The sequence below is a fragment of the Simochromis diagramma genome, unplaced genomic scaffold, assembly GCF_900408965.1.
Source record: "Simochromis diagramma unplaced genomic scaffold, fSimDia1.1 OVJJ01000361.1, whole genome shotgun sequence".
Taxonomy (NCBI): Eukaryota; Metazoa; Chordata; class Actinopteri; order Cichliformes; family Cichlidae; genus Simochromis; species Simochromis diagramma.
Window position 1 is genome coordinate 2596393 of NW_024386860.1, and position 57069 is coordinate 2653461.

The following is a 57069-nucleotide window of genomic DNA, read 5'->3' on the forward strand; positions in this document are numbered from 1 at the left end:
AAAACTGTGACAGAAAGGATTAAAAATATGAGTAAATGGCCTGATAAAATATATTGCTTTCAGCAATATTTCCCAGTTGATGTTAAACTTCCCTGCATCCTCAAGACACTATTAACTAACGCCCTGATGGAAGCAGCTTCTATTATTAGGGATAGATACGTTAAGGATATATACTCACTGGTCATTTTCCTAATACCTATTTGGACCCTTTTTGCCTTCAGCGCTGCTTTAATTCTTTGTGGCATAGACTCAACAAGGAGCTGGAAACACTCCTGTGTGATAGCATCGCACAGCTGCTGGAGGTTTGTTGGCTGCACGTCCATGATGTTAATTTCCTGTTCCATCACATCCCAAAGGTGCTCTCCTGGATTGAGATCTGGTGACTGTGGAGCCCATTTGAGTACAGTGAACTCACCGCAGTGTTCAGGAAACCAGTGGGAGAGTTTGAGCTTTGTGACATGGCTCATTATCCTGCTGGAAGCAGCAATCAGAAGATTGGTACGCTGTGGTCATAAAGGGATGGAGGCAGTCAGCAGGGTATGGTGTTTAAGAAGTGCTCAGTTGGTGCTAAGGGGTCCAAAGTGTGCCAAGAAAATATCCTCCACAGCATTACCATCGCCATTCTTGTCTGACCTCTGGCATCAACAAAGGCATTTTCACCCAGAGAAAATGACTCACTGGATGTTTTCTCTTTCACACACCATTCTCTGTAAACCCTAGAGATGGTTGCAAAATCCCAGTAGATCAGCAGTTTCTGAAACAGTCAGACCAGCTCCTCTGGCACCAACAATCACACCACGTTCAAAGTCACTTAAATCAATTATTATTCCAAACTTTCTGCAAAGCTTTAGTTGAAAACGAAGGGCTTTCTGTATCTGCTTTAGGCTTTTGAATGTCTTGAATTTGGCTTACTAAATGTAAATGAACCCACCCAGTAAAAGATTAAAGAGCTTGTACTGATGAACTAAGGGCTATAACAGTAAGTAAGGCAGGTTTTTAACAATGCAAAGTTTCAGAATGTATTTTTTTCCCCTACTGATGAAACAGCAAAAAGGGTTTGCTTTTAAATTTTGCTCACCGACTGAAACCTAACTATGTAGATTTTGCATGTTCTCCCTGTGCCTGCATGGGTTGTCTTGCAGTCTGAAGTTGATTGCCTTTTCTCTGTTTTGGTCTTGTGACAGGTTGAGATAGGATCAATTGAGTTAAAAGAGCTGTTTTTTGAAGGAAACACAGTAGCTTTCCTGACAGGTGTGTTGCTTAAAGCTTCCTTCTTTGGTTAAAATAATAATGATAATAATAATAATTTAATTGAAATTTAAAAAAAAAAAAAGAAAAGTCCATGCCTTGCAGATTTACAATACTCAGTGCTTTCTGACTCCTGAGTTGGACATTAATTTCAAATGAGAAACAGACATTTACTTAGTTTTCTTCCTAAATATGAATATTTCCCACAAGGGAGCTGTAGGAAGGAGAGTGCCAGTTAATACCGTGTTACAAGTGTTGCAGTTCCAGAAGTTTTCACAGGAATCACCCCCTGCTCATTTATACCGCGTGGTTAATAATTATAGGCTCATTACAAGCACCATCTCACTGATCTGACTTTGGGCTTATTATTATAATTATTATTACTATAATTATGACCTCTATAATGTTTGTTTTATAACACATCACTCACGTCACACGAGCTCCAAATGCATCATTCACACTAACAAGTAGGTTTCAATCAATGAAAATATGCGTAAATAAATAGTGGTGATCAATGAACTGAAATTTTCTCTTTTTTGGACTGTGTAAAAATAAAAACAGGGATCAGTTACAGTATTTCTTCCGGGTTGTGATAGTCGAAGGAGGGATGAGCAGTGATGCTGCCTGTGTTTGCTCCGCACATCAGCAGCCCTGCTCCTCTCTCTCTCTCTCGCACAGACCCAGGCAGAGGTTGTACGTCCGCTCCGGGAGAGAGAGCTCACACCGCATAGCGCTACAGCCGCCTGACACCGACAGTCCTACCGCACGCTCTTTTCAAATGGATGTCTCCTCCGTTCACGCCTTTTGACACCGGAAGGTGCTCCTGTAGCTGCGTGAGAAACACCTCATCCCTTGCTTGTTTTCTTAGGTAACTGCCTTCTCTCGACGACACAGAGAGAGCCATACTCACCCCCCTTTTCCTTCCATCGTTAGCCCGCTAAGCTAGCTAGCCCGCTAACTTAGCGGTGATACTTTGTACCGAGTCGGTGTCAGTTTTCTGCCTGCGGACTCTTTGCGCCACGGCTGATTGAGGTGACCAGTCACTCTAGGTAAGGTGAAAATACTTGTTTTTTATAAAAAACCTAAACACCAATTGCAGTGATTGTTGTTTCCTCTCTTAGCCACATAGTCATTTTTGGAGGGTTGCTTCTGCCCAGTGACCCCCCTACGGTTATCTGGTAGCAGGCAAGCAGCCGCCGTTATGGCAAAGCGGGGCTTGTTGACAGAAGCAGCCGAGCAACAGGGATGCGATGCGACTCTCCGCTTAAGGCACAGATTGCCACTTTGCTTTCAGGTGAATTAACCGGTAGATGCTACTCCACAACCGCACCGAAACACGCCAAGTGAAGGGAAAGCTGCTTCCCTGATAACGGTGCTCATAAATACTTTTTTTCTATCCATCCCGCGTTAGCGTTCAACCGTGACTGTTGATTTGTAGCGCGAATGGGCCACTGCCGGGGTCAGTGCTATCGCACACTTGCCGCATTTGACTGCAGCGACTTATTTCCCCCTACTAACGGTCAATTCAAATGAGTGCTAGTTATCAAGTTTTCCTGACTGCTCTGTGATCTCACCCAGTGAGATGAAAAGAAAGCGTCTGTTTAAAGTAGAGCATAATGGTTACAGTGGAATGTGTATCTGCTCTTCCCTTTGCTCTTTTCCTCCTTTCTGAACATTTTAATGCTTCATTGTTGCATCACAACCCGAAAAAGATGATGTGTAAACCCGGAATTTAACCTCTGATTGGTCTGTTGTTGTGCACCTAATAGAGGTCAGATGACTTTAGCTGGGAAAAGAGGGGAAAACTAGCCAGTGCAAATTTGAAGAGGTTAGTCACTTTGAATGTAACGCAGTCACTAAAAAGACTTTGTAAAGGGTTACTTAAAGCATGTGGGGCCTGATGTGTGCGTGTATGTATGAGTGAAAGAAGAGAGAATGTGCGGGCATTAACAATGCTGTAATTATCTCAGAGATAAGAAAATGGATCCACTATCAATCCTGCAAGACTCGGCAGCTCTGCACAGCAGAGCTGATGAAGCTGTAGGATTGACAGGGAACCAATTAAATTAATCTGTCATGTTCCTTAAAGGGAGAGAAAAGAGGAAGCATGTATTATTTATCCTCTGTGTGTGTGTGTATGTGTGCGTGCACATGCGTGTGTGGCATTGCCTGTAAGAGTGCAGCAGGAGAATATGCTGTGTTGCTTAAGGGAAGCTGTGCTGTACCTTGTTCACTACCTGTAGCAGCGGTCCCATGGTGCAGGCGAGCTCAAGGCTTTGATCATTTTTAACAGGATTATCTGTGTGGTAGCGCTGACTACCAAATAGAAGAAGAAATAACCTGACCACATAGTGCTTGGCTTCCTTGAAATCTATATGGGAAGTTGAAGTTGTGGAATCATAACTGGGGTTTTGTGCCATGTTGAGGATCTTTGCCTCAGAGCTGGATATCTAAACTCAGGCTTGTGTTATAAGGCATGACTATCCAGCTCTGAAAGGAAATGAATCATGTTCCTCATTTCAAGGCCGTGGAGTCTGCATGATGTGTTTCCTGCCCTGTGTGTTCAGGCTGTAGCAGATTTGCATCCGTGTGTGTGTGCTTGTGTAACCATGTTTGTCATGGCTGACTTGAGAGTCTTTCAAACTGGGAACATTTTGGCCAATCTGTGGGACGTACAGCATTGGGAATATAACAAAATTAGTTTTTTAGTGAATGAGATTAATTGAGGAGGGGAAAAAGTGTGTGGGGAAAGTACGTCACTGTGGTTTTAAGTCATATAGTGAGTATGACTAAGTAATGAGTTGTGTGTGTTTTTGCTGCAGGTGGATATAGTCATTGCAAAAGCATGTTTTTACAAAACATCTAAATTATAAGGGACAGTTACAACCAAAGTGTCTTAACCTTTTCCCTATTTTTAATCACAGTGAGAAATTAGTAGCTCACGTTTTCATTGGCTTTGCTGCTGAGTAAATAATCTGGAAAGTGAAGGCGAAAATCACTGCCGTCCTGTTTGCGTGTTTGCTAGTGTTTGTCATCAAGCGTGGCTGTGGCGCATTTATTACTCCGAGCTGCTCTGGAACAATAGCTCTATTCTGATCTGTGTCTCCGGAGGGAAGCAGCAGCATTCGGGGACCCTGGCGATCTGTGTGCCAGTGAGGCTTGGTTTGGGATTGGGTTTCCACAGCCACCTGGAGCTCAGAGCACAGGAATGCCATTGTTCCTACTTCCAGACTAAGACCGGATCGCACACATGCACATAAAGAGATACATGCGAGAGGACTCATACCAGCCTGCCTGTTCCCCCCCCCCAAAACCTGGGTCACCCTGCTTTGTTACATTGGTATTACTCACATGCACAGCCACCATGACCTGGCAGTGGCTGCTGAGCGTGTGAGTGCTTTAAATATCAGTGAGCAAAATTTATTGCACTTCCACTCTTTGTGCGTTGTTCATCTTGCTTACTACCTAACATAGGCCTGCGAAGTAGGTGAGAAGTATTTAATAAAGTGTAACTAGAACTGAAGAAATTGTCCAGTTAATCATTTTGTTATTGCTTCTCACAAGTTGGCAGTCTTTTTGCCCGTCATTGCAAAATTCTGATAGCAGCTTCTCTAGTGTGCACAACTGGCAGCCAAATCTGTGTCGTCTTTGTATTTATTTATTTTAATTAACTTCTAAGATTTGCTGTGCTGCTTAGACAAAGACGAGACATCACCTCAAGGATGCCGTAATGAGCATTTTTCAGTGTTTTGTCATTTTCTGCTAAAACAATAAGTCATTTAAATATGCATAATGATGGTAACCGTTTATTTGCAAGAACAAGAAATAACTGGGACACTTTAATCATATGGATGCATATTGTCATAGACAAAAGCCACTGGCGGCGACAGATTTTGTGGTATCTGTTGTAGCTTGTCAAATGTCACTTTTGCTTTCTTTAATGGAATCTCGCTCTCACATGAAAAGGACTGCACAAACATCAGCTGTCAGTGCATGAGCTGATTACTGCCTGCTTACCAACCAGCTACTCCACTAAGATGGGTTTTGTTGTTAATAATGTTGTCTGATCACACTCACATCAGACAGAATTATCTCTACCCTCTGCAGCAGTTGGTTCTGGCATTGGCAGTGCAGCTGAAAGCTCATTTTCTTGTCACAGAGCAGAGTAGAGTTGCCATAAATTGGAATAACATCACCAACTTGGAGCTATTATGTATAATATATGTTTGTTTTTTGTGGTGAAACAAGTATGGGTTTTGTTTTTGTGCTGCCAAAAATCTAAAAAGTATTTTTGAAAAATAGACGAAGGTGGTTGAATTAAAGCCAGTTTGAGCATGCCACAAGATTATTTAGCCTGTATTATATCTATCCCAATATCAGAGAGAATTAGCAAAAGCCGACACATCAACTTGATTGAGGGGGTGGATCTAAACATCTGTTCTGCTCAAAAAAGGCAGCCAATATTAAGTGTGGCCCTGTAGCTAGTTTAGCTAGATCAGATAGCAGAGACCTAAATGGCTGATCTTCAGACAAGTAAGAGAAGCTGAAAACAGAGTGTAACGAGAAGGAGTTAGGGGGGATAGTGGCAGCATTTAGCAGATTTTTTCCCCCTGTTTCTCAGTCCTCTAGGGTTTAGGCAGACAAGTTTAGTTTTGTGCGCTTGTGTGTGTGAATGTGTGTGCTGGTGCTTGGCTATACGTGTGTGTCCTCTGGCTCTACAGTGGGTCACTTTAGGGATAGAGTTGCATAGAAGTGGGTCAGCCAGTGCCACCGGGGAGTCTTGCCAGCTCTCTGCTCCTATTCAGCATTGAACCGACTGAAGGCCAACACAAAAAGTGTGCGTCCACATATGTAAGGATTGTTTCTGAGAATTACATGTTGGTGTGAAAATCACACCCTTCACACTCAGCGATCTTTGCTGGATCAGCCATTTACCGAACATGTTCCTTCCTCGTTTGTTGCACTTTGACTCCTCATAAATATGCTTTGGTGGAAAAAAACTGTAATTGTCAAGGCAAAAGGAGCAGCACGCCTATATGTGGCGCAGTATGTTTAAACTGCATATAGGACCTCTACAGATGATTCAGAGCCTGTCACAGCCAGAGTGTCTCAGCTGGATGGACACAGTGTTTCTGCTGGCTTAATGATAAGGAAATAGGATTTAGCCCAGCATTCAGCAGAGGTTTATTTCAACTCCTAGCTGCAGTCTCTTGTTTTCTGCTCTGGCTCTCCTTTGACAAGGAATTAATGGTCTATTTCTGTTTTCATTTCAGTTGTGTATGTAAGTCTTCACAAGGTAGCACCAAAAAACCCAAATATTTGCATAGATGAAGACTTTGTCACGGTTTGTCGGGAGTCACCCGTGACTTTTATCAAATACAAATACAAAAGCTAGTACTACAGTAAACTCAGTGATGCTTAAAGTGTTGCAAAGTGCTTTTTTTCTGTTTTGTGTTCCCCACAAGATGCTACAAATATCCATCCAACATAGCGTCTCTGTGTAGAAGCTTTTGAACCATGTATTTATGCACAATGTGACAGTGTGCTGTGTAAATGTGTTAATGGGTGTGGTAAACTCACAAAATATGATCTGCCAACTCTGCAGTTTTTCTCTCTGCATGGTTTGTTACAGTTCATTGAGTCTGGTCTATAGTTCACAACTCTTTTTTTTTTTTTGTTGTTGCTGTTGCTGAGCAGTAGCGTTTAGTCAGTTAATTAATTAGTCAATAAAAAACAACTTAACTGACAATTACTTTTATTTATTCATAAGTGTATTTATTTTTCTGATGAGCATTCTAAACATTTACTGATTTCATTTTCTTAAATATTCAAATAAGCTTCAAATATATTTGAAGCTTCTATTTGTTCAAATAATAATCTGTACAGTTTGAAATGTTTGAAAAAGTTTTTTATTATTGCTATTATTACAGAAATGTAACACAAAATGGCAAACTGGAAAAAGGCTGGTCAACATGTGGACCATTGTACAGCTAAAAAGCCAAAGATTTCCCTCATGACTTGGTGGAGAACAAAAATCCCCTGAATGTTATAATTAATTTATCAGGTAGCCAGAAATACACCTTTCGCATGGTTACTAATGCAGTTTCATGTCCATTGCATGCACGACTGTTTGATTTTAAGTTTGCCATACACATCAACTTAAAAGATGATAATATGTCTATGTTGTGTTCCTCTTAAGTGGCGAAAAGAGGAAGCTGGAATACTGAGGCTGAAACAAGTTGGTTTTTGGTATGTGAGCGTTTATTGGTTTTAAGAAATTGTGGCAACTTAAACGCCTAATGACAAATGCCGGTAGCCTGCTACTGTTTGCTGCACGGACAAAGTACCTAGCTTTAAAAGTCACCTTGAAAGTCTCAGTAGAATGAACTAATACAGCATGCAGCAGCTCAGCATAGTCACATTGAGTAACAGTATATGCTGTTATCAGCTTTGCTCTGACAATTCCCCTCTTTGTAAAAGTGTCCTGTTCGTGTGTGTCCGTATCTCGCTCAAAGCATCTGTTTCACTCTGAGATACTACTCGACAGAGGTAGTTTCCATGGTGACAGTCGTGCTCCTTGCCCCCCCTCCCTCCCCCTCCCTCCCCCTCCTTGCTCGCCATAGGAAGAAGTGGTGTATGTTCAATTACTGCTGACTCATGGAGAAACAGTAGTGTGGTCCATAATTAGACAGACACGTCTCTTCTCTGTCTGGCTTGGAACCAGTTTGTGTCCCTTTTAATATTTTACACTCTGTTTGTTTTGCGTGTGTTTTGGCTTCTGTATTCGTCTTTCAGAGTTGTTTGTTTTGTTAGACTTTTCTGCTAAGGGAATTTTCTAGACAGTTTTCCTTGCTTGTTTTGACTGATTATGCTGTTAAAGTTAGAAAAAGATTTCTGTAAATTTGGTTTAAAAAAGTGGGACACACTGATGTAACATGATCTTCTAAAGCTGTCAGGAACTTAAGGAAGCTAGCAACAGGGGTTTTTTTTTTTTTCTGTTTATAGCGTGAATCTGATAAGTATGCACGTTTTTCCTGTAGGAACTTTACAAATTATAAACACCAGTTCTTCTTTCACAGTACACACGTTAGACAAACAGTGCTAGCTTTTAAGTCCTTTCATGCAAATTCTCTCAGCAGTTGGAAAGTAAGTTTAATTTGCTGGAGTCTTAGTGAAAAGTCCAGAGCAAGGGAGAACCAGTTGGAGAAATAGTTTTGCACATGTGCAAAGTCTAATTTGAGAGAAATACCAGTGCAAACCTGAAAGCTGTAACTCCCTTTAGGGCTATCTGGCCTCTTGTGAATAAGGGAGGACTTATTTAAGTAGCTCCTTCTTCTATCAGATTAGATACTCATTTGCGACAGTATTATGACAGCACGACACAACCCACCCAGTGCTTCTAGTGCTGGGTAGGTTTTGTCAGGAAGCATCTGCTTAGCCAAGCACACATACAGTTTATGTTATACACCTCAAGTCCACCACTTGGTGAGCATGTGTAGGTGGTGCACTGTAATGTAAGTTCTCAGCATGATCAAAAAACAGAAAAACTTGGACATCTGCATGGACGCTTGTGTTAAGTGGACTATAAAAAACTGTACTATAATCCCTGCTTAAGTCAAAGGTGTTAACACTGGATCCACTGAACTCGTGCATTTTCTCACTGAAATGGTTGAAAGTTCTGTCATCCAAAAACTAGCTCAGAGAATCTCTAAACATTTTTATACTTGCTGAAATTAACCAGGGAGAAAATCTGTCTTGCAGTCATGAAGCCCACAGCTGATGAGCTCAAAATGAAAATTGACTGAGAAAATCATTCTGACTGCTTCCAAGAGCCCGGCAGATGAGTGCGTGCGCATGACTGCTACTCAAGATATCATATTTCATGTTTTACTTACATCCGAGAAAAGGCTTCAGTCTTATCGTCCACTTCTAATCAGGGTACTACATTAGAGTCAGTCCAGTGAATCTCAAGAACAAAATAGGCCTCACAGAATAAGCGTTTTAAATACTCTTGAGCAGTCTAAGAGTATTTTGTGTGTGCACGGTAGCCTAGCTAAGTTGTGTATAATTGACCTCTGTGGGGATATTTGTTTTCAGCATTTAATCCAGCCTCACTGTCCTGGAGCAGCTGGCAGCTACAGTCCACTGTACAGAGTAACTCCATTTCTGTAGTCTCTGTAGTGCCTCATGGTCTGCAGTACTGGCTAAAGCAGGGCCTGTTTGTACTCGGATGACAGCTCTTAATGTGTCTTTGTTCACAGCGCTTTGAACAGTTAAACGAAAGATCTTGTTGTGGAAAAAGTCACCCTCCTTAAATGATAGTAATTAAAAGCTTTTAGTCACTCTTATTACCTGACAACAGCAACCAATGAAACAAATAACAGTTATCTCACACTGGATGTGGATAAAGAGGTTACAATTCAAACAAAAGTCAAACAAAATGTATAGAGATAACAGATGGATTGCCAGTGACTACAGTTGGAATACTGTAGTCACTGGCACTATTAGTTGACTGTAATTAATATTACTGTCAACTAATACTGCCAGTATTAGTATTAGTTGACTAATAACAGTATTAGTTCATACTTTAATTTCCTTCAGGGATGTAGATTACAAACGAATTGAAATTTGCTGCCAAATATGCTTGCTGTTTGAGTGTTATATAGTTAATTGCTGAGGAATCTTTTTAAAACCCTGGGGTTTTCTCTGTGTGCTTGTATGTCTTGTGTAATAATGGGTGGGGGATATAATGTTTGCTTCGTGACATATAAATATGGTTATATGAGACCTCAGGCAAGCTGTTTGGTGGCAATAAAAAATGCTCAAATGCTTTTGCTTTTTGAACATTTAGCTGCTAATTTTCATTGTGTTTGCCTGTAGGCTGATGTTTGTCTTGGCCAAATTATTCAAGGGCAGCACAGGTAGTAAAAAGATAAATAAACAAAGGCAGTCTGATACTGCTCTTCATATTCTTCATTTAAATGTTTTCAACTCCACTGGGAGTAAATTGTGCTTGTTCTTGGCTTAGTTTCCGCATGTTTCTACAGAAGGACACTACACTCTCAAAGGTGTGACCGCAGTGCCATTCTCAAGGTTGTATAAATAATTAATTGATGCAAATATAACTGAAGGCAACATTTGTATCCTATATGGAAATTTGTCTGTAAGTTATTGGTAAGAGAGAGAAGCAGAGGAGGGCAGAAAGGACTGACACTGCTGTGGAAGCTCTGTGCTCTGTCTTAGCCGTGTGACAGAGTGAGCTATCTGCCCGGGGCTCACCCTCACGAAGGCACAGCTCTCCCCTCTGCGCACACATACACACAACTGTCCATCTCTGCCTCTTATCTAGTGTGTGCATGTGTGTGGGTCTGTGTGGTTTTTTTGTGCTAGGTCTCTGAGTGAGCTTGTTGTAGACCAGGCACACTGATAGTCATATCAACAGTTAGTCTAGGCTGATGGACTGCAGAACTACTTGTCCATTGTCCTTTTTTTTTCTGTGTGTGTGTGTGTGTGTGTGTGTCTGCTAAGCTATCAGAAATTGCATTTCTACAAGCCACGAATGTCAGATGCACTGTGTTCATGTATCTTGGGAATGTGTGTGTTGCATGTGATGCAGTATAATCTGCCACAGGCTTGGATGTGGGTCACTGTGGCTGCAGCTCCACGGGTCAGAGAGAGACAGCAGCAGGGATGCTGCCTCTGTACTTGCTGCGCATGGGCTAGCCTGAAATATATTTCACAACAGTACAAAGTAAAAGAAGAACCAAGCTGCACTTGAGATCTGATTTGAGTTTTCTTTTTAACATAGCCTCAAGCAAAAATACCATGGTATTTTTAGTTGTTCAAGCCGTTTTCTGTATATTTACATGATTAAAAGTGTTACTTATGGGCACCTAAATTTCTGTGTGGTAGATTTTACAAGAATAGAGTCTACAGAGGCATACTGAGATATAAATAGAGATGAAAATTTACATGACTTCTTAATAAGGTTAGATATGAAAGAGGATGACCAGATTAGTCATGCCTGCCGCTCATAGTGGATTTCACCTGAAGTAATTAAGCCAAAGTTATTGCTGAACATTTAGAACCCACAGTGAAACTTATTGGAGGTTATGTAGTGTGACGAGGGGTGTTAGGAGTGAGTGTGTGTGTGTGTTTGTGTGTGGGTGAAGGGCTATTGACCTCATGATAGAGTTGGTTAAATGAAGTATTGATACTGCTAGCTTTGTTAGGGATGTGTGTGTGTGTGTGTATGCGAGTGTGTGTTTATGTGTGTGCGCATCTGCAGAGCTGTATGTGTGTATTCAGATATATTTACCCTGTGATGGATTGTGCATTTTGCAGATGCCAATAGGCAGTAGTGTGTCATAGATCAAACAACTTGAGTTGGCCCAGTGGTGTTAAATTTGTTTGAGGATTATGAGAACAAATCATGCAAACAGACAGGCAGGTTATGTGCCAATCATAGAGAACGATTAATAGAGAATGTCTTTATTTTCTTGTTTAAAAGTTGCTTTAGTGACATTTTCATTTTATTTTGTAAAAGGTTTGCTTTATGCTGCAGCCTGAGGCCATAGATACTGCAACCCACATCTTTACAACACAACATTGTTATCATTTTAGTGACTTTTTCACATCCTTTCAACACCCCCCCCCCCCCCCAAAAAAAAAAAAAAAAAAAAGCACGTAGTGATAGCGGATGTCTTGCCCTCCGGTTCTCTCTTCATCTTCTCTGTTCACCTAGTGACCGAAAGCAGAGAGCAGCAACACCTACACAGAGGCTGTGCACTGTCAGAGGAGGACATTAGAAGGGACAAAATGTCTTTGTTAACTTCCTTTCTGAGATGATTTCTTTCATGCATCTTAACCTCAGACTCTTTAGTTTATGTGTTTTCTAATTTTTGTCAGAAAGTGGTTATAAAAACATGAATGTTCGGATTTCAGTTATCGCTATTAGGGATGGGTACCGGTGTCCGGTGCCATGATGGCACCAGTTCTGACATAAACGGTAGTAACCAGACCGAAAAGCAGCGCACATTTCGGTGCTTTATTTCGGTGCTTTTTTTTCCTGAGCTGTGATACACTTCTAGCCAATCATTTTACGTTTCCGAGGATAGTAGGCGGGCCCAGGTACGTACGTTCGTTTAGAGCAGAGCTACAGATTAAAAATGCCCAAGGCGTAGCGGTCAAAAGTCTGGCTGTACTTCACAGCAAAATATGCAAACTCAGCAGCCTGCAACAAGTGCTTTAAGCTGATACTGTGATACTGTCAAAGGAGGTAACACCTCGAATCCGATGAAACACCAGGCGACGCATAGCGTTTTTTTTAAAAGCCCAGAAATGCGCCATAGCTTGCTGCGAGACCTCACACCGAGCACATCTACTGCGGGTGGGTTGCCTGTTATGCAACATCCCCCAAAAACGCGAAGAGTAGAGTCCTGGCCCCTAGCCCTGCCAGTGTAGCAGAAATGATGACGGATGATGATGCAGCAGCAGCCGTTCTTCTCTGCGTGAGTAGCTTAATGTTGTTCGTGTGTAATTTATGTTGAGTAGGCTAACCACGTTATTACATTAATGCATGTAAGGTGAACTAGCAAACATCATCATAGCTACATGCGGCTGTCTTCTTGTTTGATGGCAGATACTCCCTTCACCCTGGCCAAAAAGGCTAAAATGACCAAAGAAAAAGAGGGAAACAGTTAAACATGAGAGGTTTTTGGACAAAGTTTGTGTTTTTTCCATTGTTTAAGCACTGCTTCCAGCCAAGAGTGATACCATATATGCCCCATAGCTGCAGAAAAGGCTAACATTGTTTTCTTTTTACAAAAAACAGCTGAACATGAGAGGTTTTTGGACCAATTTTGTGTTCTCCATTCTTTAAGCACCGGTTTGAGCACCATTTGAGCACCGGCACCGTTTCAAAAGTACCGATTTGGCACCGGTATTGGATAAAACCTAAACGATACCCATCCCTAATCGCTATTCTGGATCCGATTGTATTCATAACAGCCTTACTTCTATGGACCAAACATGCTTTTCTATGCCACCTGTGCTGTTTATATGTATGTATTGTAGAGAAGGGATCTTTTTTATGCCTCCAGAACTGTTTAGTTTTCTGCTGTTTTTGTGCTGATTTGCACTTCCTTATGCTAAGAGTAAGTGAAGCCAACTGCTAAAAGATAAGAACATTTGTGAGTGCAGTTCAGTTGTTCTCAATGCCAAAAACACAGCTGCAAAAATACAGTCAAATTGGAAGTCTGCTGCTAACATTTCCAAAAATATTTTCATCCAGTAGAGTTGTTATAAATACGGCGTAAGGAATCAGTCAACAACATCACCAGTCCAACATCCCTGCTGTTGAATTATTTTCTACGGGGCTGCACTGTATTGTCAGGCAGAGCTTATTTTCAGAAAGAGAGAGAGAGCGAGAGAGTGGATAAATGAGAGGCAACTCTCTTAATGCTAGTCATATGGTGGTTGGAAACCAAAATTATTTTGACCGTGTGCAGTCCACTTTTGATCTTGATGCCTAGGTTGCTTCGAAATGGTTGCTTTGAAGACAGGAACCAGGTCTGCAACCACTTGCAGTCAGTTGCTGTCTTCAAAGCAACTTGTGTGACAGTGTTAAACTAACGTGGCAACAAGACAGAGTCAGTTTGCTGTCAGTTTGATATTGAATGGAACTAAGTTGGCAGTTATCTGCAATCTCTTGTGATAATACAGCAGTTGTAACTGATAGAATAGAATAGAATTCAACTTTATTGTCATTGCACATGCACAGGTACAGGGCAACGAAATGCAGTTTGCATCCATCCAGAAGTGCTTTAGTGATATAGATATATTACAATATATATTAGCAATAATATAGATATGTGAGTATATTACAGAAATGGGTCTATTATGGTATGTTATAATGTACACGGTATGAAGTAGGTTGTGAATATTCTATAACTATAAGTATGTACAGGCTGTAGTGAGTACAAGCTATGTACAGGATATGAACAGGATATAAATATGAAAAACTATACAGAATATGAAATAAATAACTTTACAGAATCTGAGATATACAGCTATACAGAAATGGGAACTATGCAAGTTGTAAACAGTTGTAGGATTAAAGATTATCGAATGTACAGAATGATTATTTACACAGAGCTATACAGTAGTGCAGTTAAGATAAGTGAGGGTGTAGATAGTTTCTACAGAGGCTATATAAAGTGCTAGTGGTTGTGAGTGGTGGTTCAGTCCATGTTATTATTGTGTGTTTGAGGGTACAGTTGTCCATTGTGGGTGTGTGTATGTTCAGTCCATGAGTTTAACGTGGGTCAGATGTCAGGAGGCAGAGTTCAGGAAATATTGGCAAAAATTGCATTTCAATTGGAAATTTCGTACATTCTGCCCAAACCAAAATGAAATGAGCGCTTACCAGTCTTGATTTTATATAGGAACAGAACCACAACACAACAAGTTGGCAACTAGTTGAGTCGAGTCTGTTTCAAAGAAATGTTTCTCAAAAACTGCACTTATCTAAACAGACTGCCTCACTCTTATTATGATGTGTTAGCAGTATGTTTGCATTTTTGAAGTAGACACCAAATATAGAGATTGACAGACCACGTGACTTTCGCGCATTGCATGCCGGGAACTCGTGGCAAAACAATCAAAGTACCTGCATCAAATGCAAGCATTTGCAGCACCGCAAAACGTTCATTCTTCGGTTCCAATAAATTCTTGCTTTTTCTTTGCCCCCCAAAAAGTTATGTACAAAACGAAGGAGAACAATGCCGGTCCGTACAAAGACAGACTTGATGAAAAGTCAAAGAAAAGATACGAGGAAAAAAAATCAAACCAGTGAAAGGGTTAGACCCTTACGAGCACACAGAGGGACAAAATACGTTAGCGTGCTGCCCAACTTTCACCACGCTCAGATTTATAATTATACGGTTCTTGGAGTGAGTGCATACACTCATGAAGTTTAGTAACTTCAGGTCACTGCAACAAGCCCAGGTACAGTTTACCGACGGATGGGTACAGGACCTTGAAATGCACCGTGTAGAACGAAAGACCATCGTACATATCATAAGTTTACCAGTCTCACAAATCGTCTTCATAAATACACATTCGTTAACCGTTTATTAATAGGACCTTTGAGCTCAATGGTAATTAATTAGTAGTGGAAATAATTTCTGGTACGCATCACAGAAATGTAGCAGTGACAATAATATTGTATGCTGTAATCGTACTGGGCAATTAGTGATACAAAACAACTGTTTTATCCTGTGAATAAAAGTATATGTTTTTGTCAATGTACCATGGTAATAACAGAAGCGAAACACAATATTCTGTCAGGACAATTCACTATTTATGCACAATAAACAAAGGAGCATAGCGCGACAACTTCTGTTCAGCGCCAGACTTGCTTGTAACCTATATCACCAATTATGTTAAGAAAAATGACGCATTAACTACAACAGCAGACTGACCTTTCTGGAAATGTTTGGAGCAGACTAACCTGTGAGCTGGAGTGTTCTGGGACGTTATATTTTGTCTTTGAATGGCTGCAATCCAGTCGCCTCTTTGTTACTTCGGAAACATGGCTCGAACAATTTCTCTTCAACGACATAATCCGATAACAACCGATCTCTTTACCCGTCGGCTTCCCGTGGCTGTCATGCGACCGGCTATTGTAGTTAATAATACAACAGCTTCTTGACATTTTTTGTTTCTTTTTATCGCTGTATAACTGATTTCAATTGAAAGCCTGCGTGCGCTAGTACCTCTTGCCACGAGTTCCCAGAATTCTTTGCGGTTTTACCCCTGAATGACGTCACATTTTCAATCTCTATTGGCAACCCATCGCCAGTCTGTCTTTCAATGATTGTGATCAGTGAGTGGGGCTGCAATTGGTTTCAGGCAGGTTGTCTCTTACTAGGTTACCTGTATGCTTGCATTGCTTGCACTCCAACAGAAAAAAAAGGCAACCACTGAGTCACTAGTCATAAGGAGTTTGCCATCCTATTTTTACTCTAGTGTGACTGAATCACAAGATAGAAATGTGTTCTAAATTTCATAATGTAATTATAAATACTTCTCATTTTTCTTTTCAAGTATTTCCAAAGATATTTTTCCAGAAATTACAATGTAGTTGCAGTAAGTGTGGCTAAAAGCCAGCTCATGTGATAGGAAACTGCATTAAATCCACACTTTGACTAAACCACAAAAGCAGTGCATTGCAGTGCCACGTGGAATTGCTAGGAAGTCTGTCTTAGATTGGTGAATGTTGCCGGGAGCATTTGTGCACACAGCTGGGGGTGTGCATGTGCTTAAGCTTGATCCTGTTAGCACGGCGGCTGGCTAGAACAAGGGCAGGAGGGAGATATAAACCAAGAACAAATCACAAGCATCCAGATGTTACCAAGATACACAGAGATGGATGGGGAAGTTGATGATAAATCTGGCCTGTCTAATCACTCAGGACACAGAAGAGGGAAGGTAGTGTGTATCTGTGCTGTGTGTATTGTCACTACTGTTAACAGTCTTGTGGCCTGGTGCTTTGTTTCCTGCAATCTCTGCCGTCAGTAAACAGGAAGCAGATCTCTGTCTTTCTGTTACTCGCTCTGTCCTTTTCTGTCTGTCCTTTGGTTCCTCTTTCTTCCTCTTCCTACACCCGCCTTCCTCTGCAAGTGCAAGCTGTATGTGTGGAAGGAATAGGCATGTAGGTCCCAATGCACGTCATTAGTAAGGTAAGCAAAAGAGGCAAAATGGTGAGCTGTGTCATCCAGGATAAGTATGACATGTTCAGGGATGTTGGGCCAGCTGCTTCTTACCTATTTTCTCCTCACGCTATTCTTGGCATTCCTGTTTTTCCCTCCTGGGCTTCCCCTGGAAAGATGTCAGAAATGGTGAGCTACGGCTGCAATCACTTGTGATAATGTTGTTGTCATCTTTTGTTGCCTTTCCTCTAGTCCCTATTTAGCATTGATTTGGTTTTTGTGTGTGTATGGTGTGCTTCAGGCCCTGTAAAGCCTTCCTTTCCCACACCACTTGAACCACGAGGTGATTGACAGAGCAAGAGGTCAAAGGGAATGCTGAAAGGATTTGGACGGAAGTTGTAGTTTGTTCAGGATTGGCACAGCACTGTTTGTTGTTGCTAAGACCAAAGATGCCATCTTTAAGCTCCCATTGTTACAGCATATGCTACAAACAGAGTCGCATATCGCACGCACGCACGCACGCACGCACGCACGCACGCACTCACACACACACACACACACACACACACACACACACACACACACACACACACACACACACACACATTCTTCATGCTCTTACTAAGCTATCACATAGTCTAAAAGAAGAGGCCATTCTTCCTGTCTATGAGTGTCTCCCCTCTACTCTGTGACTTTCTGTGGCAGTCTTTGGAGAGAGGGGAACAGTTAGGTCTAATGCTTAGACATGGCTGGTTGATCACAGTGTGCTCACACTGAGCTTTGGGGGATTGTGAAAGACTGATTTGACTGTCTGTTAGTTTTAGCTGTACCCACACTGCACTCTAAATTGTCCAGAACAAAGGTTGTTCCAGAGCTCCTCAACCTTGTTTGGCTGCAGCTGTCACACTTAAGCATGCCAGCTTTATCTTGCAAGGTGTCATGTTGGACCTTATGATATTCTCTTTCTGCAAAATGTCTTGCTTACAGAGAGAGAACCTTTTATGCTTGCGTGCAGAAATCTCTTCATTAGTCCGCACATGAGCACCTCCTCACCTCTGCATTTGTTAGTCCGCCTGAGTCACTGGTATTTTGGATTTACGACAGGAATTACGTCGGGTCAAGCTGAATGGAAAGAGGCCTAAGTGGGAGAAGAGACTGTTACACTGAATTAATAACAGAGGGTGTTCTGTAGGGACTGAGATAGAGGCAAGAGTAGGGTGGGATGAAGACACAGCCTTTTGGCTCCTATCCTGCATTCTCTGGTTTGGTTCACAGCTGGAACAAAGAAGAAGGGAGGTGTACAAAACAAAGGAATAGCAAAGACTGCAGAAAATTAGAAATGCACAAACCCTTTGCCTCCTGATACTGATTGTGGTGTCTGTAGTAGGAGATCTGCCTTCACAAAAGCCTACCTTTGGGAGAGGAATTTCTTTTGCCAAATTCACTCATTGACATCCTTCATATATTAGTACTAAAACACCAACTTTCAACTGTACTTTAAATTTTTATGTATTTTTTATGTACATTGTGCAATTTGTTCTTTCTTTCTTTCTTTTTCTTTTTTTTTTTTTTTAGCAGGAACTCCAGCAACACTTGAGGGAAGATCAACAACTTTAATAATTGACCAAGGCGTTTCGGCTTGTGGCCTTCATCAGGGTCATGATGACCCTATTTTCTCCTCGCGCTATTCTTGGCATTCCTGTTTTTCGGCGTTTCGGCTTGTGGCCTTCATCAGGGTCATGATGACCCTGATGTGGACACTCACGGCATAGACTTCTCTTTCTGCTCTCTGGATTAGGGTTCCTGTGTTGGCTTACATAATGTCAGATTTCACTGGCACAACTGTGTGTTTGCCAGTGTTTGGACGGGTCCATGCATGCTCACTTTCTCTGCCTCATACTTCTGTCCATATGTAAGCCAAAACAATGTGCCACTATATTTTATGCCTTGTGAACAGTGTGTTTGTGTGTGCTTCATTTCTGAAATGGGGCATGCCTTGGTAGCAGGAGTATCTATTACGAAATCATTTTGTGGTTGTAAAGGTACAAAGTCAAGTTTACATTTGTAAAAAACAGTCATTCAAAACTTCACGAACACTGAGGCTTTCTCTCATTTAGATTTTCACATTAGTTTATTATCACGAGCGTTACAAAGGGCACTACTGCCAGACACTTTTCTCACAATATTCATTCTCTCATCATCACTGCCGTCTGCTGTCTTGGGTTTTGTGGTTTTTGTCATCTTTTTTTCCACCCAGACATGTAGCGCTCATAAACTTGCAGAGAATGAGACAGGTAGAAAGCATTCTGACTTTAAAAAGAGCAAGAGGTTTGCACAGACAAAGACAGAGAGCGTTGCTATTTGCACTGCAGTGTTGTGTGGTCATGTGTGAGTGTGTGGTGGGTGTTCGGTAGTTTTATTTTGTCATTGTCAGGGGAATCTGATGAGTATTTTTAGAAGCTCTTGCTTGTCCTGCTTCCAATTTGCAGATGAATTACATTCCACTCAAACTTCGTGGAGGTTCATTTAAATCATGTAAAGAGTGAGAAAAGAAGGGCAGACAGAGAGACGGCTTACGACGTATATGAGAGATAAAGTAAGAGAGAGATGAGGATTGATGACTCACCCAGAAGGAGACAGGCAGACACCTTTGGTGGCCACGGCTCTTCTCATACTGAGGCATACCTGCACTGCAGCACAGCCTCCTCACACTCACTAATGCAGAAGTGTGTGGGCTGGCAGGAAGAGATTTATGGTATGGCTGCTTTTGTAATACAATTCCTCAATATACACATATATACACTGGCTGGCAATATGAGGCCCCAGTGGACCAGAATGATGACTTGGCTTTAAAGTAGGCCAAGGGCCGGATTGAAGGACACGCAGACCCGCATACACACAGGCCCACTCTGAGTCATATTCGCTCTCATCTCTGCTCTCTGTGGACTTTTCAAAAATAGCAGATTAATCCAGTGAAATGAGCAGTTCTGAGAATTCGTCAGTTGCCTATCCCTGCTTCCCTCCACTCCATCATCCCCATCATCCCTCTGTTTCCCCGCTTGCTTTTTTTTATCCTGCTGCAAAGCTGGCGGCGTCTTTGGTCATGTTTGACCTTTAGATTTCTGCTGGAAAGAGGAACGATGATTGGTTTATGACATAATAAAAAGAGATGCGGACCTTGGATGCCAGTTTTTAATTGACTGAGAACTTTCCAAAGTCCACTATACTGGCACGTTTGACTGAATCTTGGCTCATTTGCATAATTTGCTGAGTGGGAGCTTGCCTTGTGAGATTGTGTCGCTAACTTTGTAATCTTGCAGGAAAGAATAGCACCGTTATTGTACATGCAAAGAAAAGAAGTGTGTTTTTGGCTTCCTGTGTTTTTTTCATAGATCAGAAAATGTCTCCTTTCCCAGGCATTTGAAAAAATACTCTCCCTATGTACGATGCATGAATTTTGAAAACAATAAATAAATGAAGAGCTGTTTTAAAGCATTTCCTTATTCTAGTTTCAAGATTGCATAAGAGTTTCCTCTAGCCAGCATGTTTGGTGTCTTTTAACATCCTTAGCACAATAAATATTTATTCTAAATTTATTTCTCTTTTCTCTTCAAGGAGCATGTATGAGTGACGAGCAAAAGAGGAAGTGGGATCTCTGAAGCTCCGCCCCCTCTACTGGTGGAGCACCCTGCACATCTGACCAGAGACCCCTTAACTCACTTTGAAAGGTACGAATTAAGGAATGGCTACACAAAGTGATGCAACAAAGAACAGTTAACACAACCGTTTTTGTAGATAGGGTTGTTCATATTGAAACCTAAAGGGCTGAGATTTTTTTTTATTGTACTGTGCATTGAACTGGATATATTAAACATATTTACCGGTTCATGCATATGCAACTTTTTCTTTTTTTTTTTCTTTTACTGACTTCTGCTCCCCTATGGTGACCCTTTCTTTGTTTTAATAAGCCAGTCTATCTTCTGGTTGAAAAATCCAATTTCTTTAACAAGAGAAGTTCAGTGGATAAAATTCAGTCTAAATATAACCTCCTTTTAACATTGCACCCCATATGATCCTGATGTATACTACAAACTAGATTTATTCACCTACGGGCAAAATCAAAATGTGTGCTTAAATTATTTTTGAGAAATCACATGTTACATTGTCAAACATAAACCTCAGCACCCCATTAACAGCAACGTGCCTCTTTTGATTTTGAGTGCTGACCCTTTTGATTGCAGATTAGGCACATTTGCATTCACTTTGACTCAATTCTGATGCTCATGTTGCATTTCTGCTGCCTTTGTCAAAGAGGTTAGCTAAGTGAAAGGCTTTCCATTGGAGAGGTGGGTCTGCCTTGTTGTTGCCTGAGTGAAGCGGGCAGCGGGAGCGGTGCATGCAATTCTTTGTAAGCTGCATGGTGGGGTCCCCATTTATTAGCCTCATTCAGCTGTGCAATCATGTAGAAAGCCCGAGTTACTGCAGCTATATTTAATGAAGAATATACATATCTACACAGATAGATACTTTATTGATCTCACAAGGGAAGCTACATTGTTACCATAGCAGGATAAAAAAAAAAGTATAGTTTGAAATAAATAAACAAAATAGTTAAAGTGCCACAGGCTCATTGTGAGAGCAAAGTCTTTATATATACAACAGTGATTAAAAAAACCAAAAAAATAAAAATGAGGTCAAGTTAAAGAAGAGTAAAAAGAAAGAATGAGAAATGAAGATATAACAAGAATAATAGCTAGAGTATTATTACAACTGTAAAATGCATGTAGGAGAGCACTGCTTCATCCGATCTCATATCACTTATTTCTCTCATTTTTTACTATCAGTAACTCATTAATGCGTCATAGAAACAGCTTGTAACAGTTATGTAACTGTCTCGTATTGTCTTCATATTTCAGAATTTGCTATGATCTATTGTTTATGCTCTGTGTGTTGAACCCTTGAACAAATTTATGCCATTGTCACACATTATTATACTAGCACATTATTTGTATACACAAGTTTAAGTATTCTAATTAAAGTGTTGTTAAACAATTGTTGAAAAACAAAAATTAAGGGTCATAGGTACATAAGTAAGGATTGAAATCACTGATTAGTTTGTAAATTGCTCCTGTTATCAATTGTTAAGGTTCACATAATTGAGGAAGGAGAGTACAAACAACCAGGTCCAGAAGATCTTGGTCAAACAATTGATTTTAATGAATACACGCGTGGGAAGACCATTCTGTATGCAGACAGGAATTAATCTTCGACTTAACCAAAGCATACACAGATTTTTATAGCATCAGGGTTTGAATTAACGACGCCCCTTCATACGTCACAGACAGAATATATACATACGTGCCTATAAATGTGTCAAAACTAAAAGAAAGAAAGTCCCCAAAATAGTGACGCGTGTCTTTGCAGCACGTTGCTCTCTTTATGACTATTTACTGTCTGGTGGCTATGTGTGAAAAAGGGTAACGTGCTAAATACAGAGATGAGTAAAATCTGAAAATCCAAAGGCAAAATGTGTCATATTGTGTCAGTGTGGGAAGTTAATGTTAGCAGAAGATTCATTTGCAACACTACATTAGTGTTATTGGCTTCTGTGGTTCCCCGTTTCCCCCTGTTGCTGACATCCAGCAATGCCCTTCTCTAAAATTTACAAAGCTTTATTATATCTGATTTGTTACCATATTTGAAAAATCCAAACTACCTTTGGCACATAACTCTGTTGGGATGTTTCTTTGATCTTATCAGCTGCTGTAACAGCAACTATAAATCAACTTTTATCAAGCTTTTTCTGTTCCAGGAAATTCAGTTAATGTGAAGATTGCATTAGAGTTTTCTTAAGGAATTTTAAACGACACTTAAAGCGCTGCTGTGTTTGGTTCTAAAATGAGAGTGAGAAAGTCAGAACACTGATTATCAATAATGCTAAAAATCGTAACAATGGCATAACGATGAAAAGAGGGTTGCAAAAGAACCATCAATGCAACATAATGCAAAGAATGCAATGCAACAATACAAAGTATTTTTCCTGATTCCTTGTTGTTGTTGTTTACTCTTGTATGTCTGTGTGCTTTATAATACAGATTAGAAATGGTGTAACACAATAGATACTTTAATGCAGTGAGGAATCAGAGCCTAGTTAACCTTTGATTTTTTGTTATTGTGTGTTACCTGGGGGGCAGCTAAACATATGTCTGCACATTGGTTTTTACACTGTGTATGTATGAAAATTGACCAGTAGCTCCACAAAAGTCCAAAGAATATGACAAATATATCGCATATTATGTGCTGGGGAAATAGACATGCTGACATGGTACAATCTATTAAGAAGTCATGCTTAATAGACAGCAATGCAGTTCTCTTCCAAGTAGCTTCAGATATAAACTTTAAAGACATTTTCTTTCCTTTTTTTTTTGCCTAAGGTACTGTAAGACGTTTTACAGATGAAAGCAGCCACAAAATTGCAAGGTTGCACTGTAACATAGTCTTAGAAATATTAAAATTTTTCATATTTTTAGATAAAAAAAAAAAATAAATCAAAGCATATTGTTAAAGTGGTTAGTAGGCAGAGAAATCCAGCTGTGCTGTCAGAGACTCGTTAATCCCTCCTGCTTGGCATGAGTTATAGTAGGAATAGCAGCAGCTGTAATAGTAGAAAAGAGCCGCAAACATACAGGGGAGACCAGACACACAAACCCACTGGGCCTAATGGTTCAGACTTTAAGTATTACAGGGTGATTAGGGAGTTTCTGTGTGAGTACGTGTTAACACCAATTAACACACAGCCTGCGATGATGTTTTAATTGTGTAAACTGTTGTATTATTTGTGCCAGTCAGTGTGATCAAAGCCTCCACTGTGTGTACTTTTGCATTTTTGCGAGGCAAGTGCAAAAAAGTTAATAGTTGTTAAAAGATCATTTACAGCATACTAACATCAAACGGACCACCAGGATGATGCAGTCATTTATGTGTTCTTAGGTGTGTTGTGATCAATTTATTTTAATACGTGTACAAAAAAAGCTCCACTCTCTTTCCAACCATCAGGGGAACACCCCTCGTGACAGTAATGCATATTGATTTTGGCCAAAAAGGCCCCAGTGATTGGAGATTGAAGTATTTAATTCCACTTTGCTTGTGAGCCAAGTTTTGCATTGGTAATCAATTTTAGCTGGGACTTTTACGCTGCCATGGGCAGTTCTCTCTGTACTCCTCTTTGTATTTTAAACTGATTTTTAGAACTTTTAACAATGTTTTATGTAAGTAGTAGGGATAAATCCTCTGCGATAATATGGGGAATACATTTTTATGGGATATAAAAAGCATCTATGTTTCTTAGTGAGCACAACAACTTGACAAGAACAGGCATGTCTGACATAGAGAGCTGGATGTCAACCTCTGATTTTGTAAAAAGGAAGCTATTTCAACAAACTCCAACAAAAAAATTCTTTGCAAAATATACGAGAAAACTGTTCCTGATAAACGTGGAAACTAACTTGTTATATCACTTGGGGCAAAAAGACACCACCATGTAAAACCATGGTATGAACGTACAGGAGGAGGAGATACTATCAGGTGGTGATGTGCAGGTTGTGTTATACTTTCACTTAGAATTACAGGGAAAACTCCACCACCAGTATTTGACTTATGCTGTGTCACTATGTATAATGCTGTGTCACTACTATTACGCTCTAATGCTGCTTCTGCTTTCACCTTGTGGCGAAAGATTCACACTTTGAATAAGGTAGTTTGTCTTCAATAGCTCATTGGAAAAGAAGGATGGAAAACGTTTTATCAGCATTTTATTTGTCCTATATTGTCAGAATGATCATTATTGTAAAATTTCTTTAAATATTGTAATGTGGAGGTAAGCATCAATGACACAGAGCTCTCAGTTCTCACTCCTTCTTTATTCGTCTCCAACATCAACTGAGCATATCGCGCCACAAAACACAGGAACACACTTCCTATACACTGGGTGTGAGTGGAGCCCTCTAGTGGTCCACCACACATGCCCCCCCCCCGAACACCCAGCAGAACTAGTCCAGGACCCGGGGCAAACGGCCGGAACGGCTGAACTGGGGGGGTGGGGAACTGACAGAGGGCAACCCAGCCCGGGAGCGAGGCTGGCACTGGCAGAAAAAGCTGCAGACGACTCGGACTCCGTTGATTTTGGGTCGCTCCTGGGGGGAAAAAACAGAATCCATCAGCCCGGTGGCAGGTGGGCGGGCGCGGCGAGGGGCCTGGGCCGGGACCACCTGATCCTCTTGCATAACATGTGTGCAGGCTTAAGTCTGTCAACAGAAACAACCTCCTGCCGACCGCCAAAGTCCAAAATGAAATGTTTGTTGCCTGGTTTAAGAACCCTGTATGGCCCGTCATATGGTGGACGCAGCAGAGTCCTATGGGCATCGTGCCTGACGAAAACGAAATGAGCAGAGTCCAACAAACTCGAAACAAAAGTGTCAGGCAGGCAGTGGTGCACAGGACCAGGAACAGGAAATGAGTCTCTTGGGGGGCGAAAAGGCAACAAAGAGGTATCGAAACATGGGGGAGGGCTCTCAGTTCTCACTCCTTCTTTATTCGTCTCCAACATCAACTGCGCATATAGCGCCACAATACACAGGAACACACTTCCTATACACTGGGTGTGAGTGGAGCCCTCTAGTGGTCCACCACAGTAATATGATTTTTGAGGCTGTATCACAAACCCCAATAGATAGTTTAGATAGATGCTGCAGGTCCCTCAACTAACAGAATCAGCTGTTTTTCACTGTCATCCACCTATGTGAAGATTCACAAACCAAATTTGGCTCTGATATTATTTGTTATATTTTAAGAAGAACTGTTCTGCGGTGCCTCTTCCTCGGTTCATAGGCCAGCTTTCTTGTGTCACTGGTTCTCTGTGGCTAGACTGTGTCCGCTTATTCTGTATTTCATCAGGAACTGTTTATGTTTTGCATTTCAGACAGTTTATGTTACTCTACCAATTTATATTCATGCTTTAGGGACAATTACCAATTGCATTTGATTTACCTATTGTTCTAGATACACATTTTTTTTTATCACTTTAATAATTTAGTTTACTTTGATTTGTTTTTGGAGGAGATACAAACCCAGCCTCAGGGGGTCACAAGCTAATGCACTCCTAGTGCTGGTCCCAAGCCCAGATAAATGGGAGGGTTGCTCCAGGAAATCTTTGCCAAGTCAAACATGCAGATCCATCCACTGTGACAAACCCATGGGAAATAAGGGAGCATCCAAAAATACTTTCTTTGGTTATTGGAAGGCCGTGTTGGTCTGAGGTTGAACAGTGTTGAGGTTTATTTCAGTAATGGTACGTTCTGACTAATACACTTCTGGGGGCTCCCCAAGGTTTAACGACTCACAGGTGTGGTCCCCTGAGAACTACATTTCTTTAGAGTGTTTTCTGCTTGCATTCCCAATGCCAGTAGGAATCCCAACATGATTAAATAGCCAGTTGGGAGTTGGCAGTTGGCATGGCTACAGCTAGGCTACAACCACAATAACAAGCCGGGGAGTACCATGATTGGAGGTGTGTCTTTGTTGTGTTTCATGGTTTAAAGTTAACAGTTGAGTTGGAAATGAGACATGCAACTGAAACCAGTATAACTCAGCATTAAAAATTACTTCTTTCTTTGTGTGTTAAGTTTACAGGTAGCTGTTAACTGTAGACAGAGGCTTCCTCCCTGTACTACTTACAAAAGCCAGTTAATAGATTTTTGTGCCTGCAGCTTATGTTGATCCGTGACCAAGGATTGTGTCCAAAAAATTATGCCAGATTTAATTTGCTTTGATTTTCATGTTGATGCCCCACGTAGTTTGGAGGAAGTGCTAAAGGTCTTTATGTCTTTAGAATTGTAAAAAAGGTTCCTTTGGTCCTTGTGCATTGTGACTTCAGGCGTTCTTTTTTCAGTGTTGCTAATCAGTGGGTATTACCTGGGATGTTTATTATGGACCTGCAGATTTTTGCATGCGGGACTCTGATGGGTAGCTGACATCTAGTGATCTCTTAACAGCTGATGGTCCGTCCAAGACAGGTTTGACTTAACTTGGGAGATAGCTGGAGTTTCTGATTTTCTCCTAAATGCCAAAAATGCTTTTTGTTTCAGTGCATTCACTGCCAGATGATAGTTTACCAAAGCAGTGTTTTTTAACGCCAGGTACTGACTGCATTGGGTATTTCCTAATTTGAATTTCTATTTGTTTTCCTGAGATTTGGGCTTTTTTTCTAAGCTCATGATTTTAAATTCATTGTAGTTGACTGTCAATACTGCTGCCGGAGGCTGAAGTGCTGTTTTTGTCCCTGCTTTTTTTTTTTTCTTCTTTCATTTTTTCCCCTTCATTAGCCTCTTCCAATTTTTATTCTGCTTTTATTACTGATATGAGCCCTGTTTGCTCAGGATCGGTATTACCAGCATAACTTGTCCGATTTAGAAATTACCCTTGCACATCTGTGTGGGAGGGACACCTCGCTCAGGAAAAGCAAGGTCTGTGTTTAGCTTGAAATAACTAACATGCCCAAAGGGGAATTCACACGCTACCCAGCAGTATGTGAAATGGTTCAAGTCAGCCCCACCTTTACCTGCAGGAACATTAACATGAACCTGTTCATGCATCAATAACTAAAATCTAGTTGTCATCCAAAAACAAAGTAAACATTAGAGTGAAATGGGTTATTCTTCACAGCAATTGCTTTTATTTCTGGTGCTTTAAAACATTAATAATACCTAAACTTGTGAATCTAATTTTATATTTTGAATGCAGGCCTTTGACATTAAGCTTGAATAATGATATGAGTCCTCAGGCTTATATGTGGGCTATTTTTTGACAAATATTGATTGAAATCTGTCTGGCCCCTCGGTGAAGACTGAACTATTTATAGGTTGCCACATAAAACTGTTGAAACTGTTGAAAGATACTATCATATATATCAGCCATTCCATCCTACTTGAGAGGTTTCATCTTGACCTTTATGTGAATGACTTTCCATGCTGTGTTTAAGCAGAAAAGAAGTCTTGATAAAATACCAAACACACACAGAAAAGATTTTCTTTAACATTAGAAATTATGGATTAGGATTATTGACAACCTCTGCATTCCTCATGTACTGATGGTCATTCGAATAAGACTTTACGTCGACTTAATTGTTTTCAAACGTCTACCTGCTGTGCTTATTTAGAGAATGTTTTAATTTAAACCCTCTAGCAAAATGGAATCGAAAGCCTTTCTAAAAATCAATAAAGCATGCGAAGATTTTACCATTGTTTTGTGGTGCATGTGCTGATTAATTAGAGTGTGTAGAGTGTAAATGTGGCCAGTAATACCGTGATTTGGTAAAAAGCCAATATGGGTTTGCTCAGGGGAATGTTTTCAATAAATAAGGCCAGGAACCAGGCATTGATAATACTGGGGGGTTGACTCTGCTTACACAAGTGGCTTAGTAGTACGTGCGGTCTGATATTTCTCAGCTCTGTAGTGGGGATAAAAAAGCCCCAGGCTCCACATCTCAGGAAAACAACCAGACTATAGAACTGACGGGAAAATGAAACTAAACAACTGAAGTTTCAGCTGAGCGCTGCTGTGTTTAAGCACGTCTGTTGGCTTGATTTAGTTGTTGTTGTTGTGAGTGTTGTGAAATTGGAAATGTTGTGTCTGAGATGACGACAGTTAATCTTGACATCAGCTGATGTTGGGCACTCCTTTTCTGTGCTCAGGTTAATCTTAATTATTAGATGGTCTGTGGAAATCATGAAATGTTCTCTAAGTGGCACCTTTTTCTTTTAGTGAGGTGACTTTCATGCTGAAATGCCGCGACGCTCACAACCATCACTGCAAAGAGAATAGCACCATTTTGATTTTGGTGTATTGATTTCTTTTAGATCGTTACTAATATCAGTATTTAGGCCAAAGCAAGGCCATTATCAATATTGCTGTTCAACCATACGTTATTTATCATCTGTGACATCAACAAGGCATTTTCACCCAGAGAACTGCTGCTCACTCAATCTTTTCTCTTTTTCAGACCATTCTTTGTAAACCCCACATGGTTTAGTGGGAAAATCCCAATAGATTACTGTTAAAGCAGGTATACCTAATGAAATGGCCGGTGAGTGTATATAAATAATAATAATAATTATTATTTTAAGCCCCTTTCAAAACAAAGATCACACACGAGTAAAAATAAATAAATAAATAACAAAACAATGAGCAATAATGTCCACCAAGTTGAAATCATTAAGGATTCATGTGACATGTGGAAGACAATCAGAGTGAGTAAGCCAGTTTGCGGAGCTGCTTTAAAAAACGGATTGAATAAAATAATATAAGAGTTTTTCTAAATAAACACCTAACACTGATCATTGAGACACATTCAAATTTAAAATATATTAGTCTGAATGAAAAAAAAACTGAGAAAAAATGTAGAACATAAATCGGTAATCAATCCCAGAGCCTCGCTCATAACCTATTAATAACGCAGTCCTGTCCACCTGCAGAGCAGCTGCCCGACTCCTGACATGCTACATTAATAGAAAGTTGAACCTGTTTTAGTGCCTTAGAGTTTGTAGCTCTTAGTTCAGAAACTAGTTTAGCTAACTTTGCATGTATTTTCCGCTGGAGCAGAGAGCATCTACGCAGCAAACAGGGTTGAGTTGACCTCCGCTGCCCTTTTCTGACACTGTTTCCATCTCCCTTATCTATTTCCACTGATGCAGCTAAGAGCATGTCGTGATTCGACGGGGAAAATGATATCTTGACTCATGGGGGATTTTTAAGTGGTGATTGAATTCTTCGAGCTCTACAGGCTCGCACTAATATTAACTAAAACACTGTCACCAATGAATCTTGTGGTTAATTAATTATAGATTGCAGCCTAAACAAATTCTTTGTGTGTGTGTGTTCTGGGTTGTTCATTAAAGTGTCTTGGATTTTGCATTAGTCTGAATCATACAATGTAGCCTGTAACTCATGGTGAAGAGAGCAACATGCCAAAGAGGTACAGTGCTCGGTATGTTTTTTAAGTCCACTGTCAGATGGGCAGGGCGTGTATTTTCTCTCCCTTTCTTTTGTTAACTGATGGCAGGTCTCTTTCACTCTCTCTCAGTCGTGTCCCAGTCCTTGGGTTTTTTATTTCCTCGACGGGACCAGTCTATATTCTGCAGTCAAGGTTATGATCTGGATATTAAGCGAACCCAGCTGATTTGCCTCAGGCGACTGTGTACTCCTTAGAGAAGCATGAAGACGGGGCTTCAGGCCACCGTGTTCTGTTTCTATTTCCCTCCCCTAATGTTAGCCTGAGCCTTGTTCTGCTCCAATTGAGATGCATTACGACTGTTCAGAAAATCAGCGCTCCCATCAGCGTTGTCTTGGAAACTGTTGAGCTTATCAAGCCTATATGACCCAAGGACAACTCGTACACCTGAATAGCACCGTCTCTGGTTTTCTTCTTAAGGAAGCTTCAAACAGGCAGCATGTTTTTAGACACTTTTAGAAACAAAATACACCTGGTTGTATATTATGATTTTTAAAAAACAAAACAAAACAAAACTGCTATACAGAGGGCCCACATTTGTCGTTTAACATATTTAGCAGGACAAACTTTGTGTTTATTAGTAACACTCATCATCTCTTTCATTTGCCCTCAGTCACGTACAGTATTATCTCCCTGCCTTCCTCTGAATATTCTTTTATACATATAAACATGAAATCCCTAGAAGGGAGGATCCTCGCTCGCAGTCATAAATTCTAAAGCGAGTGAAGCGCTGGATCCTCTTGCTGAGTTTTTCCAAATGGTTGTGAGAAATAGTGGTTGTGCAATCTCTAAAGGGGGATTAAGCCTGTGGAGAAAAGGAGAGGAGGGGAAGATGAAGAGAGACACAGAGAAGGATGTGAAGGAGGAAATTGTGTTTTTGTAGGGAAGTAGTGATGGCAACCGCTATTGAAAGGAGAAAACATCACTAAGAGAGAAACGGGAGGGAGTGGGGGTGGGGCGGCTGGGAACGAGAATGCATGATGACCAGGATGGAGGTTTAAAAGAAAGATGGAGGAAGTGCAGTATGCTAATGGCTTAATAAGAACAATGGAGAGTTGTGGGTCTGTTTAACGTCATATGAAACCAGGCTGTTTAAAAGAGACTTCAAAGAGACTAGCACCCAACATAAACTAAACTGACAGACACTCACACAGAGAGGCAGAGCCCAGAGCACCAGGGAGACCGGAGGTGTCCTCTGCCATGCCTGATTAGAAATACAGTGAGTGGAGCGGCATGGCTGAGAGACGGCAGTAAGCAGGAGTGTGTGCGTGCGCGTGCTTTTATTTAATGTATCTGTTGCTTGAAGCACTGCGGTCTACATTCGCTGTGATCAAATGGCATCTCCGGAAAGAAGCTGACATCCATCCGACAGCATTTTTGACATGATGCTGTGAACAGGAATATGTAAGTTTTTCTGTGATGGAAGGCTCCGATGCTGGTGTCTGTATTCATATAAGAGCTCTGCTATGTATGTGTTGCGCCAGAAACGGTGAAGAGAGAAGTATATCCAAGATTCTGCTACATTGTGTGGTTTTGTGTTGTTGTTTCATAAAGGTCAAGCAAGGCCGACGCAGTCTAGCAGCTGTCAGTGAAACAGAAAGGACGGAGATTGCAGAGCGAGTACTGAAATTCAGCCTTCCTGCTAGTCCTGGAATTTGAAAAATTTTGAGAGGATGGAAAAAAGTGAGATAAACAGTCTGGTAAATTCCTTCAGGATATCCGGGGGAATCTGAATTTTCCAAATCGTTATTTTCCAGGAATCTACTAGGAACGATTTTATAACTGGCATGTTTCCTTTTATGATGGTTTTCAGTCCAAATTGTGACAAAAGACCAAGCTGGGTTTGAGTTTAAAGTGCATTACAGATGTGGTCAGGTCCTGCACTGTGGCTTACAGGAAAAAACAACAGAAGATAACATCAATGCTAAAGCAAATGTGAGAGCTATAAAGAGATACAATAACACATCCTATAGCATGGTGATTTTGTAAGTGCACTCAGCTTTTTCACCAATATCGCTGCACAAACCTCTAGCACCTCTGCTGTGAACCATAACTAATGTTAGTAATGTGAACATACTGCACAGTTCAACACTCAGTACGGTAGCAGCTTTACAGAACGCAGCAACCCCTGTAGCTCTCCTTCAGTCACGCATGAGTGCAGACTGCCAGATGCCACAATGATCACCTATTAAACATTAGTTTCTTGTATAACTGTATATAAAGATGTTGGGGACAATAGCAAGACTGTATATAAAAGATAGACCTGGAGATGATTTTGAAGCCTTGGGTTTGGCATTTTGCCCGTTGTGTCTTTGGCTTTTTGGAGTCAGTTAAAAGAGAATGTAATTAATGATTATGTTATTATGGTAACTAATGCTAGAAAGGTTTTTTGCGTGCACACTCACATATGTGTGCTAATTAGTTTTAACATCTTACTATAATACAAAAAAATCAAACAAATTTGCCACACAGATGCATTGTAGGCCCCTTGACGAGCTTTATCCATATCAGACATCATGGTGTCATTATGTGTCCTAGCAACCACTAGGCTAAAGTGGCCCATTTTTAGCATGCAGACCTTATCTAAGCAACCATCTAAAGTATATCAGTCTGCAGAGAGCATGAACAGGTCAAACTGTACAGTAGTGTGAGTAAAACAAAACTAAAAGATTCCCGCTGTCAGAGAAGTGCGGTAAATTTTCTTTAACACCACAAACATGATCTAGAAGTCTAGTTCTATTACTTGATTAGCTGCAGTCGATTAGCCCGTCAGTAGCCACCAGTAACTAAAGGCAGCCACTGCATTAATTATGACTTAATTAGACCCTAATGGAACGTAATTTGTTGGTTATGTAAAGATTCGCTTCCTGTACACATGCTGCCTTTTCAAAGAAAAGTAATGGAGACCAAACATTTTCTTTGTACCAGATTGTAAAGATGTTTATTTCTGGTATAGCTCTGGAGGTTTTAACATCCAAAGAGCTTCACTTCCTGGTTTGAGTATTTTTTTTTTTTCATCGTCAGGAAGTTTCCATTTGATGACAATTAAACAGTTTTTATTTGTTATATTACCGGTAATATTTTTCTATCATTCATACAGAAATATGACATTTACATTTTTATTCACATTCACATTTTTTCTGCTGTTTAGTGGCAATATTTAAAACACAGTTATTTTTCTACGTCTTAAAGTAGTCCTTCACAAATATGATAGATTAAATAGTAATGATATACACAAAACGTATTTGTCTGAAGTGTGTTTTATGTATAAATATCTATGATTTACACATCTATGTTAAGCTCTATGTTACTAGCTTACAATATCCCACTTACTATATCCTCACAAGAGAGTTTCCCTGAACTTGCTTTTCTCCTACAGATATTAAAAACAGATGTTTAATGTTTATTTTAAAACGTTTTTATTTCTTATTTAAAAAAATCTTGTAATTAATATTTCTTTTATGTGTCTGATGTTATCTAACGGAGCTGCAGAAGTGATGGTCAGGAAATGTTTCTAAAGGCTGATATGAGGTGGTTTGCAATAAGTGCTTTGTTTTCTTTTATACCTTACTCAAACTGAAACTGGTCGAGTGGCTAAGTGGGAACGTATAAACTGATGTAACATGTTACATTTTAACCTTGTCAAAAGTTGGTGGTGGTGCAGCAGTTCAATAGATTTCATTGGATGTTTTTTTCTCTCCCCAGGGGGTGAGAGATCACAGTTAAGCGTGTATGTGCTGGTGGATGGATGCCCTGCACCAATTTTTTTTTTCTTTCGCGTGTGAACCTGAGAGATAAAATCTTGCAAAGTTACAAAACGCTGTGAAGTAGAAGACAAGCTGACAAGACCTTTTTAAATTTACGCCTCCAGTTGAGTCAGCTTTTAATCCGAGAACAGTAATTTGCCCAACTCTGCTGGAGAGTACATTAGTGATGATTATTGATAAGAGTTCATCAATACCAGTGTCATTATTGATTCTGCTAATAGGCCTTATTCTTTATCTATTTGCTTATCTATTCTTGATCAATTTTCTGTGTGAGGAAAAGGCCCACAGATGTTTTATTATTTGAAACAGGAGCAGGATAAAAACGGCTTTCATGCTCTGAGCACTGCTCTGAGTCTGATGCCATAATTTCTTACTCTGGAGCTGCATCTGATAGATTAGATATTCTAGTTCTCGAATCCCATCCCTGGACTACATATATGCACATCATGTACGGAGAGTACAGCTCTAACCTGAACACTAAAACTACTTGACTCACAGGAACAGAAGTCTGAAGAAAGACAAACAGTTAAATCTTCCCTCTTGTTTTCTGCTGTACACGGCACTTTGTGCTTCCAGAATCCTATCAGGTGGAATTTAGAAACGCTGCTCTGCAGTTCTCTTATTTCCCTGGCTGCTAAGCAAACCTAAACTAAGCTAAGCTAAGCTAGCTGTGCACAAACACTGTTTTTTTTTCCTCCCGGGGGCACGAGAGAAATCACCGTGGCCAAATTAATTTTCTCCCTTCTGCTTGTGCTGCTGCAACCTGAGGGATCATTGAGGCAGAGAATCAGCCAAAGAGAGGGGAGATGGTGCTGAAGGAGAGAAGGAAAGGGGAGCAGTGGAATTTTAATGTGGCTGTGTCTTGTCTCTTGCTGCCTGCCAACGAAAAGCAATTACTATCATAGCTCCCCTCTCTGCTGTGTGTGTGTGTGTGTGTGTGTGTGTCCGTGTGTGTGTGTTTGTGCTTACCTTTGAGTGGGTGTCTGACTGCACTTTAGAACACAGGGATTTGGTATGTTAAATGTACAAATGGTAGATTGGCTCATATCCTGCAGGGTATTTGGGAACACTGATATACTAGATGGTTGTTGTGTAGAACTGGACAGTGTTAGAGTGTTGTTTAGATATCGTAAAACATTGGTTTTTAAACTTTTTGTGCCCAAAGGGCAAGACAGATTTTCAAGTCACACCTGTATAACAGCCTCTGAGTGTCATCTGAGATGTCATCAGTTCTTCTTTTGATTGCATTTTTTTGCACCACCTGGACCTACCATACAACACCTGTAATATTCTAAAAGAATGTGTCACAAGGTCCTCTGGAATGCAACTTGCCTCCAACACCTTATCAGACACGTTCCCGCAATCCAACAAACAGTTTAGCTTCCTTTGGTTCAAATCCAGCTCTCTTTTTGAAGCGGGCCAAGCGACTCTCAAAAGGGATGTTTGGTTTCCAAGTGCCTCCTTAACTTGCTTGGCATGTCAACCTTAGCCAACTTCTTCTAACAGATGACGCACGCAGGCCAGAGGGCAGGGGGTTGACACAATGAAGCTATAAGATGGCCAGCTTACAGGGCACCATCTACATGCAGTTTTCATTTTTCCCTTTTGTTTAGCTGTGGGGTCCTTGGCATTGGTTAGTTGTGGCTAGCTTGCCATAAAAATGAATCCCCCCCCCTTGCTGTCAGTCCTGACTCAATCATAGGTTTTGATGTGTCAAATATTTGTAATATGCAGCATCTAGAAACTGTACAAACAGACTTTTCTGGGATTTTGTTTTTTAGTTTATTTTTTAGTGGATAGAATTTGTCAACACACAGGAAATTAAAAATTCATTTGTTTGTCTTTGTGCAGTTGTGTAATGCAATATTTATGTATGGTTGTCACAAAATCCCAAGGCACACTTGGACTTAGTACACTGATGTTCTTTGGCAGCCCCATTCTGGAACCACTGCCTTTAAAAAAAACAAAATCGACTCTATAAACAATTATAAACATTCATTGTTCTTAGTTAACCACCCTTATAGATTTATTGCTTTGTTTCTCCAGTAAGACAGGAGTCCGTCATTTTGAGAATCTCACTGAGTGTAGAGACGACCACTTAGAGGGGCTCTGATAAAAAGCTTGACAGATAGGAGACAGGAGTCAGGCAGACTGATGGACAGGTGGAAGTGTTTCCAGCACTCTGAGGCTCAGAGCTGCAGGAAGGCTAAACGTTGAGTGGACTGAGTAGAAAGGTGGGAAAGATATGAGAAGAGTTGCCTCCTCTACCATGCTTTCAAAGAAACCCTCTGATGGTAATTCCCCCCACTTCTCACTCTACATTTTCAGGATGCGGAGGTTCGCCTACTGTAAGGTGGTTTTGGCCACTTCTCTGGTCTGGGTGATGCTGGACATGTTCATTCTGCTCTACTTCAGCGAGTGCAACAAGTGTGATGACAAGAAGCCGAGAGGACTGCCCGGGAGAGACGGTGAGGGTGTATCACCACACAAACCCATACACAGACACATTTTTATGGCACTGTCAAGCATCAAGTTTGAAAAGCTGAATATGTATCCTCTGTAGACACCATGTCCAGACCGCGAGATGGGCCTGGTGAAGGAGGGAAACCTGTGGTGATCCCTAAAGAGCAGCAGGAGAAAATGAAGGAAATGTTTAAGATCAACCAGTTCAACCTCATGGCCTCGGAGATGATTGCTCTCAATCGTTCGCTGCCTGACGTCCGCCTAGAAGGGTGAGCTGCCTCTCCCAGCAACAAGTCCTGTGTTTTGTCATGATAATAACAATAATACATCTTTTATTAGTGTTATTGTTTTTAAATGGCATGACCTATACAGTATAGCAAAATTAGGTAAACTTTAGATAGGAGATTTAAAGAAATGTCTAGTAAAAATGTCATATCTTAAAATGGGATAACATACAAAAATAAAAAAATGTGGGTTAGAAGCACCTCTGAGTATTCGTTAGGAAGTTATTAAACTTTGATACTCGGAGAGCAGAGAGGGTGTGGTGCCCTCAAAGATCTCAAGGGAATTTGAACTTCCTGAAAAACAGTCAGGAGTTCCTAATTCGGTATTCATATTGTATGAAGCAGGGCCTAAATATCCTCTTTGTGTTATGTTGTGTAGTAAGTATAAACATAAATCATTATATGTTAATATTAATAACAGGAAATTATACATGTCAAATCTATCCAGTGCCACCTAAACATCGCACAGACAGCAGAATGTTTTCCAAAGATGTATGATGTTTGTGTTTTGTTTGGGTTTTTTTGTGGTGTTCACAAAGCTTCCCACAATTCATATTATTATGTTTTTTTCCAGTTTCAACCAGCTTCTGTTTTTCCTTTTTGCAAATCATTTGAAAATGGTTTTCATGGAAAAAAACATTTAAAAGACAAATGTTTTTGGAGAGCTTTCACACTGTGTTAAAACAAACTCTGCTGAGCACCATTTGTGTTGGTTTTAAAACTGCCAGTTGAGCTCTGGTGAGAATCAGTGTGCAGGATTTCATGACAGTAGATACGGTCATGTGAAAAGGAAAGTTTACACACGGCTCTGTGATTAAATGGCTTATAGGACCACCTTTAGTTGTAGTAACTGGAAGTAATCAGTTTTTCTATGACTGTATAGGTTTCTCACATCAGTGTTTAAGAATTATTGCCCACAATGTTGCTTCAGTTCATTGATGTTTGTGAGGGTTTTTTCACAGCTGTCTTAAGGCCCCACCACTGCATTTCAGTCAGGTTGAGGTCTGGACTCTGACTTGATCATTTCAGCACCTTGATCCTTTTTTTTAATGCTGCTCTATTGTAGATTTGTTGCTGTTTTTGGATCATTGTCCTTTAGCCTGACCCAATTTGGGACAAGTTTTATCTATCACACAGATGTCCTCACATTTAACTCTAGGTTACTCAGTGACTGCAAGGTGCCCAGGTCGGTTAAAGCAAAACAAGCCCAGCTGTGCTGATAGTTGCTGATGTGCTCTGTTTGGTTTTCAACAACATAACGTGACCATTATGGTCAAACATCTCTTCATTTGGTTTGCCTGTTGAAAAGATATTGTTCCAAAACAATTGTGTGGGGGTTTTTCTCTCAGATGCAACTTTGCAAAATTAAGCCATGCTGCAATGTTCCCTTTAAAGAGAAGCAGCTTTCTCCTGGGAATTTCGCCCAAAAAGCCATACTTATTTAGTCTTTTAGTAATTGTGCTGTCATGAACTTTAACATTCAGTATGCTAACTGAGGCCTGGAGAGTCTGAGATGAAACTCTTGGGTTTTTGCCAGTTTCTCTGAGCACTGGCACAGTTTGACCTTGGGGTGAATTGGCTGGGACATCCAGTCCTGGGAACATTGTACACACCTGAATGCTCCAGACCAACAACTCGAGTTGCTCACACTTGCTGATGATCAGTTAATCAAGTGCACCTATCTGCTATTTACAGTCTTAATTCCTGTGGAAGCAGTGAGGGTGGACCTAGTTCTTCACAGGATTGCATGTGAATACCTGTGAAAATGTTCTTTTTGGGACTGCATGTGGTTTTAGAGCAATTCATTCATTCAAGGCTGCTGTTAAATCCAGCTGATGATAAAGTGCTACCAGAACAGTTTTCATTAGCACATCACACAGGGATGTTTTGTCTGATTGCTCACGGTCACAAAGAAGTAAAGCAGAGCCGTGCTTGTGTTTATTATATGTGTTGTAAAACTGCTTGACGTAGCCAACCCAACAGTAATTGTGTCTTAATATTGCAATCAGTGAATGAAAGCACCATTCTGAGCACCTTTATTCTGCAAGGTTTCTGTAAAGTCATGAATGAACATGTGGTGACTGTGGGCAGTCATATTTACACAATTGCTGCCCATAAATAAATCCTAAACCCTGTCACAACAGCTAAAGCATCATTTTAGTGATGTAATGTTTTTTTCAACAACACTTTTATAATATAAGTTATGTGTGTAATTCATATATCATGTGAGCAGAATTTCAATGTTGACTGTGTCTGTGTGTGAGTGCAAGTGGTTTTAGGTTGAAGGTTGTTCAGTCTTCAGACAGGCAGACGATGTGCATCCAGCCAACAGCTGAAAAGATATGTCAAGGTTAGCTCAGGGAGGTGGAAAGCGGCCCCCCCCACCCGTCTTTTTTTTTTTGGGCTTCAGTAGAGGAACATGCATCAGAAATGAAGGTTTTTGGAGCGATGGAGAGGAAGACTGACTGAGAGGCGCAACAGTGACAGGAAGGGGCACATGCACAGTAGACAGGCAGGAGAGTAAGAGGACCTTGATCCGTGAAATGGGTTTTAGTCTTTGAGCGAGAGTTGATTACTAGGTGTGTTTTCACTCAGCCTTCCCCCCGTCTATCTGCTTTTCCAATTAGTAGATAAGACGGAGTCAATATCGTGCAAGGGAACGTGTGGCTGCGTGTGTGTAGGAGTGCATGCATTTGTGTCTATTTCACTGCGTATTTGTGTGTGGATCAGCAAGTTTAGGGAAACTGGCTGAATTCATCACAAATGAGGTTGTCATTAGCTGATACTTTAAAGGGGGGAAAAACTCACTTATGGTTTTTTAAGGCCCGAGCACTGACAGTGCGAAGGCCATATTGTAATTAATTTGTTGCATTATTATGTTTCTGTCAAATTAATCTGGGGATTTTACTTTAATAAACTCCTCATAGTTTAATGTAATAATCTTCATATTTGATCAGTCTTGAACTAAAGACTTTGGTCATGCTAAATTGCGAAGCTTTTGACTTTCTTTTGATTGCCGTGTCCGTGATGCAGTGGCGAGTTTTAGTCATTCAGCATTAAATTTTAATGTGTAATTCACACATAAATTGTCCAACTAGCCCCAAGCTTGACGTGATTTATAAGAGTTCATATATGACAGTATTTAACATGTTTTACACTCTGATCGAGGCAGGATCAGCGCATTAAATTTTGACCAGATAACCCTCAAAGAGTTGATGTTACGTTATTATGAGGGCTGTGAGTTTTTATTAAAGGGTGGATCCGCTGGTGGCATTCCAGACTTTGATGTGCTGCCACGAGGAGCCAAAATAGTATAACTGAAATAGCTTTTGTTCAGTCTGTTCCAAACTTGACACTTAATAAGATTCAGACATCTATATCCCAATAGTCAATGATATTTTGAGCACCAGCTAGTGGGAACAGGAAATGTCAATTTTACTTTGATGAACTCCTCGCAGGTTCACCATATTCACCTGAAAGGTTCTGCGAGTAAACTTCAAGCCTTCAGTTCAGCTCAGCTTTATTTCCATCGCACCAAATCACAACAGTTACATCAGGGCGCTTAAAGCCTTGATTATGCTTTAGTGTGAAGATTATGGCAGTCCACCCTAGGGCCATGGAAATTCTCCATGAATCACCTTTCGTGCAGTTTATATTTAATGGCTTTTGCACGTCAGTGTGGCAAAATGGCTGTTTTGTGCCACCTACAATATTTCAGTGAAGCCACCCCAGCACCATATTTAATCTGCATTTATGTTGTTTTGTCTTGAGATAAACAAAAAGCCTGGAGTTTTGAGCCATACCTTAGGCCCAACAGGAAGTCAGGCATTTTCAATGTAACATGCAGTCTTGGCAGAGTTTTGACCATTTTCTTGTCTTGGACTTTAACAAACTTGTGCAAGAGATTTAATTTGATGAGCTTTATATTTTGTCAGGTCACTCTAAAGGGCACCATGTAGTCGGCCAAGGAAATGATCTGGATCTTTTTTGTGCATCCACACGCCCCGGATCGCTACTTTCTGACGTTACGGTCACGCCTGTGTGTGTGTAATTCTATATGTGTCTGGGAGGATTTACAGTATGTGAAAATACTTTCCATGACCACACCTTTCAGAAAAGCTTTTCTTTTTTGGTGATGACTACATTGTTGTTTTTGTTGTTTTTTGAGAATGCAGACTTTTATTGGTGTGTGTGTGTAATGTTGCAACAATAATGCTGTTTAATTAAAGCCAGTGTGCACGCCCATGTTTAAATATCCCCACAATTCCCTGCTTGAAGACGCAGCCTGTAACTCATTAGCTTGCTTTGCCGTTGCCAAATGTTGCTCCGCCACCCTGACTGTTCGAGTGCACAGGGCTCCCTACAATTGCTCTTTAAAAAAAAATGCTAATACAAATAAACATGTTTGCGACTGGCTGTGTATAGACACACGGTCTTCTTTTTCCTCTGCTACACACCAAAGATCATGCCTTAACTCATGTTTTTTTCATGTGAGCGAGAAATAATGAGCCGCCTTAGAAAAACATTAAAAGACTCAAAGGCTGTCTCTGTTTTTACAGTGAATCATCTTGTGTGCTCATCGACCTCCCTATTTTCGAGCATACGAACATGCACACCCCAAACACTGAAAATTACTTCGTGTTTTTAACGTGCAGCTGCAGGAAAGAATACACTCTTGACCTCCTCTCCTCTGTCGCTCTTGCATTCCTTGAGTCAGAATCAACCGCAGAGAGAGCGAGGAAGCATTCCGGTGCTCAGGATGATCACAAGCAGGAGGGGGAGTTATAAAGATGGAGGAAATCAGATCCTATTCCATTTGGCTCTTGTAAGAGCTGAATTTGTTAGAGGAAGGATGTCGGGCTGCTTTCAGTTTCGTCCTCCAACACTTAGAAAACACTTAGAGTGTGAGACAGTTTTATATCGGGCTTGCACGCAGGTGTCATGGCAGGCTACGATTTTTGCTTGACCTACAGATGTGTGCACAGATGATTCGGTCTGCTCTAACTCTAACCAGGTGACCCACAAACCCATACTTAATATATGTTATTCACAGGGATTTTCGTGGAACATGTTGCTTAATTTTGGTAAACATAAACCTGTAAAGAAATTACTTAAAAAAAGAATATTGTATGTAGTATGAATAGGTAGTCCTCTATGCAGCATTTACTGTAGTCTGTGTAACACTGAAGTAAAGCAGTCAAGGCCAGCAGTAAGGAGTTTTAATGTGACCCCTAAACTGATTTTGATGGTTTTTATAAACTCAAGGCAACCTAAAACATAGTGGAAGAATTTCTGGAAATTCATTTTAAACGTTTATTTGTAGGAGCGGGTATCTGTGCTGCTTTACAGCTAGTGCAATAAAACGTTATGAGCAAATAAAGGCAGCTACAGTGAAAAGACAGTGTTGGAGTAGCTACATCAAGCAAGAAGGCTGACAAGAAGACATCGGAAGGCTGATTTTCATACTGAACTGAAATCAACCTTGAAATTGTCAGATTTATTTAAACGGTGCAAACTTCGTGCCTAAATCCTAAAGCGTCAGACATACAGGCCAGAACTCGGCCGACAAAAGGTCCAATCCAGGGGACTGGATTGCTTTGCGAACTGGAAATTGCAGATAAGAAGAGAATAACTTTTTATTGTTTTGCACCAGGAAGTATTTTGTCATAAATCATTAGAAATGGATCAAGTCTTGAGGGAGATTGTCTGAACTGTTAATTTAATTGGAGCCAGAGGTCTGAATCATCATCAGTTTTACAGCCTGACAAAGACATTACCTATGGCCTGCCATGCCGCACTGAAGCGGGATGCTTCAGCCAAGGAGCCGTGCCCACACATTATTTTGATTTACGACAGGAGCGTTTCTTTGTAATGACAGCGGACTGACTGAACGTGAATCATCTGTTTTATAGCTGGATGGTTCATTAAGTGTGAGCCTTTTCAAAATATGTTTGGACTTTTTTGCACTAAAAGAAAGGGGCAAATCTGGAGGTGTTATTTTTAAAATATATAATTGGGTATTATGCAATGTTTTTACTGAGATCAATGATCAAACTGCGTATGTGTGAGGCCCAGCCATGAACAGAAATAAGCTTGACACCTCGCCTAAGGAGTGTATACCTGACAATTTGACCATTTAAAATGAAGTGTTTCTCTGGAAATACTGTGGAGAGATATTTAAAAAGATGTGACTGTCTTCACTGTGCTAATATTTGTCGTCTTGTGCCTGTTGTCCTGTGTTAGATAACTGCATCCTTCACTGTCTCTCAATAAGAGAGTTTGATGTGTGCACTCAACACTGCAACGAAAATGACTCACACTCTAATTAATATCACTAATCAAGTGTGATCATGCTGACCCACTAATTCTGTCTTTCTCGGTCTAAATCTGGGGATTTACGCTCGGATACTCGTTTATTATTCAACCTCAGTTTTCTTTGAAGTTGATTACGATGATTTTTCACAAGAAGCAAAATGATGATCTGAGTGATTTTAGGACTGTCTAATGTGGTTTAGTTGATTTTTTTTTTTTTTTAACTCTTATATAAAGTCGATGTAGCTGCAGCTCTCACAGTCGCACAGAGCCCGGATTGTTATGTGTCTCCTAGGATTTTTCTTTTTCCTTTCTTTGTTCGGTCTCTGCAAGTTCATGTTTGTCTGTTTAAAATCAAGTTTGCGTTTTCAGTTACTGCCTGTATTGTTGCCTTTTTTGAAGCCTTGTCTGCTTTTAGTTTTTGATGCATCTCGCACACCTTTTCTTTTTGCTCCTTTGTATTTTTTGTTGTTTCTGCTTCATGTTGTGTGTTCAGCTGTTTCATCATTTGTGCTGTGCAGTTATGCACTCTTGAATGAGCTTGCCTCGTGCTACGCAACTTTGTATCATTCTACACACAAAGCATTTGGTGACATTGAAGATTTTTGAAATTTAGAACTAATTAAAATAAGCAGACTGTAGATTAATAACTAATTTAAAATATAATTCAATCTCTGAAATAATGCCAAGTCTGTTTTATAGATACAAATTGTTATACAACCTTTTTCTAACCAGTTCCAAACTTTTTGGCCCAAAGTCTTTTAGAATACTGTAAATAAATGATGTACAAGCTACTCTGACATCGTTCATTAGTTTTGCTTACTTCTGTTTTGGGTTGAGCGTTCTACTCTGAGAACCTCCCGAACAGACACCAGACACCATTTGAGCTCGTTTCTGCCTCTTCTATCTGGAGTCTCATTCTCTCAGTCACTACCCACTGCCTGTGGTCTTAGGTAACAGTAGGAGCGTAGATCCCTAAATGGGCCAGACAAATATAAAATAACATCATGCTTGTTTGACCATCACTTTAAACATTTGGCTTAGACCATTAACTCATGAGGAACATGTTTAATGAAGTATTAAACAACGTGAGACAATCTATTTTCTACTCTCTAATAGACTTCTTTTTGGAACCGCCCCCTGTTGTCCATTAGGTTTATTTAACTTCTGCATTTCTGACTTCACTTTTCAGACCAAGAGTCTACATCTAAAAAAAATTTAAGGAGTTTCTTTTTGAATCATATCTGTTGTTCCAGAAGTAGATGAAAGGTTCAGGTTGATATCATATATTCTGTGTACAAGATTCTGGCTTTAATATCATGTCAGTTCTACTGTATGTCTTCTGGACCAGTTCTGTTGTGGCATCTCTTTGAGAGATGCAGTTAGTTAATAGCATGTCTCTGGGCCTTCTAAGTTTTTCTTTCTGCTTTAATTCATATGGGTAGCAGACCAAACTTGCAACCAAAGATTTATATATGTAGAAATATGCTTGTAAATATTCTTGTATTCTTGCAGCATGGAGTTGACCCTTTTGATTATTTTTTCCATGTTTTTGATTACTCGCTTTAGGTGCAAGAACAAGTTATACCCCGATAATCTTCCTCGCACCAGCGTTGTGATTGTATTTCACAACGAGGCGTGGACCACGCTGCTGCGAACCGTCCACTCCGTGATTGACCGCTCTCCACACACACTGCTGGAGGAGATTGTTCTGGTGGATGATGCCAGCGAGAGAGGTAAACTCACACACACACACACGTACAGTAACACTCACTGCAGATAATTCCTTCAGTCTCTCTCTAGTTTGAGGCTTAGCCTATTTTTTAGAGCTATGATTTTTGCTGGATTCTGCGTAGGTAGATGTTTTTGCACATGTGTGTATGTGCCTGTGCTGGTGCCCAAGAGAGAGTCAGTGCATGTATGAGGGCTGTGTGTGCCACTCCACCCTGTGCAATACTGTTAATCCCTGTTTGGGGGAGATTAGGTCTTTAATTTGCCAGACGCAGGGATTACACTCTGTTATTACCCTCAATCCCCCACCCCCCCACCCCAACCAACTACCACCAGCAGAAGCAACCTTACGAGACCTCAGGTTAGATGGTGCAGGTCACGGATTGTGTGTTTATGTTTGCACTTGTGTTCAAGCTGATGGAGAAGCTCCTAGCAGGTACAAGAGGTATCGTATGAGAAGGCCACATACATGAAAGAAAGCACGCAAGCACACTGTTATCTCTGATCCCTGCTGCTACAAATGGAGTGGGTTGGAGGAACAGCTTGTAATCCAGCTTTTGTTTTGTAGGCGCCTGTTTTGCATTCTTATCTGTTTATATATGCATTTATTAGATTTCCTCAAACAGCAGTTGGAGAGGTATGTGAGAAAATTGGAAGTCCCCGTCAGAGTCGTGAGGATGGAGCAGCGGTCCGGGCTCATCCGCGCACGCCTCAAGGGAGCGTCTATCTCCACTGGCCAGGTGTGTGCGCATGTCCACATACATGACATCCACAGCAACTGCTCTCCATATTGTGTTTGCACTGTAGATTTGTCTTATGTTTTCCCTCCATGTTCTCAGGTCATAACCTTTCTGGATGCTCACTGTGAATGCACAATAGGATGGCTGGAGCCTCTGCTTGCCCGCATCAAACAAGACAGGTAAGGCACACAAACACGAAAGATACGCAGACCATTGGCAAGCCTGGAAAAGAAAATCAATAAAGTATTGTTGAGCCTGCAGGGGGCTTGCCCTTGTGTTTATCTTACGCTTAATTACTCATTCTCTGTTTACTGCTACCCGTAAGCAGGTATACACACACACTCACACCAGCACATGGAGAAAACGCACAGGGTTTACAAAGGTGTAATGAGAGATGAGTGACAGCTGGTGAGAAGTTGGTTCTGGAGGTGACACATCTTGCAGATGAGCTTTTAGCCTTGGTTGATGTCCACCCAGGGTTATGAACAGCAGGTTGATGTACTGTGTTTGTGTGCTGATGTCTTTCTGTTTACTGTAGGAAAACAGTGGTGTGCCCCATTATCGACGTTATCAGCGATGATACCTTTGAGTACATGGCAGGCTCTGACATGACATACGGAGGATTCAACTGGAAGCTCAACTTCCGCTGGTACCCTGTACCTCAAAGGGAGATGGACCGACGCAAAGGAGACCGCACGCTGCCTGTCAGGTGGGTGGTACACACAGCAAGATGAGTCTTTAAATTTCATTGCTATTATCCTTTTCATACTTATAAAACAGACTGACAGCAGTTTCTATGCTTCAAGTTAAGTCTTTTCATTTTACCAAAGGACATCTATGACCCTGGGCTAGTCCTGACCTAACTAAATTCTGCAGAGAGGCCCTTAAATCTTACCCTTTGATCCATGTAAACTATTACTTTTGCCATACAGTCACAGCTGATACCACAGTCCTCCTACTGCAACCCTCCATCCTTTGAAACAGTTTGCTCCATCTTTCAACCTGAAAATGAGTCCTACACTCAAAAGCCACTAAATTTGGTACACCCCATCAGAATAGGGAGAAAGGGTGATTTAAGTGACTTTGAAGGAGTATCTCCTAAACCACCATCTGGTTTACACAATATAGTGCAAAACGGTGAGTTGAAATTATCTGGGGAAAGTGCCTTGTTGTTGCCAGAGGTCAGAGGAAAATAGACAGAGACTGCTTTGAGCTGATAGGAAGGCAACAGTAACTCAAATGACTAAGGTATTTTGGAAGATATGCAGAAGAGCATCTCTGAATGAAGCAGATGAGCTGCATCAGCAGAAGACAACACCGGGTGCAACTCCTGTCAGCTAGGAACAGGAAACTGAGGTTACAGTTTGCTTGTGTTCACCAAAACAAGATTGGAAGATTGGAAAAATGTTGCCTGGTCTAATGAGTCTCACTGCCTGCTATGACATTCAGTTGATGATAGGATCAGAATTTGGTCTGAACAACATGAAAGCATGGATCTATCCTGTCTTATATCAGCATTTCAGGCTGCAGGTGGTGATGTAATAGTGTGGCAGATGTTTTCTTGGCAAACTGTTTTCCCTTTAGTACCATCTAATAATCATCAAAAACCAAAGCCTACATGAGTATTGTTGCTGACCATGTCCGTCCCTTTATGACCACAGTCTACCCATGCTCTCATCACTGCTTCCAGCAGTTCACGATAGTATATTGCGGCATTAAAGCCAAAAGTTTATTTTGTGCAATTGCATATGGACACGTTTACACACAGGAAGCAGTTATCTTTTCCAAGTTGCAGTTGATGAACACAGGTTACCGTTTCAGGATACTAGTTTATTTCTGTATTTCACACTCGCTTTTGTCAGGCACAAAGACACAGAAACAGCACAGCGGTTGAAAGCAAACAGCAAAGTTTTTTTGTTTTTTTGTTTTTTATCTTTCTTATCATGACTCAAAGGATAGTTAAGCCTCATCCCGTTCATAGATGTTTTAAACACTGACACCTGCTTTTACGTAGAGAAGGAGCCACCCAGGACCTCTGCTCACACTGAGCTCCTGGCTGCCCAGTTCTGCATAAAACTCACTGATTGTGATATGTCGCCTAAAGGCCTTTACATTCTTTAATCAGAAACACTTAGGCACTGCGCCTAAGCCTTCCTATAGCAGGCAAAAATCCTGAACTCTTTATCTTTTTCAATCCCTGTTTATTCTGTGGCTGCTACAACAGTGTATATGTTACCATTCAGTTTGCTGCTGCAGTTCATCATAAGAGGTTCTCAAGGCAGGAATACTGAAAGAATAGAGTGAACTTTCCACTTCTGTTCAATGCAAGATGTTTATGTAAGATTGTGTTTTTTGTTTTGAGGGGCTTTTTTTGTTGTTTGTAGACCTTGGAACTAAAATCAAGAGCTTATTTCTGCCTGTCTATCATCTCTTTTTCCTGCTCTTGTTTCTAAGCATGCTTGATGCCAATATTCAAGGTCACACACACACACACACACACATAATGTAGCTTATGTAACACCCCGCGCCCCCGATTTCGGTTGTTTTTCTCAGTTCTGCTTGACAAAATTTTCCTTAGGGTGTCTTTTAAGTGGCCTAAAAAACAAAACTGGGTTGTTGTGTCAGGGCAGAAAATTAATTTCCACTAATGACACGATTTACATAAAAACCCTGTTCTGCCACAGAGCGCTTTCACATTATTGCACGTATGGAGTTTGCAGAATGAAAAAAACTGTAACGAATAATGCTGATGTGGTTTCAAGCTTCCACGCATGCATTTGCTGGGGGAATTTCTCTTCATTAGACGATGCAAACTGCAGGTCTTTTGCTGTCACTCTCTGAGGAGCTGCATATGTTGACAGCAGAGGAGGAAATCAGCAGCTAAGCTAGTTATTATGGGCTCATCTACCTTGTAATTTACGGCAATGTGCAGAAGTCTCTACTCACTTGGGAAGGTTGTATTTGCCACTGTTGGACTTTAAACAAAATACAACAAACAGAAAAGATCTGAAGAAATTCTCTGAACTTGCTAAATGTGTCATTTTGATATTGTATGCTTCAAACACAAAGCTGAGTATTACCCGCCTTTTGATGCTTTATACAGTGGCAGTGTTTGTTAATTTCAGTCTTGTGATATGTTGAGATGATGAACCACGCTTTTATGTACGTAAGGGCCGGTCCCTGTTTAGATAAATGACTTTAATTAGAATCCAGGATTTGCTGTAAATTAGTGGGGTTTTCTTTGTTTTACTGCGACGTGTTTGAGTGTTGTAGAAAAAAGTGATTTATTGTAAGCTGGGGCATTTAGAAAGCTTTGATATCTCTTCAGGAAAAAAGGAAAGGATACATAGATCTGTTGTGTTGGCCTCGTCGTTATTGTCTTTTGTTATAAAGCCACATTTTACGAACTGTTTGACGAACTGTTTTTCCATTTCTGGGTTGCTTATTATTTCCCGCTCTTAGCCAACTGCTGGACATGCACCATCAATCTGTGCACGTTCAGGATATGTTTGTCTGTTTGTGTTTTTGTAAGAGATTTTAAGCAAAAGCGAAAACAGGCAGTGGAGAAGAATAAGCTCTAAAGAGGAGGAAGCCGTTCTGTAAGCGGGAGGGAAAATGGAAAGAGGCCTCGAGGCCGTTTAACTCTGACATGACTGTCACTGCAACAGCGAAGAGAGGAGAAAAAACAGGAAATCAGCAAATAACAGGGAGTGAGAGGAGTGAAATATAAAACCCTGATGGAATGTGTACATACTGGATGACCTTTAAAAAGCCGGCCGTCAGTGATTTAAGTGGCACTAACCTGCCTTTCTCCTAATTTACCTTTTCTCTGATGTCTCTGTTCAGGACTCCCACCATGGCAGGCGGCTTGTTCTCCATAGACAGAGATTATTTCCAGGAGATTGGCACATATGACGCAGGCATGGACATCTGGGGAGGAGAGAACCTGGAAATCTCTTTCAGAGTGAGTGAACACACCCACTGACAACTGACATGACTCTATTCTTCCATTCAGAAGTGTCAGCTAGGGTTCAAAAACACACACAGATGTTACACCTCTAGATTGACTTCCTTGAATAAATTGTTGACCTGACTAAGACTTCGTCAGACGTCATCCCGGCTGGCGTTGAGTCAAATTTATTCAGACTGGCACAGCACAGCCGGGACCAGTCTGCGTCATCCATCTCCCAGCTGAATTCACTGGTCTGTCTTAGCTCGTTCAGCGCCCAGGACTTACAGTGTGTCTACTCTGGAATTTATTCTCTAAATTAGTGTTGACAAGGCTTGTTTCTCATAGATTTGGCAGTGTGGCGGGACGCTAGAGATTGTCACGTGCTCTCACGTGGGTCACGTCTTCAGAAAGGCGACGCCCTATACGTTTCCCGGAGGAACGGGACAGATCATCAACAAAAACAACCGGCGTCTGGCAGAAGTTTGGATGGATGAATTTAAAAACTTCTTCTACATCATCTCTCCTGGTGAGTTTTGCCACATTTTGTGTGTTTGTGTGTGCGCATGTTTGCGTTCCTGTATGTGCTCGCGTGTGGAGGTTAATCTCTGTGACAGGTGTGATCTATCCATTAACCCGCTGACTGCGTGATATTGCAGTGGTGACCCAACAGTGCAGGATGGGGGGAGGCGGGGAGTAATTTCACGCTACAAAGCATGCGTTAACTTGCATGAACACACACACACACACACACAAGCTTGCAGCAGAAAAGCAACCAAAAGAGAAGCAGAGCTACTGAAATGAAGAATATTTTTAGATGCGAAGCACCTCGTGGAACACATTTATACCTCTCTCACTTTTGTTGACAGGGGGCGCTCTTCTGTCTTTCTTACGCTTGTTTCAATAACCTGACCAGTTGTATAATAGAGGTCTTGCAGAGCTGGAAGAAAGCATCAGCCCTAATTAGATCAGTTCCCGGGCATAACAATGAGATCATAATTCAGTTCTGTTTTATTGAGTTTTATTTATATAGCACCAAATCACAGCAACAGTGGCCTCAAGGCGCTTTATATTGTAACACTACAGTAATAGAGAGAAAACCCCAACAATCAGACGGCCCCTATGAGCAAGCACTTGACAATAGTAGGAAAGGAAAACTCTGTTTAACAGGAAGAAACCTGCAGCAGAACCAGGCTCAGGGTGAGGCAGCCATCTGTTACGAGTTGGGGTTAGGCAAGGAAGACAGGACAGAAGAGAGACACAGATTAATAATAACTAACGATTAAATGCAGAGTGGTGTATAAAGAAATAGAGTGGAAAAAAGTGATTAAAGTTAAGAAGAAACACTCCAGCCCTAACTATATGCTTGATCAAAAAAGAAAGTTTTAAGCCTAATCTTAAAAGCAGAGAGACTGTCTGTCTCCTGAATCCAAATTTGATGAGCTTTTAACCTGAATGGATACATGAAAGCACGGATATAAGGTTATAGTTGTAATAGTGGCCCAAAGTTAAAAGACAAAGCTAATAATTGAAGTAATTGAGTGCATGATTTCATGGTCCCGTCCTGCTGACTGAGTATGTAAAGGTACTGTACTGAAAAAACAAGAAGTGGACTGTCTTGCTAGACGGGCCAGACTTCACTGAATTCGAGCCAAAGGGCCGCACCGTTTCTAAACACAATTCAATCATAACTCAACAAAATGATATGAGTAGCATCTCAGCGTTACAGGGTTTTTGTTTTTTTATTTGTAAGCATAAAAAACACAAGTGGAAACTGGACCTCCACAGTGTGCTAGCTCCATTTTCGATGTAGTTACTGTCTGCAGCGTGCAGTGTTTTGTTTGACCTTTTTGTGTGTGTGTGTGTGTGTGTGTCTGCGTGTCCAGGTGTGACCAAAGTAGACTACGGTGACATCACGTCTCGCACTGCTCTGAGGCAAAAGCTTCAGTGTAAACCCTTCAGTTGGTACCTGGAGAACATCTACCCTGACTCCCAGATCCCTCGGCATTATTACTCCCTGGGAGAGGTACACTCGCTCACACAAGCAACACTTGAATCTGTATGGATCAAACGGTGTGGGTGTATATTCAAGCAATGAACCTGCTTCCTGTGTGTTTGGCTCAGATCCGTAATGTGGAGACTAACCAGTGTCTGGACAACATGGCCCGCAAGGAGAACGAGAAGGTCGGCATTTTCAACTGTCACGGGATGGGAGGCAACCAGGTAACAGAGAAATAACAAAACGCTGTAACTACACATGAATTAACGTGTAAATGTTGAACACTGTTGACATCAGAGTTATTCTCGGCACAAAAAGAGAGAAAGTCTGTGGGTGATGTGTGCAGGTTTTCTCCTATACGGCCAACAAGGAGATCAGGACAGATGACTTGTGTCTAGACGTGTCCAAGCTAAACGGACCCGTCATGATGCTCAAGTGCCATCACCTCAAAGGCAACCAGCTCTGGGAGTACGACCCTCTGGTAAGTGGAAGACATAATAAAAAAAGCATTTTCTCAAAGTGATGCTGAAAAGCTGGTTAATATGTTCATCACCTGGACTGTTATAAGTCATTATTGTCATCTTATTATAAAAGCAGCCTGAAAAGCCTTCAGTTAAACCAGAACACTACAGTTAAAGAAAGAGAGACCATATTTCTCCCATATTAGCTTCTCTTCAAAGTTTAAAATCTTCCTGCTCATGTATAAAACCTTGAACCATCAAGGTTTTGCCTACTAGGGGTAATCCTTATTTCTCTTTTCTGAACTGAGGGGTTTCTGTCAGATTTCATAACTATGCCTGCTTCCAAAATAAAACAACAGCCAATGAGGGTGATCTCTGCCTGTACAGCTTACCTGGGCTACCAGTGGAAAAAAACATTTCTAATGGTCGACAGAGCATTTCTGTAGGTTTAAAACTCTACATTAAGGGTACAGGGGAGGTCATCAGATGTTGTCTTTTTGGTAAAACTGGAAGCTGGTGTCAGGTGACGCTGAAGACTTCCTTAATTATGCAGCAACAGGCCTAGGATGCTGGGGGCTTCCCATGATGCACTGTGTCTTCTTCACCACTGCTGTATTTAATCATTAGTAATTATTAAACTCTGGTTCTCTCCCATAGTGTGTCCTTCGTCCTGCCTCTCTCTTTCCTTCTCCCTGACTGTTGGGGTTTTCTCCTGAATGCTGCAGGGTCGTACCATTATACTGTAGGTTTATAGCTTACAGTATAAACACACTGAGGTTATTGTTATTGGGAGTTGGTGCTATATAAATAAAACTGAATTAAATTGAATACTGTGAGCTCTCACAAAGGTCTTGACAGGCACAGAAAATAGTTCATTTACAGCAGGAAAACCTAGGACGTTAAATTCCCTTCCAACTTTATTTTTAAGGCACTTTAAAACAACAACGGCTGACACAGTGCTGTATATTAGAAATAAATAGAATAGAAAGACAATAAAATAAAATGGGCACAGTGGTTAGCACTGTTGCTTCACAGCAAGAAGACACTGATTTGAATGGTTTGTCTGTCTCTCTGGGTTAGCTCTGCGACACACTGTCGACCTGTCCATGGTGTACTCTGCCTCTCACCCTTTGGTAGCTGGGATAGGCTACAGCCCACCCAGCACGATGAACAAGGATGGATGATGGACAGTAAAATGGAACTAAAGGGTGCAAAACGACACAAGTACAAATGACCATCATACAATAAAAAGCAAATAAGAGCAATGTGTCACACTGGGTCAAAGCCCAAAGGGTATAGACAGTATATTGTTGGGCAGTGTAGCTTCCTGTGAGGGTCCCGGGTCTGAAACCTAGTGAGTTTTATGGACTTTGTAGTTTTATGTTTCTTGGGGGGTTTTTTTTGAGTTTACATTCATGCAATTTTTCCATTGTTCTGTTCTTAGTGTAGTTAGTCTCTAGTTTTGTATATTTTCTCTTTTGTGTCAAGTCTTCATCACCCCTCTTGTTAGGTTTGTTTAGTGTTCAGTTTTACTTCCCCCAGTCTCAGTTCCCTCCCTGTGAGTTTCAGTTGTGTTCCCCACGTGTTTCCTCTCTGCCCCAATCACCCTTCTCTGTATTTATAGTTGCAGTCTTCCTCTTTGTCGTTGTCTGATCGTCTGTTTATCCCTGGTTTTGCTCTGTGTTCCTGTTCCTTTCCCTCATTAGCCTGTATTTCCCAGTGTAGACTGATTTTAGTTCCTGGTTTTCCAGTGTTCCCCTCTTGACTTTTTGTTTACCTTTTGCATTCAATACCAGCTCACTCTAAGTTCACCTGTGCCTGCGTCCTGCCTCTTCACAACATGTAGTCTCACAGAGCCTATTTAAATTGCAAAGACAATTTAGTCCATTACCAAGGAGCCGCAATAGAAAATGCTCTGAAAGTTATAAAAGCTCATTCTGATTCTTTCAGAATGAGCTTTTTCCAAAGCTGGAAGATGCAATATAAACAAACAAATATTCACATTGTTAAAAATGCAAATTAATGTTCAGGTAAATTCACATAAACACGCTGCTTTGCAGCAGTTTACAGTAAACTGTGAGCAAATCTATCAAAATGGAATCTAAGTTAAAATATAAATAATGAATCTTTTCTAATCCCAGTGCACGTAATTCAACCTAGCATCATTTCTTGCCACAGTTTGGAGATATATCATCGTTGACTCGTTACCCAACCCAACCACAGCATTTACACCACAGAGAGCTAAAACTGAGCCTCATAGACTCGCACAGCAGAATTTGATATTCAAAGTATAACAAAGTCCATGTGCTGTTTTAACCAAAAAGACATTTATATGTTCCTTTAAATGAACCTTTCTAAAGACTGATTTGTGTTTTTGTGCTGTGCAGAAGCTGACCCTGATCCACGTCAACAGTAACCAGTGTCTGGACAAGGCCAGCGAGGAGGACAGCCAGGTGCCCAGCGTCAGAGACTGCACGCACACACGCTCCCAACAGTGGCTGCTCCGCAATGTCACACTACCAGAGGTCTTCTGACCACACTCCTCACACTTCCAAATGCGCACATTCACACACACAGCGGCCCAGAATAAGAAATAAAGGGGAACGGATGTGATTTTTTTTTTTTTTCCAGCACCAGGAATGAAAAAGACTTCCCTACACTGGGATTTGGGAAGGAAGGAGGACAGATTGGACGGTACTACCTCTGCCGGACGTCAGAGGGAGGAGTGCGTACAAGCCTCCTTAAAGCGAGAAGAGAGAAAAGCCTCCCTCTGAGAGAGACGATGGCTGTTGTTTTACATTCATTTTGTTTTGGGTTTTTTTAAAGAAAAAAGAGATTTTAACCGCGGAGAGTTGACTCGCTCACATGCGCGAATACGAGGAACTAACTGGTGGAGTCATCACAGCTTCCCCCGGACAAAGCAGTCCACCGCTCAACTCATCACTTAACGTTTACTGACTGCCTCTTACGAGAGTGTGTGCACTTATTTGTGTGTGTGTGTGTGTGTGTGTGTGCGCGTGTACTGAGATGAATGTATGCTTTGAGAAGGGGACTGAATTCCTTGTTGATTTTCTTTCTTTTTTCATGTTTGTTTTATTTAATTTTTTATGGATTTTGAAAATGTACTCCTGTGAAGAAGGTTGTGCACGTGTGCATGTGTGAGAAGCTGTGATGTGTGTGTGTGTGTGCGCGTCAGAGCCAGTCCTATGGTCTTGCAGCAGTGTGTGTCTCCCTCTGGTGTTACAGTTTAGCATTTCATCTTACAGGCTGACGCCTCCGTGCAGAGGGACAACGCATACACACAAAAAAACAAACAAAACAAGAAAGCGATCACGAGGACCCGACGTCTGCCGTCAGCAGAAATCTAGAGATAGAGAATTATGATGTTTGTGATATCTTAAGATTTCTATGTCCAGTTTTTACATGGCTTGTCTGTTTCTACTGTTTCAGTAACCCTAGTTTGTCTGTACGTCTCTGTTGTCTTTAAAGATATTTAACATAGAGCTAACACACACACACACACACACTCAGAGGATACATGAGTCTGTTACTGATGTTCACTGCCTATTGTAGTGTTCAACCACGTGGATCTCCCCAGTAAGGCACTACATTGCCACACATAAACACACAGACAGACACACATGCTGTATACATATAGGAAAAAGGCTGCCTAAGCCTGATACTTCAGTCCATTTTTGTCATATCGTCTTCTCAATGACCTCTTAAAGAAAAACAAAAACACTCCAAGGGCTTCTTTCCTCCAGCGGAGTGTGTGGATGTTTGCATTTGTGTGGGTGTGAGCGTGTGTTTCTTCAGTACTAATCCCAGTCCATTAGCTCCCTGTTTACTAGAACAAACGGCGCTCCGATTCCTCGCTATTGGACGAGCAAGCACCCGTAGCGTAGACTGGCAGCAGATTAGCATACCCCTGCTTCCTCCGCCGTACTAAAAGAGCAAAACGCTGTTATTTTTTACACAGAGCCGGGTTCCCTGCACTCCCCCTGCGGACATATCTACAGCAGGAACGTGGCACCGCTATGAGAATTAATCAGGGACAGAATAAAAGCTGTAGAGAGCCAAAAGGAGTGAAAGGGTTGAACTGTGTGATTACAGAGAGCACAGCAGATGACATATCTTAATCCATTACTACATTTCTCTCACTTGGCAAGCGCACCTGCAGCATTTCACTATTCATATCTCAGTCAGAGGTAGACAGCGTGTCTTTTTCATTTCCACTATCACGCCTTCTTTATTCTTATTCTTTGTTTTTTTTGTTGTTGTTTTTTTTAATCGCTTCTGCCGCTGCGAGTCAGGGCACCAGAGGTGATTTCAAAAAAGGATTTTTAAACATTTCAGCTTCCTCCAATGGAGGAAGGGTTTACACAAAGGACACGACATCAGTTCATCTTCGCCATGGACATGGCAGTGAGTGGAGGCCATCAACAGGTTGTTTTTTTTGGGGTTTTTTTCATGTCTGATCGAGTGACTGTGGTGAAGACGTGAGAGTTTTTTTGATTGTGGGACAGACGGGGGAGCGTATCGATTGTTCTAAATTCGGGAGTCGGGTTAGGGGGTGGGTTTGAAATGAACTGACATGTCCAGGCTTCCACACTGAGCTGATCCAAATGTAGAAAATAAAAGTGAAAACGTTTACAGAATACTTTGAGGTGCCTGGTGATTTCTGCCTCCTTCTGTCTCCACAGACGCACCACAAACCCTGACCCTTAATTACGTAGCCCAACCAATACTGAACTTTTACAATGATGTTTATAACCGAGAGTTTAAAAACATCTAGCACTTAATTAAAAAGTAAGTGTGCAGACGCTCAGTAATGTCATAATTACATATACAAAAATGGAGGTTCGTTGTCTGTGTCTTGAAATTTGTGTCTACGGTTGGTCTCCCCTGCCAAAACACATTTTTATTTACTTTAATATATTTCTTTTTTACTTATAAAAAAGTGGCTTTTTTTTTTTATTGCTTTGAATTGTGTATTGCAGTTTATTCTTATGATGCTTTTCCTGATCACTGGAATAGTCCATTGCTCGCCATGTGCACCGTACAAATAACTCACTTGTGTGAAAAGGCAGGTAATAACTTGTGGGATCTTAAGCGCCAGCTGCTTTTTAAATTCCCCACGTTCCCCAAGCTAAAATGGCACAGGAGTTCAAACTTTGGACACATTGCACAGTACTGTATTTTGCACAAACTGCTGTCCACAACGATGAGTTCACTGTACTTCTTACTGTTAAACTGAGGAAATCTCGGGTCCTGTCGTGTGCTCTGGAAAAGTTAATGATCCAGAGTTCCTGGATCCAAATCTGCTCCAGTGTCCGTGA

General features: G+C 41.0%; 1 protein-coding gene across 4 annotated transcripts; it reads left to right on the forward strand.

Moving 5' to 3' along the window:
* Positions 1–1883: 1883 nt before the first annotated feature.
* galnt1 (UDP-N-acetyl-alpha-D-galactosamine:polypeptide N-acetylgalactosaminyltransferase 1) lies at positions 1884–56390 on the forward strand. Of its 4 annotated transcripts, XM_040029622.1 has the most exons (16): positions 1884–2297; positions 20577–20689; positions 35838–36025; positions 36120–36259; positions 36355–36523; positions 44420–44586; positions 45194–45321; positions 45421–45500; positions 45860–46030; positions 49168–49285; positions 49619–49799; positions 51157–51296; positions 51395–51493; positions 51616–51750; positions 54118–54255; positions 54362–56390. In XM_040029622.1, exons 4-16 carry the CDS (start codon positions 36121–36123, stop codon positions 54371–54373), a joined length of 1677 nt encoding a protein of 558 aa, XP_039885556.1. In that variant the 5' UTR covers positions 1884–2297; positions 20577–20689; positions 35838–36025; position 36120; the 3' UTR covers positions 54374–56390. The 4 variants fall into 4 exon arrangements, with proteins under 4 accessions (XP_039885556.1, XP_039885555.1, XP_039885557.1 ...); XM_040029621.1 differs by lacking the exon at positions 35838–36025 and having other exon boundaries at positions 1885–2297; XM_040029623.1 differs by lacking the exon at positions 35838–36025 and having other exon boundaries at positions 1885–2116.
* The last annotated feature ends 679 nt before the right edge of the window (positions 56391–57069 follow it).

Bases quoted from the DNA above. Each gene is read 5' to 3' on its own strand.
- galnt1 (XM_040029622.1), top strand. From the start codon at position 36,121: ATGCGGAGGTTCGCCTACTGTAAGGTGGTTTTGGCCACTTCTCTGGTC. The intron at 36,260-36,354 runs GTGAGGGTGTAT...TATCCTCTGTAG, and splicing joins AGGACTGCCCGGGAGAGACG to ACACCATGTCCAGACCGCGA. The intron at 51,751-54,117 runs GTAAGTGGAAGA...TGTGCTGTGCAG, and splicing joins TCTGGGAGTACGACCCTCTG to AAGCTGACCCTGATCCACGT.